Source organism: Physeter macrocephalus, chromosome 21 (assembly GCF_002837175.3).
Source record: "Physeter macrocephalus isolate SW-GA chromosome 21, ASM283717v5, whole genome shotgun sequence".
NCBI lineage: Eukaryota > Metazoa > Chordata > Mammalia > Artiodactyla > Physeteridae > Physeter > Physeter macrocephalus.
In genome coordinates, this window is record NC_041234.1 from 17,752,795 (window position 1) to 17,822,286 (window position 69,492).

The 69,492-nt window shown below is 34.7% G+C and overlaps 1 long non-coding RNA gene across 2 annotated transcripts; it reads left to right on the plus strand.

Annotated features, from left to right (window-relative positions):
- The first annotated feature begins 14,090 nt into the window (after nt 1–14,090).
- LOC114484726 (uncharacterized) lies at nt 14,091–46,364 on the plus strand. Of its 2 annotated transcripts, none has more exons than XR_003677945.1 (3): nt 14,091–14,237; nt 24,623–24,745; nt 46,174–46,364. It is a non-coding gene; the product is annotated as an uncharacterized lncRNA (long non-coding RNA). The 2 variants fall into 2 exon arrangements; XR_003677946.1 differs by lacking the exon at nt 46,174–46,364 and adding an exon at nt 34,792–34,853.
- Nucleotides 46,365–69,492: the final 23,128 nt, after the last annotated feature.

Sequence of the window (69,492 nt, forward strand, 5' to 3'; positions counted from 1 at the left end):
TCTTCTTTGGAGAAATGTCTATTTAGGTCTTCTGCCCATTTTTGGATTGGGTTGTTTGTTTTTTGTTGTTATTGAGCTTCATGAGTTGCTTCAAAATTTTGGAGATTAAACCTTTGTCAGTTGCTTCATTTGCAAATATTTTCTCCCATTCTGAGGGTTGTCTTTTGGTCTTGTTTATGGTATCCTTTGCTGTGCAAAAGCTTTTAAGTTTCATTAGGTCCCATTTGTTTATTTTTGTTTTTATTTCCATTTCTCTAGGAGGTGGGTCAAAAAGGATCTTGCTGTGATTTATGTCATAGAGTGCTCTGCCTATGTTTTCCTCTAAGAGTCTGATAGTGTCTGGCCTTACATGTAGGTCTTTAACCCATTTTGAGTTTATTTTTGTGTATGGTGTTAGGGAGTGTTCTAATTTCATACTTTTACGTGTAGCTGCAAGTACAGTTTTTAGTATTGGGCTACAAACGTTTCCCTTTTGCACCTACTGATCAGTAGGCTTTTACAGATTTTCAAACAAACTAAAAATAAAGTTTAAAAGGTTTTAACGAGAGTGGCATTTGCAACTCGTTCAGAGCTTAAATTTCCTTTTTTAACTTTTTCATTTTCAATACAAGTCATTTTGTCCTAAGGTAAATATGCAAGAAAGGAATAGAGTAATTAGGTGGAAAAATATATTTATGGGCTAAGGAATTAGACTGATGTCCATAATACTGCTAGCTATCCAAAAGAAAAAAAAAAGTGGTTGAATCAAAAGTCCAAATCTTGTACACTAAACAGGATACCATTTATAAAGCTGACCATCACCTTAAGCAGTTAAATTTTGAAATTTCCTAGGTCTGCTTATGTTCTTAAAAATAACTCAGAATTAGATAATTTATATGTAGACTCAATCTTAATAAACAAAATTCATAATGGTAAAATTTTTAAAATATGCTTAGGCAATTTAAAAACAAAAATAAGGAAAAAGGAGATTTCTATAAAAATTTAAATTTATAGTCTACATTGATTAAGGTTTCCAAAATGTTTTATCTCGGTTTAGAAACTTAACCCTCCATTTTGTGGAATGATTACCTTGGAGAAATTCATTTAAATGATGTATAATTATTAAATGAAATTCTTCATCATTAGAAAAACTTATTTCATATGGTGCAGAATCTACCTTTAATTTCCCTCTGTTTCTCTAAATTGTCGCTGTGGTAAGACTTGTCAGTTAGAGAACAGTATGTTCACTGGCAACTTATCTTCGGCTATCTTTTTAATTAGTCTCCAGAGTGAAAATTTCCAGAATGTTCATATGCCTCTTCAAACACAACAAGTTTTAAGCACAACTTTGCTCCATATACAGTTTTTTTCAGCACATTAGTCTTGTGCTATGAAATTTCCTCAAAACACTAATTAAGTTGATTTTGCAGCCCTAAGCTCTTTAAACAGGAAATACTGTTAAGTCCTCTTTATCTGCTTTCCATATTACACTAGGTAATATATATCAAATTAAAAGTTTTCAAATATCTAATTCTCCTGCCTTCTCAAGAACCACCTCCCCAAACACAAGCAGTTTTATCCTGCAGTGGTCCCTAGTAACATAAAGTATAGTAAAATGTTTATTCTCCTTAGCATGGCATGCATTGACTTCTAAGGCCTGGTCTCTCTGCCTGTCTTTCCAGATTTCCCTCTCAATACTTTTGTCTCATAATTTAAACACTAGCAAAAACAATGGTAACACCTCTCTTCTAGTTCACCGTCTCTACTCACCCTTCTTACTCTTTTCTAAGGGCCAGTGTCCTTTTATTTTCTCTGTGTTGCATTCTATGCACGCCTCTATAATTTCACTCTTCTCATTTTATTTTGATTACTTATGCCTACATATTAGTTTGCTTCAATAGGGCCTATGTTATAGATATCTCTGCATCTGAATTTCAAGCTCTGACCGTTCACTTATATGATATTTTTCTCCCAAATTCACAATAACCGGAATAATACTTTTAAGAGTTCATGTATATTTTCCACATATGCACAGCCTAATATGCTGATATCAGAGTGCTCAGAATTTACAATGAGTAAGGTCATAGTGAATATATCAAATTAAGTCAGTTTTTCTCTTTATTTCCTTTGCATAAGGCAACTTTCTCCTAATATTGAGAGAGAGAGAGAGAGGGAGGGAGAGAGAAAGAGGGAGAAAGACAGAGAGGGAGGGACTTTAACGAAAGTTTCCTTTAATGAAAAGGAAAAGAAAAATTTAGTACCTTTTCCCCCCATTAACCACCTGCTGATGGTTGGAATTGTGTGTACAATATATTTACTCCCTCTGTTTTTCTAATGCTGGGCTTTGCCTATCAGGCCTTTTTAGAATTCCTATTAAAGAGCAACTCTATTTACTTCCTGTATTAGCAACCTAATATATCTTATCTTGTCAGGTGCTGAGCATGGAATAGGTTGTATTTCTAAACACATTACTATTGAATTCTGGCTTCTTTGAAATTTTCCTCTAATGCTCTAAATCTGCTCTGTTGTATTGCTCTTGTATTTCTGCTTACACCTTTGTGTTGTAGTTGGATCCTCATTTAGCTTTCCTCCACTAGGCTATGTTTCTGTGCTAAACCTTTTCTTGATTTTGGTAACTTGGAGAAAATACTGTGAAGCTAGATTCATATTTTTCTATTTATAAAATCAAACTATCTGCATTACAACTGCTTTATTCTATTACTTTTTGACTGATGATAATAGATTAATGAGAAACACTGAATCAGATAGTTGTGCTACATGAATAACCAACTCAAAGTTAATGGCTTAAAATAATCATTTACTATTAGAATTCTCTGGGGGTCATCTGGTTTAGGTTAGACCCAGAGGGGTGGCCCTGCAATTGGATTCCTTTATGTATCTGTAGGTTGGATGGTCCATTCTGCTTTAGCTTGGGAGCCAAGAAGCTTAGTTGTGAAGGTCAGTTCCATGTGCCTTGAATCCATGAATTTTGAGCAACCCTAGCTACTTCAACCCCACCGGATCTAACTGAAGACTGTATCAGTTTGGGTCCTCTGAGAAGCAGACCATAAGATGGTATTGGACACACAAGAGATTTATTAAAAGAAATGCTTCTGAAGGATAAAGGAGAATGGGCACAGGGCCAGACTGGGAGAGACTTCAGACTGCAGTGTAGGACTGACCCCTGTGAAAGGAGAAAAAAACAGAAGGAGGATTTGGTAGAAAGAGCCTTTGGGCTGCAGTGCTAATTTGAGAGTCTTGGCCAGATGGATGGGGAGTTCAAGAACACAGATGCCCATTAGAGGAGTTCCATGTTGTGCAGGGATGTTTTGGCCCTTGTATAGTCACTGTGTTCAGCCACTGGCTGGGACTGGCCTGAGGAGAGTATAGCCTTCGCAAGAATGCAGAGGTAGATCCAAAGGGTGTATCAGTGGGAGGTTTTCAGCTAATTCCTCTTCTCATTTCAAGTTCTCTTTTGAAGGGAAATTTGAGTAGAACTCTTTCTAGAAAATCAACACTACAATCTACTTTAATCAATCAATTATAGACTAATGGATTTATTCTGTATTATCTAGAGTGTAAACTTGTACTTCTTGATTAATAAAACCATAAGAGGAAGAGAATATTATTTTTCTTGGAGAACCATTCAATGAATTTCTTTACTCTATGTGTTCTTAATTGGTAAGTTAAAAACAAGCAACCCACAATAGTCAACACAATACTGAAGAAGAACAATGTTAGAAGACTGACACTGCCCAACTTTAAGACCAACTAAACCTATAGTAATCAAGATACTATGGTATTGGTGAAGGAGCAGACAAATATATCAATGGAGCAGAATAGATATCTCCAAAATACACCCCAAAATATAGTCAACTAATCTTTGACAAAAGAGGAAGAGCAATTCTATGGAGAAAGAACAGTCTTTTCAACAAATGATACTGAAAGAACAAGACATCCTCATGCAAAAATTAAATCTATACATACACCTTACACATTTAGAAGAATTAACTCAAAGTGGATCATAGACCTCAATGTAAAATGCAAAAGTATAGAACTTTCAGAATATAGCACAGGAGAAAATCTAGGTGACCTTGGGTTTGGTGATAAATTTTTAAATACAACACTGAAAGCATGGTTCACAGAAGAGAAAAAATGGACAAGTTGGACATCATTGAAATTAAAATGTTCTGCTCTGTGAAAGACATTGTTAAGACAAGCTACTGACTTAGAGAAAGTCTTTGCAAAACATATATCTGATAAAGGATTTGTATCCAAAACATACAATGAACTCTTAAATCTCAGCTATAAGTCAACAAATAACCCAATTAAAAATGTCAAAAGATCTGAATAGACACTTCATCATGTAAGTTAAATAAAGAGTAAATATGCACATGAGAATATACTCAATGTCATATGTTATTAGGGAATTGTAAATTAAAAAATGAGATAATACTACATGCCTATTAGAATGGTTAAAATAAAAATTTTTAAAACCCCAAATCTGATAATAACAAATGCTGGTGAGGACGTAGAGCAACAGTAACTCTCATTCATTGGCTGGTAGAAATGCAAAATGGTACAGCCAGTTTGGAAGATGGTTAGGCAGTCTGGAAGATAGTTAGGCAGTTACAAAGCTAAACATAGTCTTATCAAACAATCCAATAATCACACTGCTGGGTATTTATAAAAATGAGCTCAAAACTTATGTTCACATAAAAACTTTTACATTAATGTTTATAGTAGCTTTATTCATAATTAACAATAACTGGGAACAACAAAGATGTCCCTCAATAGGTGAACAAATAAAACTGTAGTATACCCCTACAGTGGAATATTATTCAGCACTAAAAAGAAATGAGCTATCAAGCCATAAAAAGACATGCAGGAAGCTTAAAGTTATTGCTAAGTGAAAGATGTCAGTCTGAAAAGGCTACATACAGGCACACCTCAATTTATTGTGCTTATATTTACTGTGCTTTGCAATATTGCTTTTTTTAAAAATTGAAGGCCTGTAGCAACCCTCAGTCGAGCAAGTCTATTAGCATTTTTCTAACAGCATTTGTTCATGGCTCTGTGTCACATTTTGGCAGTTCTCACAATATTTCGATTTTTTTCATTATTATTTGCCATGGTGATTTGTGATCAGTGATCTTTGATGTTACTCTTGCAAAAAGATTACAATGGGGAAGGGATGAAGAGGTCAAGCACAGGGGATCTTTATAGGAATGGAACTATTCTGTGATTCAACTATTGTGTATGTAACTGTAATGGTGGTTGAATGATATTATGCATTTGTTGAAACCCATAGAATTGTACAATACAAGGAGTGAACCCTCATGTAAGCTATGTTTTTTATTTAATAATAATGTATCCATATTGGTTTATCAGTTTTAACAAATGCACCACACTAATTCAGGATGTTAATAATAATAGAAAATGGGGGGAGGATTTTTTAAAATTGTCTGTACTAACCACTCAACTTTTTTGTGAACTGCTCTAAAAAAAACTGGAATTCTATTAATCTAAACAAATAACAATCTCAGAATTCATTTATTCATATTGTAGTGATCTTTGTTTTCCCTTTGACAGATTTTAGAAAGACAAATTGCCTTCCTGATTCTGCCTCTTGCTGGTTACATGACCTTAGCTGCTTCTCTGAACCTCAGTTTTCTCATATGTGAAATAGGGTTAACAATACCAAACATGTAATACAGTGAGGATTCCTAGCTGGAGGAACATGTGCATGGGATCCTCAATACATGTCCCTTCCTCCTTGTTTTTCAAATATTCATTCTCCTGTTACTAAAGGGTGACAAACTGGCTCAAATATCCCTTGCATGCTTTCTCCTTGCACGATGTTTATTCCATCACCCACTCCCCTTTCCCCAGCATCACTCAAATTTCTCCGTTTTACTCTTCCCTCTTCTATTTCTTCAGATCCCAGAGCACAACTTAGAAAATAGCTAGAGGGTTCACAACAAGATAGGGGTGAGTTGTTCAGCATTACAATAAGAAATTATTTTTGTTGAATTGTTGAGGTCGTGACTGCACCCTAGCCTTAGCTCCATGAGAGGTCCTAAAAATAATCATGAATAAAACATGATTCCTGCCTTTAAGTAATTCACAGTGAAAGAGAGGAGATGCATGTGAAGGAACCATACTGATACAGTTATCAACACCCCAGTGTGAATTCATTTTAGATACTTTTCTCAGACTTTATTGAAGAAGGAGAGGTGGCCCCAACATCAGAATGCTGGGAATTAGATTGGGGAATTAGATTGGCATCAGAATGCTGGGAATTAAAGGGAGGTGGGGGATTGGAGAAATTGGGGTTTAGTAACACTAAATAACACTCCATTTATTCTGAATTTAGAGTACTTGAAAGCAAATACCCTCCTGCCCAAATCCTGTTTTCCGATTGCACTGCAAAAGGTAACTATCAAACACTTCTATCAGTGGAAATCAGGAAGAAGGAATTATTCATGTACAATAAGCATTGAACAGAATTTGGGTTTTTAATAATTTCATGCTGTTTATAAGAAACTAATTTTGGTCATATTGCTGTACAAAATTAACATTCCTAGAGTTTGTTTGAGCTCTATATTTCTCTTGCATGCACAATATTTTACCCCATAATGACACCATTTTATTTAATCCCTAGAAGGGTGTATGAAGTGGCAATACTGTCATCCCATTGCACAGATGAGGTAACTGAGTCACAGAGAAGCTAAGATGCAGAATCAAGTTCTGAACCTTAACTATTCTGCTTCTTGCTAAGCACCGCGGTGCAGGAACCCTGTTGGAGTGTCGGTCTGGAGGCTGTTGTCCCCACCACCAGGTGTGGAGCCTGTCGCAGAGAAGCAGGTTGAATAAACCAGAGGCCTGGGAGGCTGGGCAGGGGCAGGTCAGCAGACATGGTGCCCTGCTGCTTGGCTCTCCCACACTCTGGACCTGTAGGAGGGACCCAGATCCCAATCCATCACTGTTCCCCAGAGCAGCCCAGACCCTGCCCCCTCGGGGAAAGAGCACCAGAACAGGCCTCAGGGGGATCTGCAAGCACACATTTTGATTATGGATTCCAAAGAAAAGTTAATGATTTTGTTTTTGTCGTACTTTTCCCTAATTTAGATGTTACTTACAATCAAACTATATGACATCACAACTTGTGAGACTAAAATTTACTTTAATCTAGCTTTCCTTTTTACTAATTTTATTAATAAATGATATGTTTCCAGCATTATTTTAATTCTTTTCATCCATGAAAGCAGAGAGTCACAGGATTTTCCTTAGATTAATGGTACCTATAGAATTTGAAAGTAAAAAGATTTCCAGGGATATGGAGTTTACCTGCATTTTTGATATTCTAAGTATACTTTTCATAGTATTTATATTCATTAATTTCATAATTTAATTAATTCAATAAATAGAGTACATATTACAAGGTAATACCCACAATTCTAGGCATGGATGGTCCCAAGTTCCTGAAATCCTCTTTAGAAAAGTTATAGGTAATGTCAATTGGATATGTATGATATTAGCTCCTCATCTGGGTAATATGATATAAAGCTAGATCCATCAAATGTAATTCTAATCCTGCCCTCCATATTATCCCAGCCCCCCTTTTTAACACAGCAAACTATTTTTCATGTTGTTTTATATTGTTCCAAAGTCAAAGAGGTCAAAAAAGATCCAAAAACCCCATGAAATTAAATCTACCTTCCAGAGATGTTTACTAAACGTCAACTTGGCATTCATGACTTTAAAACTCTTGAAAGGTATCACAGAATTAAAATTGCCATGAAAATATTACCAGTGGCATACATTTTTCTAAGGCAGTACTTTTCATCACCTTTATGTCCAATGAATTTTTACTGTTTCTCACTATGTCTTAAACTTAGTGTTTTAAATAGTAATTCTGTCTTGGAATATAAAAATAACTTATTTCAGTGTAGAGACTTTTACAAAGAACAATACAGTGAATGCTATTATTAGGTATTAGACCAGAATCTGTATATTCTGACACTGAATATAGATATGCTTATAAATCTATTACTTCAGAGATTATAATTTTTACAATGACAGTGAACACTCACTAGTGGGTACAAATAGAGAGGGTATGTTATAAAGAATAAAACTCACAATTTCACAGGAGAATTTAGATTTCCTTCAATGAGTATATCAGCAATCAAATATAGAAATGACTTTACCAACAATAGTAGTACACGTTGGATGAAGAGAAAAGCAAGTGTGTTCCAAATGCCTTAGGAGAACATTAACAGCATCATTACAAATGCCAGATACTCACTGTGACGTCAATTTTTACACATATTTGAAATTCACTGACCTGTGTGACCTCAAAGTTTCCAAATATTTAAGTTGTATCTGGTAAAGTAACTATCATAATAATACTTGCCTTGGCCCTCCTAGGGATAGTCCCCGTTTCAGGATTAAAGCATAATCATTTTATTAATAATGTTAACTGACTAAAATGCAAATAGTCAATAGGAGAAGGTGATATTGGCTTAAATGATTCTGAAAATCATCAGTTGAGCTTGGCAATGTGGTATAATTTAAAAAGAAGTAATATCTGGCTCTGTCATCAGGTAAAAAAACTCCATTTCAGGATAAAGAACATTGTTGGATGACCTGACATTTAAGACCATGAATATATATAGTCCATTTAACCTCCTTTTAAAATTTTAAAAAATATTTCCTTTTGGTGAAAATACTACTTGCTACTGAGTAGAAAGCATTTAAACATGAAAGTGCCATGTTATGTAACAGTGGTGTTTTAAAAGTATTCCATCACTTTATTTTGTTTTCTCTCACTGTGTTTTCTGCTCTTCGCCTCTATTTTCTAATTATTGATCACTATTTTAAAGATTCTCTCATTCCTTCTTTCTTTGTTCTCAAGATCACCCTCCTTTATTTTCAGATATTATTTCTAGTTTGATATTGAAGTCCACTTTATTTCAGGCAACTAATTGAAGATGAAGTCAAATAAGAAAAACAAAAAAGCAAAAAACACCTCATCAAGTAACTCCTGGACTGGGCAGGCCTCACTTCAGAATGCTATTCATTCGTTCTCGGTTTAAGAGAAACTGTTCAAAGCACAGATATTAGGTCCTGCTATTTATACTTCTTATTGCATACCCCTCTCACATCCAAGGGCAGCTATACCATAAAGGTTAAGTAATGCCTGGTAAGAAGTATTTCTCTCTGTTAGCATTTTAAACTGTGCAATTTAATAGAATGTAAAGATTAAGAGGTATATGATATAGAGTAAAAGACAGGAACAACTTTGATAGGTTATGTGCTATTTGAAATAACAGGAGAGCAAAATTTAAAAGGAAGCGGAAAAGCCATTTGTTTACAAAAAAGCACAGAAAAACACTCAAAGTGAAGCAGAGATGCCAAGAAGGAGAAAGAAAGCCAACTGCTGCCATGTTTTCTGATGAAACCAACCTCGTTCTAGTTTTAGTTCATGGGCATCCCCAGAAAAATTCTTTTTGCTGAGCTAAACTAAGTGAATTCCTGTTGTTTGCATCACAGTCATCATTAATTCTTCTCCCTTTTACCCTACATCTAGTTTATATCCTTCAAAATATTTATAGAATTGGAAATGGTCTCACAGCATCCAAATGACCACCGATCAAAGAACCATCATCTCTGAATTATAACATAGCCTCCTTGTTGCCCTCTTTCTGCCGTTGCCCCATTAAAGTCTATTCTCCAACAGCAGCCAGAGAGATATTTATAAATGCATGACAGATGATGTCATTTCTCTGTTCATAGTCCAAAAGGTTTCCCATCTCACTCAGAGTAAAAGTAAAAATGCTTACAAAGTCCTCCATGACCTGCCTCACCCTGCCTCCTGCCTCCTGTGACCTTATCTTCAGCTCTCTACACCTGTCCCACTCCATTCCATTGCACTGGCCTCCTCACTCTTCCAGGAATCTCACCACATGTTTCTGCCTCAGTTATCTGCACCTGTTATCTCTGCCTAGAAATCTTCTCTCCTAGATATCTACTTGGTTCTCTCTCTCACTTCCTAGCAGTTTGAGAAGTTTCAGCTTGCTCTTCACAGCACCCCCTGTTCCCTTCATCCTGTCATTATTTTTAGAAGAATTATTACAACCCGATGTAGCACATGTTAATTTATTATGTTTGTGGTCTGTCATCTCCTACTAGAATAGAAGTTCCATGACGGACAGTGATTTTTTTTTTCCTACTGAATCCCGAGTGCCTAAAACAGTAATGGGTACTTATAAAACACTTAAAAAATATTTGTTAGATTAATTAATTAACACATAAAATTAGACATCATAATTATATGATTAGAATCATAGAATTTCACATAGAAAGAATGTATGATAATTAGAAAAACATAGGAAAAGAAAAGTGAACATTAATAAGCAGATGGAGAAGCATAATTAAAAATAAAATGTGCACTTTTATCTTCACAAGGACAACTAAATTTTACCATCAGTTTTCTAGAGATCCAAGGCAAATATCAGGAATAAGGAGCAAAATATGTGAGAATTAAAAGGAAATGACATGTAATAATGATGATTCATTTAAAATGTGATAGTATAATATTTGTTTTTATTACAATTTTTGTTATAAATCCAAGAAATAAAAATATGAAATGGAAGAAGAAATGTGGAATGTATGACTAGATAAAAATTGTATTATTAATCAAATACTATGTTTTCCTACCTAATAATTCCTAATTCATAAATAAATTTTGACTCTATTTTATGTATATTTTAAGTTGTAAGTAAGTTTGATAAAAATTATGACTAAGGAACTATATATTACACTATTAGCACACTGTTGGCAGCAAATAAATATTTGAACAAAAAGTGCATTGCTTTTCAAATAATTTCCTTAGAGGAAGTACAGTGTTACCACTGCAAATTAAAATACTGATCTAGGTGAATTGACATATTGCTTCCATGTCTGACTTCTAAGATTCTAATGCTTTTAGTACTTACATGCTTTTGTTCTAAGATATTTGATGCTCAGGAGTGTATATTAAAAACAGATTCTACCATGTAGTTTAGGATAAAGACAAGTGATCACAAGACATATTATAACACCATTACTCATATATTTTCCAGGTACTGAGAAGAATTTGTAGCCATCATTTCTTCCCTCCCTCCTTTCTCTTTCCCTTTCATTATTTTTTCAACAAGTTTTTGAGGGCTTATAATGTACCAATATACCGGGACAAAAATTCAAAATCCCTGGCCTTAAGACAAACCAGTCATCTTTTCTTCTTCCCTTTTTCATTCCCTCCTTTTCCTCCCTTCTTTCTGCCTCTCTCTTTTAATTATACAAGTAATACAGGAGTATACCATTCTTCCCCTTCTCCTTTCCTTTTCTTCCTTCCTTCCTTCCTTCCACAGGTAATATAGGAATATACACATGTAAAAGATCCAAATGATAAAGAAGTGTAAAGAGTGAAATATAAATGCCTCTCTTTGTCCTCCTTCTTGTATTCTACCACTTAGAGAATCACCTTTGTCCAGAGGTTGGTGAGCAAGTGCTCATTTAAATTTCCATCCATTTACTTACATATGAATGCACAGATACCCATATATATTTTGTTCCTTATATTTAAGGATGTATAAAATTTTTATTCTCTTAACAATATACACTTCATTCTTTTAAATAACTACAAAGTATTATACAGAGAAGGTGTAACACAGTTTATCTAACCACTGTCCTATGATGGCTATTTTGAATTTACTTATTCAATTTACTTATTTATTTATTTATTTAGGTTATATGATCAGTGCTTCAATGAACGTCTTGAACACTGATTACTCAACACTTGTGTAGGGTTTCCAGAAAATAAATTCTTAGAAGTGGAATTGGAAAAAAAAAATGTATTGGCATTCACATTTTGGTAGATACTAATAAACTGCCTTCCAAAAATGGTTAACAAACGTATTCTAATAGGAGTGTATTCATATGCCCATTTTCCTACATTCCCACTGACATCTAATATTTTTATCTTCTTTTAATATTAGGAAATAATTATACTTTGCAATGTTCTATTGCTCTGATAATTTTTAATAAACTTGTGCATATTCTCTTATGTTTATTGGCCATTTGTATTTTGTATTTTCTGACTTGCCTGTTCTGATTTTCTTTTTTTGCCAATTTTTTGTTGGGTTGTGTCATTTTCTATGGAATATGTAGAAACTTGTGTTTTCTGGATGTTAATCTTTGTTTATAAAATGACTTACAAATTTTTTCCTACATTGTACCTTTTCATTTGACATTATGATCTATATTAAAATATGTTAATATTTTCATTTATGGCTCCTTCTGTAGTATATAAGAAGGCCATTTCTACACTGAGATTTAATTTTTTTCGACTACTATTATATTTTACTCTGTAGCTCTTTAGTCCATCTAGAATTTATTTCTATGTATGATGTAAAATAGGTCTGAATTAATTGTATTTTTTTAATGGACAGCCAATTGCACTAGCAAGCACTTACTGATTTAGAGGAGAGTCTGTTCTTCACCACTGATTAGAAATCTACCACTCTATTCTAGACCACAGGCACTGCCATGATTAGAGTTTGCTACTCATTGGCCTAGGAAATTTATATTTGTAGAATTCTAAAGTATTATTTTCCTCACTATCTAAATCTTTTTTTCTCGATTTATTTCACAAAGATAATTTACCTACTTTAAGTTTAATCTGAACAATCTGGTTACTACAGACATACACATTTTTCCCTGTTAGAATATGTCTGGTTACAAAATCACAACACTATTTATTTTAGACACTATTTATTTTAGTTACATCTTCATGGCAATATGTTGGTTTGATGATTCTTTTTATAGAGTACTAAGTATTTTCAGGGTCAAAAACTCAGTTTCTGTACTTAACTCTGAAACATTACTCTGCAAATATTGGAAAGGCCTTTGCACAAAACATGTAAAATCTACCTTGAAAATTACCATTTTTCAAATTGACCCTGCTTTTGTTGTTTTAGAATTAATTAAAAATAACATTTTTTCTATATGAAAGATTAAATTTATATCTACCAAGGCAATTATGACTGAACATCTGACTGTTACCTAAAGATTTCCCTTAAAATGTAAATTGGTAGGTATTTTTAAGTGTTTTTTTTCTCAATATTGATAGATAATTTAGATAATTTTCCTACATGATTTTTAACTATTTCCAGTACTTCTACTAGTAAAATCTGAAAACACAGTGTCCCCCAAGCACATAAATATTCTTATGTTTGTGAGGAAAAGGTTATATAGTTGATAATAGTAAGAAAATTACTAAGTAGAATAAGAGCCTCTAGTTTTATTGTCACTCTATGTTTCCTTGTTATGAAACGTGAGAGATTCTCTTGGTATCTACAAAGAATTAGTAGGGATTTACTTTACAAGGAGATCACAGTGTATTACATGTTAATGACAGTATAATATACTTTTTTATACTTTATAAGACAGTACATATCTTGTAATACTTTTTAATCCTCACTCTTTAGCAACAAGAAGTTATAAGGAGTGTATTGGATTAGGTATTATAATCAAACATGTTGAATAGTCAGCCTCTTTGTTTCTAATTTGATTGTCACAAAAAGGAAATAGGGTAGCAAATATTATTCCAAATATGAGATTAAAAAATTCAATCAACTGGAAATTCAAAATAAAGTTCTTTTCCTTTTTCTGTGAGTCCTTCTTTAAAAATAATAATTCTTTTTAAAGTTGCAAATGAAATGTGTTTATTTTGATAAATTCAGATAATAGAGACATATATAAGGTATAAACTTTATACTTTTTCTATGCATGTCATACATACATACATGCATATGCATACAGTTTTACCAGGAGATTATTAAAGTTTATATTATTTATAAACTAATATAATCCATCCTTTTATCCCTGGAATTTGTGACTATGTAATCTTATATGGCGAAAGGGACTTTACACGTCATTAACATTATGGACTTTAAGGTAGGGAGACTATCTTAGATAGTTCACGTGGGCCTACTATAATCACATGAGGCCTTAAAAGCAGAGAACATCCTCTGGCTGAGGTAGAAGAGAGATGAGGATGACAGGAAAGTCAGAGAGATCCAAGCATGAGAAGGAATGGACGTGTCTTGCTGGCTTTGATGGGAACCCAATCAGCCAACACCTTGATTTTAGCCTTATGAAACCTGGAGCCAAGAAACTAGCTGAGCCAATCTAGATGTCTGACCCACAGACTTGTAAGATAATAAATTTGTGTTTTCACAATGTTATTCATATTATTTTAATACTATTATATAATTCTATTCATATATCTATATTATATTGCTAAATTATACCAAGCTCTGTATTTTTACCTTATATTTAAATAATTTTATGTAAAACATATATCTGTGGAATAAAACCAGCAGAAATACTATTAAACTTAAGCCTTTATTTCAATATGTGGATTATGAAGGACTGTTTTGGCTTAGAGGAAGAAGGACAGATTTAGCTTCAGCAATAGGATCAGTCAGAGATCAGGTGGTTTGGGAATAATTACTTCACAATTGTTCTCAAAAGAGGGAAGAATTGATCTTGTGAATGGGCAGCTGAAGGCTGGGCAATTTGTGTTTTATCAAGTATGGTGGGGAGAAATAGAGGCTACAACACATAGATTCACAGTGGAAATTTTTCAGTCCCTTGTGGTCTCTTACCTACATTCTACCTGTCAAGTACTAATGAGATGCTCTTTCTGAGTTCATTTTCTACGTATTTAAAGCTTACCCCCATGGACAGCAAACTTTTTGTACTTACTTTATTGATAAATATTTCTAATAGAAAGCTTCCTAAATGGTGACATCAGCTTCCTAAAAGGATTTTTTTCTTAAGGAAAAAAATCAAAACTATTGATTCCCATAATGCCCCACAAAAATAAAACCTTCCAGGGATATGGACTATTTATTTATAGGTTAAAATGGCAAAATAAAGAAAAAGAGAAAAGAAAGAAAGAAAGATTGATCCATGCTTCAGGAATTTCTGTGGCTGGGTTTCATTTTTTAAATTACTTTAAAAAATTTTAGAATTTAAAAAAAATATTTTAATTGAAATTTTTTTTACTTTAAAAACTTTTAAATTATTTTTGTAATTTGTATTTCTACCTGTACTATCTATCTACCGTCACCTGTTCCTTATTTTTCTATGTCCCTCTGTTTTGGTAATTATTATACACATTACGACAAGTGAATATACTAACAAACTTGGAGGGCATAAGTTATTATTGAGCAAAATCCTCTTACCTCTTCTCCGCAATCACACTTTGAAGGTAATGACTTCTAATACTTTTGCTGTGCAACCTTCCAAATATATCCAGGAATATTTAAATACATATAAATTAAAGCAAAAAAAGGCATGATATATATATATATACACACACTACATGTATCTGTGTATGTGTGCTTTAAATACAAATTAAATCTATAATTCATATAATTCTGCATTAAAAATAACATATTAAATCCTACTGGGCATTTTCCTGCATTGCTACATAGAGATTTATTCATTCTTTAGCCGTCTTACACACTCTGCATTTCCTTTACGGTAATTGGCACAATATTAAATTATCATATTTTTGCTTCTTTATTGTCACTAAATATTTATTAGTCAAAATGCTTGTCTCTCCTCTTCTTTGCTCTGTTTCCCAGTACCTGTATTTAGATAACTAACTGCCCCACAATAGATATTCAGTACATATCAACTGAATGACTGAATGAATGAATGGATGGATGGATGGATGGATGGATGGATGAGTCTCTATTGTATAATCTTTACTCACAGACTTTCCCTCCTTATTTATCTGTTCTCTCACATTGAAGAAAGTGGAGAATGTCAGGTTAGTGAACTCTAAGAAAATGACCAACAATGAATACAAACTAGAGGACCTGGACTCCTAGGAGTAATTTCATAAAAGATAAACTAAGAATGAGCCGAAGCTTGCAAAAAATTAAGAATAACATACAGGGTTTCAGAATCATTTTCAGAGCAGACTCACAACAATAAAAATCACAGTTTAATTTATTGGGAGTTCATAGTTTAGTTTATTGGGCAATGTTATGAGGTGACAGAAAAAAGTGAAAAGTCTCAGCTTCTATTTTGTTTCAATATTTTTTCTGTCAGAGTGAAAGAGCATTAGACTGGAGGGGAAAAAACAAATATTGTCATGAAAAAAATTGAACCTTGAAAAAAAGAGGAAAGAGGAAGAGAATACTTTACCCAGAATGAGTTGTGTTACAAGACTGAAGATAGGGTCTTGGCAAAGGGATCCCCCAAAATTTAACTTTGACACTAGGACATGGGTGCAGGTAATTGATTTGGAAGATCATCAAAGGAAGCACAAGTAAGAAAGGGTAGGTGGGGAAGGGAAAAAGGCAATCAAGGGCCTATTAATGAGGGGTTTATACCATACTTATACTCATACCTAATCTACCAGGCTATCTGGGGTTGGGATCAAAGCATCAGCCATTTTTAAAGTTTCCCAGGTGATTCCAGTATGCAGCCAAGTTTGAAAGCCAGTGTTCTGATCCTTACTATTTGAAATGTGTTCCTTCAAGCAATAGCAGCAACAGCAGCAGATGGAAAAATACTGAAAATGCAGAATTTGGAGTTTAGCCTCACAGCTGCAGAATCAGAATCTTAACCTTAACAGGATTCCCCCAGTCATATGAATTTGCAGGTCTGAGAAACATTCAGTACTGCACAAAGGAATCACTTGTAGAGCTTGAAAAGTACTAATACCCCCAAAACAAAAAGAATTGATACCAACTCGAGAAATACTGATTCTTTTGGTCTGGGGTGCAGTCTGGGCTTCAGGCTTTTTACAGCCTCCCTCTGCTGATTGAATTATACAACAAGGTTTGATAATCAGTGTTGTAGATCGTTTCTTTTGGAGTTGTGTTTTAAAAGATATTTATAGATTTCCCCTATAGCATCTCAATGCCAGGCTCCTATGAAAATTATTATGCTAACGTCACACATTAAACTTTTTCTTTTATTCTTTACTTTCTCAGTCATCTCTGAATACTGTTCCTTTCTCTTTTATATATTCTCCTGTACTTTTTCATCTCTTTTTCACTCAGTTGCTGCAAACTTGTTTGATGTCTCTACCAGAGACTATATATACAACTAATTCAGTTTTCCACCTTAGCTACTGTTTAGAATCATGTGGGAAGCTTTAAAAAAAGAAAATGAGGTCCAGGTGGTACCCCAGAGCCTTGTAGTACATTTAGTCCTGTCCAAAAGATCCATAATATATTTGGTCCATGCCAAAAGTTCATTGACATTTCGTCATATTTGGCCCTGTCCAAAACATCCATGGAGACATTTGGTCCATGCCAAAAGGTTCTTGATATTTGATCCCGTTCAAAACTATCTGGCATGGACCAAACATGCTCATGGACATTTTGTAAAGGACCAAATATCAAGGACCTTTTGGCATAGACCAAATGTCTTATGGATGTTTTGGATAGGATCAAATGTCTGCAAACTCCACAGAAAGTCTGATTTAATGATCTATGATAGGTTCAGCAATGTTTTTTTGTTTGAAAGCTCTGCTGAAGATTTCAATGCATACCTAGGCTTGAAACTCTCTGAGCTTATTTATCTTGTTTAGAACTTTGAAAGAGAGGCAGAAAAGAGTAAGTAAGTGATCGTGGAACACCTGTTAAATGCCTTCCTGTATGAGCCCTTTAATAGTTTTGTCTGTGTATTGTCATTTTATTGCTTAGCACGATAACCTTACATTGTTATAGTGTTTAATATATAATTAGTGAAAAACTGTGGGTGAAAAAGTCCTCAAAAAGCCTATTAACTTAATTCTCGGAACACCCCTGAGTTACATATATTTCCATGTTGCAGATGAGGTTATGTGGCTGAATAAGGATCATCAGGAATTTATGGAGGTTAAAATAAGATGGATCAAGTTGTTACTAGTAATGTTTTTCTGGGTTAAGAAACTGAGTGGGTAACACTTGCCCCACAGTGCTCCCAGGGCACCTTTCATGTGTGTCCCACTAAAACATATACAATCCAAATGTATCAAAAGCTAGAGCAGTTCCAAATTTGAGTGCTATTAAAATTCCTGGATTTTCATGAAGGTGCTTCCCATCTAGGGACAGAATGTAGATTCCCTTCCTTGCTGTGAAAAGGTCCACTAAAGTTTTTTTTTTCAATTTTCCAAATAGTTATTTTTTCAATTTTCCAAATAAAAAGTAATAAATTTCCATCTTCTAGTATTCAAAGAAGTTTCACCATCATCTATTAAACAGGCATAATGCCTACTTTATTGATTATGATGAGATGAATTTATAGACCACAGTTACTTGACCTATAGGAGATGGTCAGTATGATAATCCTTATTATCAGTACCAATTATCTTATAAATAGCATCTAATAAAGGGCAGTACTATGTGTACTACTGATATTAATGAACATGGTATTCATATATGCTTCTAGACATTCTAAATTTATTCATGTGATAAAATGAGCCTAGAAGTTCCAAAAGTGAAAACTGGGAAAACCTGGTCCCACAGAATATTAGCTAGCTTTGGTCTCAAATAGGTTCTGTGATGAAATGTGTCTGGGAAACACTAGGTTGAACAACTTTTAATAAACTTCTCTATGAAGGACTATTCAGAGGCTTTATTGTGTTCTTACTGAATAGGAATGTCCCAGAAGGTTATAATATAGGACACAGCATTTCACAACTTATCTGAGCATTTTGAACACCTTTTTAAGTTATGAAGTGTGTATTTCCTGCGGCACATTTTGGACATGCCCAGTTAAACCATTAATTTTGCACCACATCGTTAGTCTCTTGAACAACTGACTTTTCTGAAATGTGCTTTAATGTTGCATGTTCAGATTCTCTCATAGGTAATGATAAGAAAGATTCCTATGGTATATACTTCTCACCTTTGCTGTTAAATATTATTGTAGTCAATGTACACTTTATCATAGACTGCTTTGTAGATGAATGTCTGTTGAGAAGTTTTAGGACTTTAGTTCCAGGAATATTTTTAATTCCCTTGAATAAGTGGTATGTTTTCCCATTCTGATTATGAGAGCTATGGCACTATGTCATGTTTGGCTTTCCTTGCCCAAAATCAAAAGTCAAATTTTATGCACATTCATAGCATATCAAAAAAGCGATCATATCTTGGATATTTTTATTATTCCTTTCCTTAGACCAAATATTCAGAGTCTATTCTCTTGTCTTATACGGATTTTGCTTGAAGCCCCCTCAAACCATTTAAGAGAGATGTGGCATATAAATAAACTTTATAAATGGAATTCACTGTCTCATCCATTTTTCATGCTTTTTCTAGGCTATCTGTAATTACACCCAGGCTTAAGTCACTCTGTGGTTTTCATTCTGAGTCTCAGCAGGGGCCATTTTTTTTCTCCTCAGGAAACCTTGCCATTTGAGTAGGAAAATGCCTCCTTTCCAGCCATAACTAACAGGAAAAAAAATCCCTTTCTTTCTCTCTCATCCATCTTTGCATGAAAGAAATTTCCAGGGGCAGAAAGTCCTCTATATCAATACCATGAGAAATCAAATTATGATTACAACCTTATGCCTTTAATACTTTACTGTACATCTATAGTGGTTATATGACCTTTTCTCAGGTTAACTGTAGTTTCCATCTATGATCTCCTGAGATTTCCTATCGATTGTCTGCCCCTGCCATGTTTTTAAGGATTGAATCAGTCATCTCTTTGCTCTCATATCCATGCCTGTCCGTCCTCTGATCTGTCCTGCATTACCAGGTATTGACCATTGAAAACTACATTTCCCTTGCCAAAATGATTCCTGTTAGATTTGACCAATAAGAGGTACCTACAAAAGATTGGAAGAAGGGAGGGACAAAGAAGTCAGAGTATTTACACCTCCTCTCTCTGTTTAAGCAGTGTCTCCATGAAGTTGTTGCTTCTGCAACATGTTTCCTCCGTGATTCCAAATTTCAGAGAAAGGCTTTTCATTCATGGTCTTAGCTCATACCTGTCAGCCCAGCTGTGTTACTTTAACAGCACTTCTTAACCTTACCCCCTTTATTTAAAAAAAATTCTGGCTTTATTGAGATATAATTTACATGTAACATTGTGTAAATTTAAGGTGTACAATGTGATGATTTGATATACAAATATGTTGCAAAATGATTATCACAATATAATCATTATTTAAGTGATTACATATGTAATATGGTATATATCCATCACCTCATATTGTTATCATTTGTGTGTGTGTGGGGGGGGTCTTTTAAGACCTATTATCTTAAGAACTTTCAAGTACACAATACAGTATTGTTAACTATAATCACCATGTATACATTAGATCCCCAGAACTTATTCATCTTATAACTGAAATTTTGACAACCTTCACCCATTTCCTCTACCCCCGGCAACCACCAATCTACTCTCTGTTTCCATGAGTTGTTTTTTTGGTTTTTTTTAGATTCCACATATGAAATAATACAGTGTGTCTTTATCTGCCTGACTTATTTTACTCAGCATAATGCCCTCAAGTTTCATCCAGGTTGTCACAAATGGCAGGATTTCCTTCATTTTTATAGCAAAATAATATTCATATGTATATTCATATATACTAATAAAATATATGAAAATATGAATAAAACAAAAATAAAATACTATTCATATATATACATATATATATCACATTTTCTTTATCCATTCATCTGTTGATGGATACTTAGATCATTTTCATGTCTTGGCTATTGTAAATAATGCTGCAGTGAATGTGGAGAGAGGGTGCAAATATCTCTTCCAGATAGTGATTTCATTTTCTTAAGATATATACCCAGAAGTGGAATTGCTGGATCATATGGTAGTTCTATTTTTAATTTTTTGAGGAACCTCCATACTGCTTTCTACAGTGCCTGAAACAATTTACATTCCCATCAAAAATGCACAAGGGTTCCCTTTTCTCCACATCCTTGCCAGAACTTGTTACCTCTTGCCTTCTGGATAAGAGCTGTTCTAACAGGTGTAAGGGGGTATCTCACTGTGGTTTGTTTTGTTTTGTTTTTTCCTTTGTATTAGCACTTTTACTACTGTTTTTTTTTTAACATCTTTATTGGAGTATAATTGATTTACAATGGTGTGTTAGTTTCTGCTTTACAACAAAGTGAATCAGTTATACATATACATATGTTCCCATTTGACTTGCATTTCCTTGATGATTAGTAGTGATGTTGAACACTTTTCAGGTACCTCTTGGCTGTTTATATATCTTCTTTGAAAAAAAAGTCTATTCAGGTACTTGGCCCATTTTAAAATTGGATGATGATGATGATGATTTTGCTATTCAGTTGTATGAATTCCTTATATTTTTTGGATATTCACCCCTTATCAGACAGGCAGTTTGCAAATATTTTCTCTCATTCTGTAGTCTGCCTTTTCATTTTGTTGATTGTTTCTTTTGCTGTGCAGAAGCTATTTAATTTGATGTAGTTCCACTTGTTGACTTTTGCTTAGGTTGCTTGTGCTTTTGGAGCCATATTCAAAATATCATTTCCAAGACCAATGTCAAGGAGCTTTACCCATATGTTTTTTTTAGGAGTGTTATGGTTTCAGGTCTTACATTTAAGTTTTAAATTCATTTTGAGTTAATTTTTGTGAGTGCTTATCCCCTTTATCCCTCCATCCCTAGGAGGGCTAAGAGCTTCCTGATATTGAAAATCCTGGGTTACTTAAAGATTTTGTTTGTATTTTCATCTCTTGCAAAATATTTAAATATTTGCTATTGAACTACCTGGTGAGGGCTTTCTTTTCCTTCCTGGAATCTGACTGATATAAGGATTTAAATATGATTTTGATTCTTCCTAGTTTTATTCCATCTTTGAGAAACTTAATATATTCCGATTTTTGGATAAAAAAAAATTAAAACTATATAGTTTTTAAATGTTCCCTCAAAGTAGTAACATGTCTATATTCATTTATCTAGCTTTCTACTTATCTACCCATCTATAACATTAACACATCTGTAGCTTTATAGTTTGTTTGCTCTAGTATTTTCACACACAAGATATACATTTACTGACAAATCATGACCACTTTCTTTGCACATCTTTAAGTTTTGGTATGATTTCACATTCAAATTAAATGTATGGAAGGAACGTATTTTCAACACAAATCCCATATCAAGATGTAAGATGTGTCTCTTGCATTGTACTGGCTTCCAGAATTAATAGTAGAAGAAAAATGCAAACACTGCATGCAGTAATAGCTAAGCATGGCTGGTAACAGTTTGGCATTATGGTTAAGAATCATTGATGAAATATGCAATTTATAATGTCTGCTACTAATGCATAAGTAATTTTGTTCCATTGCTGCTGGGAATTAGTTTTATTTCCCATGCTACATGCATATTTTCCATTTCATTTGGATAAACACTTAAGTATGTGATGGTCTCACCAGTTATAACTTTCATTTATCTTATGCAAGAATGAGCATCACTGCATGGTTCTGATAGCTGGTTTGTCTTGCAAGGTTTCACTTCTTTTTCCTTCTGAACTAACATGTTCATGATAGAACAGGGCAGATCAGGGAGAGTATAGGTTTAAAATTTAGTTTCACTGAAGAAATGAAAATGACCACTCTGAGTAGTTACAAAGTATCATTGATTTTTCTCAGCATGATGATTGGTACAGAATCTATTCTGGAGTCTCTTTTTCATCAAAAAGGACTTAAGGTAGACTTAGATAAAATTATAGTATTAAGAGCAACTTCCATAGAGAGGGAAGCACTAGAACATAGGTTTTCACAATATTATTAAATGTACTTAGGCCATATAAGTACTGGGACCCATATTAGCAAGAGGATTTTTTAAAATTTCTTTTTAATTATGAGTTCCAATCAATGGCTTTAGGTTTATTTCTTTTTCAAAATATTAGTTAGAGTTAGGGAAGGAGGTTATAAGTAACAACTCTAATACTTGAAAAAGTAGGAACAAGAGTGAGAAGTGAGGACTTTACTCAAGGCAAATTGATTAGGTTTTCTTCACTCAACTTATTTAAGAGTAAGGAAATGAGTCACCCTCTCCCACTTGTCCCTATGACTTTACAGTCTACTTTGGGAAAGAAATTCTCAAAATACTTTTTAGAGTGTAAATAAACAAAACATAGTGCAATATTGACATGACATATTTCTACTTTTGTAAAATTTTACTTCAGGAAAATAAATTTATTTTTAATCAATTAGAGTGAAGTCTGACTCGGTTTCTGTGCATAAAATCATTGAGGGATGTAGATGGTTTCAAGCACCCTAAAATACTGAAACCTATTCAACTAGAATACATCTAGCAGTTCTTAACTTGCATATTCACAACTTCTGACTAAAATACTTACAAGAATATAGAAAAAAAAAAAGAAAGAAAAAGAAAGGAATTAGGTGGTTAATCACAAGAATCCAGAAGAAATATTCACTAACATCAAGGACTGTGAAGTAAATAGACTGGTGTTAAAAGAAGGTACTAGGGAGCTACATTGGCCTCTCTCTCCTCGCTATTTTCTTTGGCTTCAATAAAAATCAGAACACTAGGAAATTATTTATCTAACAAAGGCTAATCTTTGAGGAATTATGGGCTGGCTCACTCTGCTCTCCCTGTATTCATCACATACATAGTAGTTCAGGAAGCCACATTATGGACATAAACTGGTGATGATGAACGACATTCTGGCAAGTATAGCTTTTCAAACATGAAGCCCTAATGCAGGGGGATAATTTGGAAGAGTTCAGATAGCAGAAGTGTTCTCCATGAGTTGGGAGTGTCAGGAAGTGTAAAGAATGGAACTTCAAATTTTTATTCTCCATTCTCAGTGAGTGGCTGCTGGGTATTTTTAATCAAAATATTAATTTGATTTAAATTTATGTGTGAACTAGAGATACTTCAATCTCCTGAATTGACAATAAGAGGTGGAAAAAAATGAAACAGGAATCATATGGGAAAGAAAACTTTTCTGAAGCCTTAGAGAAAGACTATATCTCTGTTTTTTTTTTGTTTTGTTTTGTTTTTCCCTGCATCGGCAGGCGGACGCGCAACCACTGCGCCACCAGGGAAGCCCCGTGTTATTTTTATTATTTGTTTTAAAGACAAGGGCAAAGATTTGAAGAGACCTGCCAGGTGTTCTTAAAAAATTGCAAGGGTCCCTGGCGTCTAAAAAACCAGAACAAAAAAATCATTGAGTGATAACAGAATGAGGTGAAGACAAATGAACCATATATAAGAAAAAAAGTCGCATCACAGTATACCTAGGTTTCATTCTCTTTCTTAAAGTTTCTCTACCTTGCAGAACACTTTGTAAGTTTTTCCTTCTCATAATAATTTGATTTTTTGCCATTTCAGTTATATTCAATATCACCTCAATGTATCCATTTTGAAATTTAATGATAAAGAAAAAGTGTCTTGTAATAACTAAGAATAAGTTCTCATTTTTCCCTCTATAATAACCTGATTTCATATTTCTTAATCTCAATCTCTAAAGAAATGAAAACAATAAATCCACTGTATTCTCTGGTAAAAAGTTGTAGTTAGTACTTATATACCTAATTAAATCATTCTTCAAATTGACAGGGCCATAAAAATGCATTCTGAAATGGGTGGTAACACCAAATATCACACTCTGGAACTTTTCCTCCATATGCAAATCTAAGATTCGCACCAACGGGTCAAAAATGAAACATCAAAAATTATATGGTGAGTATTGATAGCAGTTTTGGATATAGATACACAGAATAAATATGGTTAGAAAACTGACAAAAAAATCTTAAATGGAAAAATTATACAATTATAAAAGTACATAATAGTGTATTGGTTAAAGTTCTAAGTTAAATTATCAAAGAATGGGCTTTGGTCAGGAGGTGGCAGGGAAACAGAGGTGTGTTAAATTTTCCATCATGTGTTAGGGGGAGACAGATTTTCAAATAACTTGTGAATATATCTGGCCATTTAAGGTGGTCAATATATATATATTGGATTAAATAAATGTATAAACAAAAGGAGAAAGAAAATTGCAAGGAACAAATGAACCAAAGAGGATAAATAATTATCGAAATGAGGCTAGTAAATTAAATTCAGGAATAAAAATATGAGAGATTGAGCTCTCCTCTGCAAATAAAAGAAAGGTACTATGATTTATTTGAAGGACAAAAATCACAATATACTGGAAAAATAAAACACACACACACATACATATGCAGAGTTATTTCAAAACAGAAGGACAGATGAAGTTATGCACTTGGAAACAAATGCAGTCATTTGTAGCACTATCAATATCAAAAAGTAAACCTTGATAAACATTAAATAAGAAAACAGTGATCCTTTCCTATTTTTTATGAGCCTGATCCAGAATGATGGTATTACATTAACAAGTCTTTAAGCACAGATTAATGTAAAATAATAAAAGCAGAAACAAAAAAACCTTAGGAGTCATTAGCAGATACATGTTTTTCGGGGATTTGTAACATATCTTTCGACATTTACATATCAAGAAAATAAAAAAGGACATCAAGATTTGTTAAGATTATGATAGGTCTATTTAAAAAATTGAAACTGAAGAAAATGAAGCATTTTAAGCTTTCTTCAAACATTTACAAACACTTATAATTAGTGTTTGTAAACTACAAACTGCACCAGCTGTAATGCCTAACCACAATTCTTCAAAATTTAAAACTAATCATAGCTTAAGACATCAATCAATAATAAAAAATTGGAAATTGGAAAGCAAAGCATTTTTCTGCATTTAGTAAAACAAGTAATAAGAATACAGATTCTAGAAAATAATGAAATTTTTTTCATTTCTAAACTTTTTATAGTAATAATAGTAATAAACAACTAAATGAAAATAACAAAATAATATCGAAATTAAACAAATAAATAAATCTAAGCAATTTCAAAGAAAGAAAAGCAAAGATTCAAGAACTAATTGCTGTTGTTTCTCCTTATTGTAGAAATTAATAATCTATAAAATATGAGATTATAACTACTGAATTAAAAATCTCAAATATGGTTAATTTAAAAAAATTAAAAAATCAAATAAAATAGAATAACTTATAAATGTAAATCAAGAATAAAATAAAGCAATCGTAAATACAATTAGAAATGAGAAAGGCAATACAAACATGTTTAGATGCATACTGTGATAACAGATTTTTAACATTCATAAAAATGGATCATTTTCCACAAATCATGAAATTAGCTAAAAGAAGAGGTAGAAAACTTGAAGAGGATAAAAATGAAAGAAATGGACAAATAAGTATCAAATAATCATCTCTAAAACTAACTCCTGAATGGATTTTTTGGCAAATAAACAGTTCAGAAACAGAGGAAAAGGAGAAAGATACCTAATTTTGTGTTTTATAAAACTGATAAAGCTGATAATCATAAAACAAATTAAGAAAACTACTGGGCAAACATATTTACAAACATAGATTTTTAAAAGGCTTAGTAAATTATTACAAGTGTAAAAAATAAAATTTTATGTCTAATATAATAAAGAAGATAGTATTATAGGTATAAAAATATTTTTAATATATTTTAAAATTGTAATGTGATAATAGTAGATTTCCCAGAAAGAGAAATACTCCCAATAGATATCAAAAATTGCATTTGGGGAAATTCATCACCTACTTTTTTAAGCTCGCAAAAGTATTTTTTTTTTTAGGTATTTCTGAGAAAAGGGTTCCATGTTCAAACAAGTATGAGAATACATAGTGGCATGTATGCATGGCACATCCTGATCCCTCAGTTTTATTTGAAGCCAGCCTCTTTTGCTTCCCCAGCCAACCATGTAACACTTGCTGGATTAATCATAGTACTGCTGGCATCAGTGATCATTTCAATGGCAAGCACAAGACCTAAGTGGGTCCAGTTAAAGCACTTCTCTGCATGCACATACAGATTTGCCAAACAGAGATAATGGAAATCTACAGATGTCAGCAGTTCTTTTTAGACTGCATAGAGATTCCCTCTGTAAACTGAAGCCAACATACAGAAATAAACAGAAACACAAGACAATGATAGCCCTTGATGAGGCAAATTCTGCTCTCGGATCCAGACATCCTGCAGACAATTTCTCCTATGGTCTAATTGATAAAATTCCTTCTTTAGAAAATTTGAATGGGCTTTGTATTATTTAAAAATTTTTAAAAGCTCTGGGTATTAATTAGAACATACTTCTCTGTCACATAACATTACAGAAACTTTTTAAGGTTAATTTGCATCATGAATCTCTAAGAAGACTGGCCAAATTTATTTAATCATGGAACTTATTTTTCTTTTTCTGAGGAGAACACACACTAGACACTATCTCATATCCTAAAACAGGCAAGCTTGCTCTCTAGGCTTGTTTCTCTTTACACATGCTTTTCTACTCCTTTACTCAGAATAAGCCAGTCTCATTTATAATCTATGAATATCTATATTATTACATTCTGAAACTACGTCTTTCTTGAAGATAGGGTAGAGAAGAAGAAACTGAGCCTAAATGTCAATTTTGTAAGCACTTATCTTAGTGACTGTCTTGCCTTACTGGTTTTTATTTAGCATAGTGTAGGGTTTCAGTTGCCCAGCCATGAGGTACTATAATCTACCACTTCGTACCCAAAGAAAAATACTTCTAAATATAATTGTGAGTATCCATGTTAAAGCATTAGTTGACATTATATTGAAAACCAGAAAAGATAGCAAAGATGAATGCCATTACTAATTTTGGAAAATGTTAGTGAGAATACTTGGTCCAAAGCAAATAAATAGTCACAAAAAACATGAATAATGTATTAAAAACAATAAAATTTTCATTTTTGGTGCATGATATGCCTTGAAATTCTAAAATAATCCTTGGAATTAATTGATAACTAATGAGAGTGTCATAAATTGAATAGGTATAAGGTAAATAGATGATGTAAGAACTGGTGTATGTTTGCAATTACAAAATTATTTCTTAAATGTCTTCAGTTACAATAGCAACAAAACCAGAACTACACATGAATAAATTAATATGTGAAATATGTTTAAAAACAAAAATGCTTAAAGATCTTTATTTGGAACGAAATACCTACCATATTACTGAATATGATTATAGATACATATATACATATATATTCTTATAAATTATGTGTATAATCTCATAATTAATTGCAATTGCAAAATAAACTTAAATGGACTATTATTAATTTGAAGCTTGGCTACATGATTCTGAAGCTCACCTTCATGGGAATAAATGGGTGAAAAGAGAAAACATTTTTAAAAAGAAGAATGATGTTTTCCTTTTTGGTTTTAAACTATATAATAAACTATAATTTTTAAGCATGTGATTATGACATGAGAATCAACAGACTGACTGGGAAAGAGAAGAGCTAGCGCAAATGCAGTTGTTTGTTCTTCTATAAAGATTAAGGTATGATAAAAATAGCATAAAGGAGTAATGAAGGAGAAATGGGCTAGACAACAACTGTCGCAGTTTGGTTTCTCCTGAAAATGATGCTGGAACAGTGTTTGGAATGAAACGTGTTGATTACACATCAATATCTGTGAAGGGAAGAGGGAGGAAACAGGACAGGACATAGGGAGAAGCCAAACTGCGATGGCCTGACCATCCTCAGCCATCTCAGCAAGAAGCTCTGGAGCAAAGACTGCCCACAGTTTCCTGAGTTGGGCAGAAATTGCCAGGCCTTTATACGAGATGCGTGTTGCTCAGGGAAGAGTGGGGCATTGTTTAAGGCAGCTCTCAGCAACGAATGCAGACCATGAAGCACCTGACAGTGGGGGGCTGTCTGCTGACTACACTCCAAGCAGCTGGGTAACAAATGCTTCCTTTAAGGGGGGTGAGGGCTGGGTGGTACCTCTCCATATGTAAACTAAATGACTGAAAAGCTTGATTAAAAAAACAATAAATAACATCATATTCTCACATCTTTCTCCAAAATAAATACTAAATTTAAAATGTTTAATAGAAAATGAAATTCTTAGTTAGAGAAGAATGTTGTTGACTCCACTCCTTTGATCTACAACTGAAACATTTCACCCTGATTTTAGTAAGGGATGTCTAGCAATATCTATAACAATGGAAGAAGTCACAAGGAACAGGATGAATAGATAAATGTAAGTCTGGGGGTACCTTCTAATTCCATTTTCAGCAATATGTAAATCTCCTCTATCACACATCTAGAAATTCTGCATTTTGGAAGTAAATGAAAAATAGTGAGAGCTCGTCAACATATATGCACCCAATATAGGAACACCCAAACACATAAAACAAATACTAACAGACATAAAGGGAGAAATTGATGGGAATACAATAATAGTAGGAGACTTTAATACCCCACTAACATCAATGGACAGATCTTCAAGACAAAAAATTAATAAGGCAACAGAGATACTAAATGATACAATAGAACAGTTAGACTTAATATTTTCAGGACATTACATCCAAAAAAAGCAGAATACATATTCTTTTCAAGCACACATGGAACATTCTCTGGGATTAACCACATACTAAGGCACACAACAAGCCTCAACAAATTTAAGAGTATAGAAATTATTTCAAGCATCTTTTCTGACCACAACAGCATGAAACTACAAATCAACCACAGAAAAAGAAACAAGAAAAAAAATTACATGGAGATTAAACCACATGCTACTAAAATAACCAATGGGTCAACAATGAACTCAAAGAAGAAATTAAAAAATACTTTGAGGCAAATGACAATGAAAACACCACAATACCAAGTCTATGGGATACAGCAAAAGCATTTCTTAGCAGGAAATTCATAGTGATTCAGAAATAAGAAAAATCTCAAATAATGTAATCCACCACTTAAAAGCCTTATAAAAAGAAGAACAAACAAAACCTAAAATCAGCTGAAGGAAGGAGACAATAAAGATTAGAGAGGAAATAAATAAAATAGAGATTTTTTTAAAAAAAAAACAGAAAAAATCAATAAAACCAGGAGCTGGTTCTTTGAAAGGGTAAACAAAATTGACAAACCTTCTGGCCAGGCTCACCAAGAAGAAAAGAGAGAAAACCCAAACAAACAAAATAAGAAATGAAAGAGCAGAAATCACAACTGACACCACAGAAATACAAAAAAACCATAAGAGAATACTATGAATAATTATATGACAACATATTCAACAACCTAGAAGAAATGGACAACTTTTTAGAAACATACAGCCTGCCAAAACTGAAACAAGAAGAAATAGATAACTTGAACAGACTGAAAACTGGGAGTGAAATAGAATCTGCAATAAAAAATTTCTCTACAAATGAAAGTCCAGGATCAGATGCTTCACGCGCAAATTCTACCAAACATATAAAGAACTTATACTGATCCTTCTCAAATTCTTCCTAAAGACTGAAGAGGAGAGAACACTCCCAAAGACATTCTATGGAGCCACCATCACCCTGATGCTAAAACCAGACAAAGGCACTACCAAAAAAGAAAATTACAGGCCAATATACTTGATGAATATAGATGCAAAAATTCTCAACAAAATATTAGCAAACTGAATCAACAACACATAAAAAAGATCATACACCACGACCAAGTTGGATTCATCCCAGGGTCACAAGTATGATTCAACATATGCAAATCTATCAGTGTGATACACCACATCAACAAAAAACACATGACCATCTTAATAGATGCTTAAAAAGCATTTGATAAAATTCAATATCCATTCATGATAAAAATCCTTATGAAAGTGGGTACAGACGGAACATATCTCACCATAATAAAAGCTATTTATGACAAAAAAACAGCCAAGATAATACTCAATGGTGAAAAACTAAAAGTCTTCCTGTTAAAGTCTGGAACAAAACAAGGATGCCCACTCTCAACAATTCTCCTCAACAGGGTATTGGAAGTCTTAGTCACAGCAATCAGACAAGAAAAAGAAAGAAATGGTATTCAAATTGGTAAGGAAGAGGTAAAACTGTCATTATATGCAGATGACATGATACTACATATATAAAACCCTAAAGTCTCCACAAAAAAACTACTAGAACTGATAAACGAATACAGTAAGGTAGCAGGATACAACATTAACTTACAGAAATTGGTTGCATTTCATTACACTAACAATAAAGTATCAGAAACGAAATGTAAACAAACAATCCCTTTTAAAATCACATAAAAAAATACTTAGGAAAAAGCCTGACCAAGGAGGTGACTTATATGCTGAGAACTACAAAACATTAATAAAGGAAATTGAAGATGATGCAAAGAAATGGAGAGATATCCCATGTTCTTGGATTGGAAAAAATAATATTATCAAAATGGCTATACTATTCAAAGCAGTCTACAGATTTAATGCTATCAAAATACCCATGACATTTTTCACAGAACTAGAACCAATAATCCTAAGATTTATATGGAACCATGAAAGACTCAGAATTGCCAAAGCAATCCTGAGGAAAAAGAGCAAAGCAGGAGGCATAACCTTCCCAGACTTCAGACAATACTACAAAGTTACAGTAATCAAAACAGCATGGTATTGGCACAAAAACAGACATATAGATCATGGAACAAAATAGAGAGCCCAGAAGTAAACCCACATACCTATGGATGATTAATCTTTTGACAAAGGATGCAAGAATATACAATAGGGAAAAGACAGCCTCTTCAGCAAGTGGAGTTGGTAAAGTTGGACATCCTCACGTAAATCAATGAAACTAGAACAGACCCTCACATGATATGCAAAAATAAACTCAAGATGGCTTAAGACTTAAATATAAGACAAGACATCATAAAACTTCTAGAAGAGAACATAGGCAAAACATTCTCTGACATAAATCATACCAATATTTCCTGAGGTCAGTCTCCCAAGGCAGTAGAAATAAAAGCAAAAATAAACAAATAGGACCTAAAAACTTACAAGCTTTTGCATAGCAAAAAAACCCCCCAAAAAAACAAAACAAAAAAACCCTATAAACAAAACAAAAAGACAACCTACAGACTGGAAGGAAATATTTCCAAATGATGTGACAAAAAGGACTTAATTTCCAAAATATACAAACAGCTCATTAACTCAAGAACAAAAGATCAAACAACCCAATCAAAAAGTGGGCAGAGGGCTTCCCTGGTGGTGCAGTGGTTGAGAGTCTGCCTGCCGATGCAGGGGACACAGGTTCATGCCCCGGTCCAGGAAGATCCCACATGCTGCGGAGCGGCTGGGCCCATGAGCCAGGGCCTCTGAGCCTGCACGTCCAGAGCCTGTGCTCCACAACAGGAGAGGCCACAACAGTGAGAGGTCTGCGTACCACAAAAAAAAAAAAAAAAAAAAAAAAAAAAAGTGGGCAGAAGACCTAAATAGACACTTTTCCAAAGAAAACATACAGGTGGCCAATAGGCACATGAAAAGATGCTCATCATTGCTAATTATTAGAGAAATGCAAATCAAAACAAAAATGAGGTACCAGCTCACACCTGTCAGAATGGCCATCATCAAAAATCTACAAACAAGAAATGCTGGAGAGGGTGTGGAGAAAAGGGAACCCTCCTACACTGTTGGTGGGAGTGTAACATGGTGCAGCCACTGTGGAGAACACTATGGAGATTTCCTCTAAAAACTAAAAATAGAGTTGCCGTATGATCCAGCAATCCCACTACTGGGCATATTCCCCGACAAAACTATAATTTGAAAAGATACATGCACCTCTATGTTCACAGCAGCACTATTTACAATATCCAAGACATGGAAACAACTCAAATGTCCATCAACAGATGAATGGATAAAGAAGATGTGGTACATATATACAATGGAATATTACTCAGCCATTAAAAAGAATGAAATAATGCCATTTGCAGCAACATGGATGGACCTAGAGATTATCATACTAAGCATAGTAAGTCAGAAAGAGAAAGACAAATACCATATGATATCACTTATATATGGAATCTAAGATACAACACAAATGAACATACCTATGAAACAAAAATAGACTCACAAATATAGAAAACAGACTTGTGGTTGCCAAGCGAGAGGGAGGATGGGGGAGAGAAGGATTGTTTGGGATTAGCAGATGCAAACTAGTATATATAGAATGGATAAACAATAAGGTCCTACTGCATAGCACAGGGAACTATATGCAATGTCCTGTGATAAACCACAATGAAAATGAATATGAAAAACTATATATATATACAGTTATATATGTATAACTGAGTCATTACTGTACAGTATAATTTAAAGACAAGATTGTAAATCAACTATCCTCAACAAAATTAAAAAAAAAAAACTAGTGAGAGGATTAAGAGTCCAATGGCTTCACTGGGTGGTTTTTCAGACTTTTTTAATCCCAAAGGAAAGACCATCATCACACAGTCCATAGGAATGGCAAAGGGAAGCAGTAAATGAAGCCAACATTTTCAAAGGCTACTCACTTTATAAAATGTAGGTCAAAAAATTCTTCCCACTGTTACAGGGGCATGGCAAAGAAGCTTGTCTGCTTGGCTTAGGTTTAGAGTGCAGGTAGGTAAGAGGCTAGACATTTTCCCATTGAAATTAAAATCACAATCCTGCCCACTGAAGACTTTGGAGTTCAGTTTTTCCACTATTTAAATGATTCAAGAACTCTCAATTCGAGAGAGAGAGTGTGCGAGAGCGAGAGAGAGAGAGAGCAAAAGAAATAAATGATTCTAGGTTGGTGATATTGCTGAGGCACCAGCAGGAAACACAAACACAAACCTTTTCAGAGCAATCTGCTCTCAGCCCAAGTATTTAAAATTAACAAGTAAATATTAAAATTTTTACCATGGATAAAACTCAAGAACACAATATTGCACAAAAAACAGAAGTTGTAGAAAATTCTGGAAATAAATAATTTACATACAGATTGAAAAACAGCAAATCGATTGCTTGGGGACAACTATCTACTTAATCATAGCATAAATCATGCCTCTGAATTTGTACCACTAATTCTGGATGGTGGTTTACTCTGAGAAAGGACAGATGATGGAGAGCAATGAGTTCGGAGATGGATAATCAGGAATTTCAAGTCATGCTCTATTTCTTTAAAAAAATCTGGAGCAAGTACAGTAAAATATGGGTGTGCTTTAAATTGGATCTTATTCCTTTCATTGTTTTAAGTACTTGATGGAAAATATATTTTGCAGTGATAGAAAACTTCTTGTTATTTCCTTCAAAATTGTCTCTGCTTCCCTTTTCTGGAGCTTCAATTAGATGGATAAAGAGAATTGATAGGTTAATAATGAAAAGTACTTAGAATGGTGCCTGCACATATGAAGTGCTATATTTGTGTTAGCTATTATTATCCTTACTACTTCTTTTATTATTTAATTTCATTAACTATTTATTCTGTCCTTTCAGCAGGTTTCTTCAATTTTATCTTCCAACACTTACACTGAACACATTGCTCCAAATAAATCCTAGTTCTACATATGGATTTATTATTTTATAACACAGAAGCTTACACTGTTACTGCTGTTATTCAAATATATCAGTCTTTTTCTTTGTGGCTTTTTGTATTGTTATTATGCTGACACAAGCCTTCTCCACCAAAAATGTAATAAATACCTTATTTTGTTAGTGGTTCAAAGTATACCAGGGCCATTATTCCTTTAATGCCACATCTTTCCTTCTCATTCTTGAATTCTTCATGTGAATCCTATTTTGGCTAGTTGGAATATAACTTTGAGTAACGATGACAAAAAAGAAATAAAGTGATAATTTTTTTTCCCTGAACCACCACATGTCTGAAAATTTGTCTTTCTTGTTCACAGGACAACCTAATAACTTAGAAATTTTGGATCACAATATTTGTCCTCAAGTCTGTGTATGTCTCCATTACCATCATGTATGTATCTTTTAGTGCATATATGTTGAATATAAACATAGAGAAATGTCCCTGAATGGAAGAAAAATTAACCTTTTCAATTGAAAGTACTCCACAAGTTCTAAGTTGAGAGAAAATCTTATAAAGTTTCAGATAGTAGTTTACTTACAAAGATGTATCAGGAACATACATATAACAATTCAATATCAGGTAGAGTGAAATTAAAAGCCAAATGCATTAAATATGACAAAAAGATATTTTGATATCATAAAAAAGACGATGTGTAAATTACATATAGCAGTAATAGAGTTTTATGTGACAAAGGACATAACTGTGAAATGCATAAGAAAAAATTATCCTAGAAATAAAAAGAAAATTTGACGAACCTCCATATGGCTGTGGCCTTTATTATAGTCCTTGTAAAATTTGATCTATCAAGTATAGAAAATGTAAGCAAAGACATTAAAAGATATGAAGGCAATAAGCAAAGTCAACTGAAGATTTATTCATCCAATAAAAATATATAGAGTGCCTACTCTGAGGAATGGGGAAAAAATTCAGTGACAAAACTGGCAAGGTCAGTGCCCTCAGGAAGCTTACATTCAAACTGGGAAGACAAAAAATAAAGAAGAAGAAAAAAGATACTTAAAGTTTGCTGTAACATCTATGATAAAACTATTAAGGGTGATACAATAAAGCATAACTGGACCCTTAGGCAGAAATTGGACGGAAAGCCAGTGTGTGAGGAAAGCAAGGAGTCAGGGAAGGATAGCCTTTAGTTCTCAACACTTTGAGGGATCACTTCAGCTGCAGAGAGCTTCCCCAATCAATGCACCCCCTTCCCCACCTCTTAAGACAGATCAAGACAGGGGTATAAAGGCCAAGCCATTTCGCTCAATGAAAGACAACCATGAAGGGTGGATATATTATCTGGAGGACCCCATGGGATTGGCTGAGCTGTCAGGCTTGTATCAGAGCTCCGTTTCTCCCTCCATTTAATCCTGCTTTTTTTCTGTTCCTTTCTACAGGTTATAATCTCAAGTGTGTTCCTTAATAAACATATTGCACACTAAACTTTGTCTCAGAGTCTATATTCAAGAGAATACAACCTGTAAATATTAAGTCACTATGTTGTGCACCTGGAACTAACATTGTGTTGTAGGTCAGTTACACTTCAATTAAAAAAAAATTACTTAAAGAGAGAGAGAAGACACAACCTGTGAGGCAGGCAGGAGATAGCACATATAGCTCTTACTCAGCCACTGTACCAAGTTTGATTTTATTCAAACTTCAGTGGAATTCAAAGGAGGCTGTTAAGGACACTTTCACATGTTCATGAAATACTTACCAATATTGATCATATATGTGTATATATGTGGCCATAAAGAATACCTTAATAACTTCCAAAAATTATATTTAATACATACCATATTCGCTTACTTAAATGAAATACTCTGTGGATTCCTGGGTGGATGGTGAACTGTCAGTAGGATACAACTGAGGACCCCATGGTGTCCAATGATCTCCGCTGCCTCCACAATATTTTTAAATATCTTAAACTTTTTACATTCATGCAATCATTCTTGATCAACAAGTGTTCTTTTCTTTGGATTAGTGAGTGCTAGTTTCATGAAATTTCTTGATTCTTATTTAGGCATTTATTCAAGAAGAACTTGTTTAGTACTTTTTTACGTTTCAGACAATAGGCTAGAGCCTGGGGATCAAGTGATGAAAATGACTACCTTGACCTGACTGCCTAGGAAAGTGAATGAAAAATAAAATTATCTAAAATTCTCTCTGTCCCTGCCTCCCTCCCTATCCCTTCCTTCTTTCCTCTCTCTTTTCCTCTCTTGCTGCAAATCTATATCAGAAATCCCATTCAACAAATATTTGTTGACTGTATCTTAAGTACTAGGAGGCAATGACCTATATGCTGAGAATCTAACACTGGTCTTCTGCGTTTAGAAAGAGGTATTTACTCTGAAAATTCCATGAGGTTTCTTACATCTGACCTGTAGAATCTTTCCATAGGTCCAGTGGGTTTTCTGTTTGCTGTTTCTAGAGGAAGCTGTGCTATGTTGATTTTGCTTTTGTTATGACTGCTTCTCTTGAAGGAAATAGTTCTGCCACTGATTTGTCATGGCCACTTGCTCCCAAGAGGAACACCTAAAACAGACACTCCTTTATGCTGACTTGCTGAGACATGTGAGTGTACCCATCAGCCTTAAAGTGAGCCCTTACCACTCTGAAAAATGGGATATTAATAAGGTTTTGTTAGGGTTTCTTTCACTAATTCTCAGCCTTTGAAATCTGAAATAAAATGTTAAAATAAATATTAGGCTATAAATCAAAAGTAAACAATACCCAATAAACTGCACTAGGGTGATTCAAGATGGAAATCCTGGCCATGTTCAAATATCTATTCAATTCTTTCCTGTGTAGGAAGTCTTTGATAATTCCATAAATAGGGTGAAATCTTGGAATCCTTATAGTTCTTCATGAATTAAACAGGGTATTTTCACAAACCCTGAAGTTTTGATGCTGTTGACAGTCAAAATTAAATGCCATCCTACACGTGACATAGATGATAGATACATACATACATGCATATGAATTTTAGTCTTATTGGCATAAGTAAATATGGTCATTATTTGCACCTACAAATTTACACAGGCATAGACTAGTCTTCCTGTGGAAAAATGGTTAAGTACCGTGGTTTTCAAACTTTTCTACGCAGTGGTATCCCTTGGTTATCTTTAAAAATACTGATGCTTGGCATGAAAAGATGCTCAACAACACTAATTATTAGAGAAATGCAAATGAAAAATACAGTGAGGTATCAGCTCACACTGTTCATAACCAGCATCATAAAAAGTCCACAAATAATAAATGCTTGAGAGAGTGTGGAGAAAAGGGAACCCTCCTACAGTGTTGGTGGGAATATAAATTGGTGCAGTCACTATGGAGAACACAATGGAGGTTCCTCAAAAACTAAAAATAGAATTACCATATGATCCTGCAATCCCACTCCTGGGCATATATCCAGAGAAAACTCTAATTCAGAGAGACACATGCACCCCAATGTTCATTGCAGCATTATTTACAGTAGCCAAGACATGGAAGCAACTTAAGCATCCATCAACAGATGAATGGATAAAGAAGATGTGGTATATATACACAATGGAATATTACTCAGCCATAAAACAGAAGGAAATAATGCCATTTGCAGCAACATGGATGAACCTAGAGATTACCATACTAAGGGAAGCAAGCCAGACAGAGAAAGACAAATATCATATGATATTGCTTATATGTGGAATCTAAAAAAGAAAAAGATACAAATGAACTTATTTACAAAACAGAAAGAGACTCACAGACATAGAAAACAAACTTAGGGTTACCAAAGGGGAAAGGGGGCGAGGGAGGGATAAATTAGGTGTTTGAGATTAGCAGATACAGACTACTATATATAAAATAAACAACAAGGTCCTAGTGTATAGCACAGGAACTATATTCAATATCCTGTAATAAACCATAATGGAAAAAATATGAAAAAGAATATATATGTCTATCTATCTATCTATCTACCTATCTATCTATCTATCTATCTAACTATCTATATCTGAATCACTTTGCTGTATACCAGAAACTAATACAACATTGAAAATAAACTATACTTCAATAAAAAAAGTACTGATGCCTGGCTCCAACCCTCAAACATTCTGATTTAACTTATCTGGAGTGTGATCTGGGCACGTCCCACTAAAACCACTGAATTAGGGTATAACCCTCCTTCCACATATCATAAGTAAAGATATTTAAATATGTCTGAGAAGTCAAGGTGATACCCTTCAATACCCAATTGGGAAACGAGGCAGTGGTCACTCTTAAGAAGAGATTTACTCTGAGATAGGGTGATGGGTATGTGAGCTACCTTTGGTGTGGAGCCCAACTGGGGAAATCTTGCTAGATCATTTTCCTGCCTAGATACCCCCGTGCCTCATGAATTACACACACACACACACACACACACACACAAAACCTGCCTGAATGCCTTTTGAAGATTCAAAATGATATTAAAACTAAAGGACTACATCAACTGGGGCCCTGCCAGTTTTGCTGTGGGGTCCTGCTGATTAGGCATAAATAAGTATGATCTATTGTAACTTATCAAATCACTTCCATTTTGAAAAATCAGCAGAGATATGCCCTAGTGACAGATGGTGGACATGAATGGGATAAGGGGATGTGTGGAGTGAGCAGATTGTTCAGAACCTCATCTTGGTGTTGTGGCCAGAACTTCTACACTGTGATCAAAAACTGTAACTGTCCAAGACTGGCATTCATGCCGGAGCACAGATGACTGGAACATACAGGGGGTACGTTTAGTAGGTGCAGAATTCAGCCTTAACCACTGGCACACTTCTGGCAGGTAGAGGCAGGTACCTGAAAGAGGGTGGGCAACTTTAAGCAAACCTGGGGATTCGCTGAAATATTTGAAAATGGAAACCCTTTTTAAAAAGCTGAATTTCCTGCTAAATTGGCACATCAGCACTTGGACAATTTATTATATTTTGGCTATTTCATACTGATGTGACCTTATTCAGGAGTCTGATTTGTTGAGTAATAGACCTCTATTTGGTACCTGTCATCCTGTGCTATGAGTCTTTGTCTTATTCACCCACCATCCTAACTAGTTGTAAACCAAAACTTAAAATCATTTAAGAGTGCTGACTCTGGACTTTGATGGCTTAGATTCTAATCTTTGCTCAGTCTCTTAAAAAAGGTGTGACTTTCAGTTTCTTAATCTGACTATAAAGTAAGAAGCATAATAGTACCTGACAAATAGGGATGCTGTTAGATTTAATTGAAATATTACAGACAATGCATTTTGTATTTATCCTGATACATAGCAAATTAACAGCTAATAGGTATCATTCATTTTTTACATTCCCTGCAATAAACAGTACAATGTTTTGTATATGCTAGGTATTTAATATGTATTCCTCTGAGAAGAACTGAATTCTAATGTCATCAATCTGAGAAATACTAATGTATGACTTACTAGGTCTAGGAAAGGGGTGTATTCTGAAAGGAGAATCTTTTTAAATGCAGACTTTTTTATTCTAAGAAACAGAATTTTTCTAGAAATATTTGAAACAGCATGATATAAGAGTAAATATTAGAAGGGAAATGCTGAGATTTGTAGCCGAAAAGCATACAGCAGCTTCAAAATGTTCTGAAAACTTACTGCCCCATACACTTGGAACTAAGCTGACTAGCAGTCTGAGACAATATATTTATATGTACTTCCAATACAGTCATACTGGTATCCCTTGAACCTTGAGTAGATTTTCTTTCCTCTAAGTCTTTGATAGTTTGGAGGGAAAAGAAAATAATTTCACAGTGCCATTATATAGCTTTATTGCTTAGGTATTTCATTCGACTGCTTCAGGCTCAGCTTCCAAAGATTCATTCATCTAAATCAGCCTTAGGCTTCACTTATCTCCAATCCCCCCAAATCATGTTCAAACCAATGGCATAAAGCAGTGATCTCACTTTAAATTTACTTAACCTTCCATTTCAGAAGTTACAATGTGATTTTGTTTTTTTATTCTGCTCAAGCAATCACAGATTTTAAGTTTTTTTGAGTTTGTTCTTCAGTGGAAGCCTTCAGGATGCACTTAGAAAAATCCATTACGAGTAAGAGTGGCAAGCAAACGGGACACATTTCCTCAGTGTTCAGGTGTTGATATCCTGGGGCTTACTCACCTTGCTCAACCATTCATGACATTCAAATTTGTAAAATTACCCATCACCTGTATGTGGCTTCCATTAACTTTTAGCTTATATTTTCTCTTTTAAATGTGCCTATACGTAACTCTCATGAATTTTTATCAACTCACGCATCAGTTCTAATTCCTCTATTTCTTAGAAATGTCTCAGTCAGAATTCAGCTGATTAATAAGTGAGTTGAAGAAATTACTTTAAATAATTTTATTCTTGAATGAATAATTTTATGAAAATACCAGCAGCACATGAAGCATATATGAAGGACATATGCAGTAAAAAATATTTCTGTACAGTGAAATATGAACTTCTATTTTTCTTTGTGCTTAATAGAAAAAGATACTAGTTATTCAAGTAGCAAAAAGGTCAAGTAATGTGACTCAAAAGAGTTTCCTAAACTAACTATAAATTCTGTAAGACAAGGAAACAGTAAAAATGTGTCCTCCCAAACACTATGAACAAGCTAAAATACTACTTTGTGAAATAAATTATTTTAGTAGATATGGGGTATTGGTTTGGCCTATAAAAAGATACTTTTTATCTGTTTCTTGTCATCTCTCCTATTTAAAAAATTTTGAGAGGAAGCATCTGAAATGTAGTGCTTTGTCTTTGCCAACATTATACAACAATATTCTCCCGTCCTATATTTATTCAGATTAGGCAGTCAGAAATTTGTATGTGTCCACCTATGCATTCTAGCTATTAACAAGTAGAAGAATACATTTTAATATCTATTGGAAGACTTCCAGTGGAAAAAACTTAATTGATATGTAGCCAAAATGGAATGGTAGTTAACTACATAAATTGGTAGCCAGAAATCAAGATATGATGATAACCTTAAGAGAGAGAATGGAAACTCCAGGACTGTACCTACTGCCATGGAATAAAACTAGCAGAAGAAAGCTGTTGGAAATTCAAGCAGCCCTGGTGATACAAACTAAAGAAGGAAGGAACAAGCTTTTCCGTGGCAACTTTCCCATTCTTTACCATTATTGTTGTTCCCTTAGGAGATTGCTTTTCTGGAAATTGCTACTGAAAAAGCAGTGTGCTGTAGAAGGCAAGCAGTGGCTAAGAAGAGTTGAGTCCTAACTGCCACATTCTGGTCATTTTTGCCTAAGTTACTCATTTGTAAAATTATATATAATTGCACCAGTCCAATCTACCTTAGCAAATTGTCATAAGGATCAACTGACATGAAGCATATGCAGATTCCTTACAAATTATAAATTGCTATCAGGAATTTACTCTATGAGGAATTCTTACTCTGCATGGAGCTTTTTCCAATACTGAATCTTAGTAATTTTCAACTGTTTGTTCAGGGAAATAATTAAGCATCAATCAAGTACACTAGGGCATTGTGACTTTTTTGTAAATGCTTCCTTCATGATTCCCAACTTTAGTTAACTTCCCTCAAACTCCTTGTGGACTTGGCTATATCACTTGCTTTGGCAAATGTGATGTGAGTGGACATGACAAAAGTAGAAACTTGAAATGTTCTTTTACATTTGGTCTTGCCCTCTTGATCTTCTGCCATCACCATGAAAAGAGCCTGCCCAGATAGCCTGCTGGTCTCTGAAGGATTAAGGGTATGTGCAGCAGACCTCACCCCAATCTGAGTCCTGGAGCCAAGGTCAGATGACACCAGCCTAAACCACCCAAATGTCAAACAAGTCACAGTTGTGTAAGTGAGAAATGATGTTCGTTGTTGGAAGCCACAGAATGGGAAGGCTTGTTAATCAAAATTATTTTAAGTACAGGTTGTTCATGAGGTTGCCATGTTAAAAAGTCAATATATAGAAAAATTCAAATGAGGTACACTCTTAGAGATTTTAAAAGATTGCTGAATATCTAAATTTCTACTGCTGAATATCTAAAATCTACAAATTTTAAAAACTTATTTATGCCAAGAAGGGCATATTTTTCAATGGCCTCTTCAGTGCAGACCAGGAAAGATGATGGTAGAGGAGGAATCTTGGAGCTAAGACCTATGGAGAACAATGGACCAAGGAGCCACCCCCAGGGAATATAACGAGGGCCTAATTAAGAGCATTTGCGATCTCCAGGTAGAATAATTTAGCAACATTTGCTCAGCAGGATTTCAGAATTCTTAGACCAGCTAATGTTATGTGTCTCCCACTGTCCCCCTTTTGAATGTGAGCACATCCTTGTTTCCCCATTGTATACTATGAATGTTGTCTTTTAGTTCATGTGTCTCTGGATCAAGAGGAGATCTGTGGTAGGCCTTAACCTTACCTGGATTGGAGTCAAGCTCAATGAAGACCAGTCTAGATCAGATGACCCCCTCAGTTGCATGAAAGAGATATAAATGCTTACTGCTATAATCCACTGAGTTTTGGGTTAGTTTGTTTTACAGTATTAAGAGAACAGCTAAATGATAGATGTGTCACTGCTAGACTAAAATTTTATGAATCTGAAAGAATCTGATGCATTTCAAAATGCTAGACAATAAACTAGATTGAAAATTTATCCACAGAATAAATTTAAAAGTTGTCCATGGTGGCAACATACCATGTGCTGGTGTGAAGCTTGTACCTACATTTTGAATCAAAAGAGTAGGGTATGTTTCAGAAAGAGAGTACCTTTTTTTATTGGACTTCTTTAGTTCTGCCAACTTACTTGCCATTGTGACTTCTTAGTCTTTCTAATGTAATAAGATTTGCCTTTCAGTGACAAAAATACTTTTCTTGATAAGATGAAGGACAATATTATGAACTGAATGAAGAAACAGGCATCATAGAGCCATGATCGCTGTGTTGAAGGTTTTCTTAGAACAATCCAAAAAAATATTAATTGAAGCTCCTACGTAATGTGTAACATCAATTTCATCAAGTTAATGGGCTGAAGAAAAATAGACATTATATTTATTGAACTAGATAACTCAAATGAACTTCAGCACTCTGAACACAAACATGATTTTAGGAATGGAGAGGTGTTTCAAAGGGCCTAAAAATAAATTTAAGCAAAAGAACAATGTTTTTCTGTAGAATATGTAATCAATATAAAAAGATTTAAAAAAAAACGTGTTGACTTTCCTAAACTCTAGCTAATCTTTGTAATTTATCTTGACATTAACACTATAACTTTGAAGCAAAATAATATTAGTGGCAGCTGATGTTTTATTTAAATTACACAAATAATTAAGTTTACTAGAATTTTTAAAATTTTAATTAACAGCAAAGTTAGGAAATCTAAGTCAGATAATAAATAGAAGCTAGTATGTTTTCCTGTGAAAACTATAATGGTATAGACGTTTCATACTTATTTATCTTTTAAATGTTAGCATAAAATAAAAACAATGTACTAAACATGTTCTCTAAACTTTCATGAACAAATGTCCCTTCGCTAATACGGGAGAAAAAAATGTAACTTCTGACTTAACTAATTTTAGAATCTTAAGTTGAAAAGTCTGTATTGAACTCCAGATCAAAACAAAAAAAAGACCCCCAAACCACCAAATGTGATAGTTTTGCATTCAGGAACACCTGTTGAACATTGGCAATTAAGTGTAAAATTAGTTGAACCAAAAAGAATAAAAGAGCTAGAAATAAACCTACCTAAAGAGGCAAAAGACCTGTACACAGAAAACTATAAACACTTATGAAAGAAATCAAAGATGACACAAACAGATGGACAGATATACTATGTTCTTGGATTGGAAGAATCAATATTGTGAAAATGATTATCCTACCCAAAGCAATCTACAGATTCAATGCAATCCCTATCAAATTACCAATGGCATTTTTCACAGAATTAGAAAAAAAAATTTTACAATTTGTATGGAAACACCAAAGACCCTGAATAGCCAAAGCAATACTGCAGCAAGATCTTTTTTGACCCATCTCCTAAAGTAATGAAAATAAAAACAAACAAAAAAAAACAAATGGGACCTAATTAAACTTAAAAGCTTTTGCACAGCAAAGGAAACCATAAAGAAGACGAAAAGATAACTCTCAGAATGGGAGAAAATATTTGCAAATGAAACAACTGACAAAGGATTAATCCCCAAAATATGCAAACAACTCATGCAGCTCAATATCAAAGAAACAAACAATCCAATCAAAAAATGGGCAGAAGATCTAAATAGACATTTCTCCAAAGAAGACATACAGATGGCCAAGAGGCACATGAAAATATGTTCAACATTGCTAATTATTAGAGAAATGCAAATCAAAACTACAAGGAGATATCACCTCACACCAGTCAGAATGGCCATCATCAAAAAATCTACATACAATAAATGCTGGAGAGGGTGTGAAGAAAAGGTAAACCTCTAGCACTGTTGGTGGGAATGTAAATTGATACAGCCATTATGGAGAACAATAGGGAGGTTCCTTAAAAAACTAAAATTAGAACTGCCATATGACCCAGCAATCCCACTACTGGGCATATACCCTGAGAAAACCATAATTAAAAAAGACACATGTACCCCAATGTTCATAGCAGCACAATTTATGATAGCCAGGACATGGAAGCAACCTAAATGTCCACTGACAGATAAAGAAGATGTGGTACATATATACAATGCAATATTACTCAGCCATGAAAAGGAATGAAACTGGGTCATTTGTAGAGATGTAGATGGACCTAGAGTCTGTCATACAGAGTGAAGTAAGTCAGAAAGAGAAGAACAAATATCGTATATTAACTCATGTATATGGAATCTAGAAAAATGGTACAGATTAACATATTTGCAGGGCAGGAATAGAGATGCAGACATAGAGAATGGACGTGTGGACATGGGGGGAAGGGGAGGGTGGGATGAATTGGGAGATTAGGATTGACATATATACACTACCATGTGTAAAATATATAGATAGTTAGTGGGAACCTGCTGTATAGCACAGGGAGCTCAGCTCCGTGCCCTGTGATGACCTAGGTGGGTGGAATGGGGGCAGGTGGGAGGGAGATCCAAGAGGGAGGGGATATATGTATACATATAGCTGATTCACTTCATTGTGCAGCTGAAACTAACACAACATTGTAAAGCAATTATACTCCAATAAAAAAATTAGCTGAACCATACAGATTTATTACTTTGATAGCTTCATCAAGCATTTTCTGAAATTTGGTAGCAGTTTATCAAAAACACACATCTGGCTATGATATAATTATAAATAAAAGTTAATATTAATAAATAATAAAGATATATGTTATAATTATGCATTTACAGCCAATTTGGGATAATACTGGAGTATAAAACCTGGCACAAATTGGCTAACTTTGAAAAGTATCCAAAAGTTTTAAGAATCAGTAAAGAAGATATTCAAAAGAATTTAGTTTTTTTGTTTAAATCATTAGTTTGAAAAAGATCAATTTTTAATAGAAATAAGTTTACAACAATACTAAAGAGTTTAAGATGTGGAATTGTATTGTCTAATTATTGTTTAATTATTTGGATTCGAGCATAAATATGACCAAACTTTTTTCCATCATTTAATTCCTCAAAGGCCCATCAAAAATAAAGTATGTTGGACTTAGTAAACTTTCACTGATAATAACTGTTTGTCTTAAACCCTAGAGCTGAACCCTAACCCAAATGGAGAAACGTAAATGGATCCTATCTACATGTAAGACCTATCCAGACATGAAAAGCAGGAGGCGGTTTAAAGACACCTCAAGTGAGAGTTAAAAATAACTGTCTTCGATCAATGCACTGTGTCATTGAAAAGAAGTTTAACTAAATCACTAGTTATGGAAAAACTGAACGAAACCGGGTATTTTCATTTTTCAGTGATAAATACAATATATTTTTATTATATCTTCCAATAAAAATTGTTGTATTGTTTTTATAAAGAGAAAACCAATATTTGGTTGGTTGCTTCCTAATATACCTAACCAAACAACCAAACTACCAAGAAAACTTGAAATATTAATGTTCATGCCATTTTTTCCAGCTCTTCCAGATATGTGAACTTCCCTCCTACTTAATCAGAAAGAAATCATATTGTCATAAGAAAAATTAAGATTGCCATAAACACTTTCATTTTTTATCCTCTAAAACAAACCTAGATCACAGACAATAATTTTGGAAGCCAAAATTTTCATTTTTAAGACAGGGACTTGCTTAGATAAAAGGCACTTGACAATCAAAAGCCTGGTATTTGAAAAAACTCGAGTTTATGTCATTTCAAAAGATTGGAGAGAGAATCAACAAAAGCTTAGTAATCTTTAGGAAGGGACTGGAGGAGGGTCCCTGAGCTGGGGAGGAGGGGAATAGTTGACACAGCAGGACTGAGTAGAACTGCAGGAGCTGGCAAGGATGGCATCAGATCTGGTGGAGGAGGAGTGGGATAGGAGATTAGGTACAGAAAGACTATTGAAATGTATTATTTATAGCATCAGAAAGCTGCACAAATGTTAAACTGATCCTTGTAGACTATACACTATCATGGGCCTTTGAGTGAGGTGTGCCTATGTAAGTAGCCGCACTCACTGTTTTTATCACTGAGAGCCATCCATGCTAGCTCTCTGCACCATTTAAAGATTTGCCAGCTGAAATCAGAACTACTCATGATTGACTTGATCAGCCCTCCTTCATCTGCCTATGTAGACAAATCTCTTTCAGTAATATGTCATAGTTGTGAAGTTCCCACAGAGGGTGGGATCCTGGGTATCCAAACGAAGTGTGGAATTAATAGTTATGACTGTTTAGAAGGGAAACCATTTCTAAACTTTGCAGCCCTCGAATGTGTATAAGTCCAAAGCAGCAGTTACAATTTATTACCACTCCAATTGCAGTTATTTATTTTACATGTTACCATACAAGTGAATGAATCATGTAGTAACTGGGCAGTACAAAGAAGAGAGTGGACACTCATCTGAGATAGATTTTTTTTAAGATTGAGTCAGAATTCTTGAAAGACAAGTAAGAATTTTTGTGTCTTGAGCCAGAATACTGGCTTGGGCAGGTACACCTAACATTAAAAAATTGATATTAAAAGCATCAACATACTGAAAAACATACTGTCATTAAGGATGAATTGAAGGATTAATGATGAGGGAGTATAGAAAAGATACCCATACTTGAGAAATGGGGAATTTCTATATCATCAAGGAGCTTGTGTCATCCTAAGTCTATCAGATTTTATTCTATAGGTCAAGGGATGTCACTGAGGAATTTTAAAGAGGTGAGTGAAATGATAAGTTTTGCATTTTAGAAAGATCACTCTGTGGCAAGATGAAGGATGTTTAGACAGAAGGAAGACCTTTGACATTTTATAGCCCTTGAGTCTTGCTTGAATTGTAAGTAGAACAAAGATACATGATCTTTTGGATAAACTTGTAAGTAATTATTGAGAAAATTCTTCAATCAATATTTTTAATATTTTGCAATAATTTATGTTCTATATTTTGTTTTTTATTTACATCATTTTTTCCTTATGGATTTTTTCGTGTCCTTTTGTCAATCTTTAATTCTTGTGAAACATAAAACCTTAAGTTTTACACCTAGTATATACCCAGGCACATGCTGACAGGCAAGAAGAGAGAAACATAATGTTAATTGACCGTTTATTATTTAATAAGTACTGTGATAGGTACTTTTCATTTACAACTGCCTAAGCGATAGTAGGTGAGAAATAGTTAAATAGGAACAAAAGCTCAGCTGCTCTAGCCAGGGATAAAGTTACTGGTTTTGTAGAAAATATATGGTGGTGTTTCCTTTTCAGCCTGAAGGGATTATATATTTCATTTTGGACCACAATCAGAAAATAAACTTTTCCTATCAAAGGATTTTAAAAATTCCTTCAGATGGCACAGCACGTAAAAAATGCTTTTTGTTCTGGTGAACTAGTGAATATAGTACGTGTACATACGACAGCAAGTTCTTAAAACAGAAAAGAAAACACACCTATGGACCATATAGAGAGAAACATATCAGTAACAATCATTTGCTTGCAGAGGGCAGGATAACAGAATTAGAATATCCTAGAAGTGTCATCAACACAGCATTGTTGAAAAAGACAAGAAACAAGTAATCAAGAGTGTACAGTAAAAGAGTCTCAACTTTTAGTCAAGGACCTTCAGCTGCTCCTTCATGACGGGTAATGGTAAAGGTCAATGAACCCTTGGAGGGAAGGTATTCACTCTTGGTGTTTCTAAATAAGGCCAGATTAAGCTATTTCTCTTTAAAAGAGGTTTTGTTAGTCCAAAAAAATCCTTTGTTGTCTATAAATCTCTTAGTCAAACATGCCATTCAAATATCATCCTATATAGATAAGTGGACTGGATGATCCTTTTCTGACTTTTAATCAAGATTTTTATTCCTGGATAGAAGCATGGTAAATCATATCCCTCCCACATTTTTTTACTCAATAAAGCAGATTATTTCATATTCCATTAATTTACATGAGCATTCTACAAGACGAATTTTTTTACCCACAATTTACAGAAAAAAATGAATTTTGGAAAGTACTATGTATCTTAATCAAGACCATATATCCCATAAGTAGTAGAGATAGGAAGTAAATATAAAACTGGGTAATTTTAAATCACATAGGCCTTTTTCTATAGTAATTTTTATCTAGATATGCATCATATCTGTGAATGTTTTTTTTAACATCTTTATTGGAGTATAATTGCTGTACAATGGTGTGTTAGTTTCTGCTTTATAACAAAGTGAATCAGTTATACATAGACATATGTTCCCATATCTCTTCCCTCTTGCGTCTCCCTCCCTCCCACCCTCCCTATCCCACCCCTCTAGGTGGTCACAAAGCACCGAGCTGATCTCCCTGTGCTATGCGGCTACTTCCCACTAGCTATCCATTTTACATTTGGTGGTGTATATATGTCCGTGCCACTCTCTCACTTCGTCCCAGCTTACCCTTCCCCCTCCCCACGTCCGCAAGTCCATTCTCTAGTAGGTCTGCGTCTTTATTCCCGTCCTGCCCCTAAGTTCTTCATAACCATTTTTTATAACCTTTTTTTTTTTTAGATTCCATATATATGTGTTAGCATACGGTATTTGTTTTTCTCTTTCTGACTTTACTTCACTCTCTATGACAGATTCTAGGTCCATCCACCTCACTACAAATAACTCAATTTCGTTTCCTCTAATGGCTGAGTAATATTCCATTGTATATATATGTCACATCTTCTTTATCCATTCATCTGTGGATGGACACTTAGTTTGCTTCCATGTCCTGGCTATTGTAAAGAGAGCTGCAATTAATGTGAATGTTCTCTTAAAACTCCTCACTGAACTGTAAGTGGTATTGGTGTGTGAAAGGGATACATAAGGATAAAAGTGAGAGAAAATTATTTCAGTTCTGCATTCAAGAAATATATATTTAGTGCCCATTATATACCAGGTTCAGTCTAAAAGACTGTCCTGGAGATCATGACGAAATGAAGGCTGGATCCTGTGCATGAGAGTTGGTGTTTGCTAGGAAGAATGGGTAGGAACATTTAGCATATGAGAATGTAGTCTTTCACATGAGAATGATATGTCGTTCTTAAGGGGATATGCCAAAGTACACCGGTTTCCTAGAAACTAGAGTTGACAGATCTTGGTGGCATAACAAGACATTTCCTTTAATGACTATGTTCTTACAGAGAGAGGATGGATATAGAGGTGGGTGAAGTCTAAGGTTTTGAAATGTCAATGTTTTCCAGTTCTCTGTTAGTATACTGTGATGTATTCTTAGAGTAGTTTTCTGGAATACTTCTTTGGATCAAATTAATTACCAAATCAATCAAGAAACAATGTTTCAATGCCTACCTAAGATGGTATCATGAAAGAAACCCAATTTTCTAAGCTAATGAAATAGCACACCTAGGGGCTGCCAAAATTTTACCATTTCTTTCAACATTTTTTTTATAACGAGCCATTCTGTTTTTTTGAAGTTTTAAAATGAAAGTTTTCAATCACATCAAAAAAACTGAAATAGTCTTACAATGAACACCACATACCCTCCACCTACATCCTATAATTACGATTTTTCTCTGCACACTTTACCACATATCTATCCATCCCCCATCAACCTGTCAATTCATCTTATTTTAATGATGCAATTCCGAGGATACTGCGTACATTCATACACATCACTGCTAAACTCTTCAGCATGCATATTATTAACTTGAGATTAATATTTATGTCTTTTTCTTACTTTATTCCGATGTAATTTATGTACAATAATCTGTACATATTTAAAGCGCATTGGATGAGATTTGATACATACATATATGCATATATCATAACCCATCACTGCAATCAAGATAGTGAAAATTCTCTTCATATACAAAGATTTCCTAATACTACTTTGAAATCCATTCCTCTCTGTACTCCCTAGACAAACACTGACCTGTTTTTGTCACTATAGATTATTTTCATTTTCTAGATGTTTATACAAATGGAATCATACAGTATGTACCATTTTGTCTATCTACCTTCATTTGCCACAATGTTTTTGAGATTCATCCATGTTATTTTATCAATGGTTTGTTTCTTTTTAATGCAGAGTATTATTTCATTGTACAAATATACTATAATTGGTTTATCCACGTTCCTGTTGATGGGCAACTTGACTGTTTCCAGTTTTGAGGCTAATATGAATAAAGCTGCTATGACTATTCTAGTACTAGACCTTTATAATCGTACGTTTTGATTTTCTTGGGTGAATACATAGAAGTGTGCTGTTGGGTCATATGTAGGTGTCTATTGTTTTATTTAAAAAAACTGCCAGAACTTTGCCCAAACTGGTTGTACCATTTTATACTCCCAATATTAGTGTAAGAAAGTTCTGGTTGCTCCACATTCTCATCATCATTTGGTGACGTCCAGTCTTTTTAATTTTAGCCACTTTGGTAGGTATGTGGTGGTATCTCCTTTAGTTTTAATTTGTATTTCCCTAATAATAATTTCTAAAATAATCTATAGTGACTAGTGATGCTGAGCACCTTTTCAAGGGAATTTATATACCTTGTCAGTATCAGTGTCCAATCTTTTATGTTATAATTAAATTGTACCTTTATTACTGACTTATAGATATTCTTCATATATTCTGGCTACCAGTGATTTAACAGATATCTGCTTCTTGACTATCTTCACCCAGTCTGTGAATTGTGTATTCATTTCATTAACAGACTCTTTTGATGAGCAGAAATTTTTAATTTTCTAATTAAAAAAATCAAAGTTTCTAATTTTTTTTAAATTTTATGTTTATCCCTGTGTTCTAAGAAACCATTGTCAATACACAAGTCATGAAAATATTTTCCTATGTTTTCTCATAAAAAATTTATAATTTCAACATTTACATTTAGGTCTGTGAGCCACCTGAAATTAATTTTGGGGTATGATGTGAAGGAGGGGCCAAGGTGGAATTTTTTAACATATTGATGTCTGGCTGTTCCAGGAAGATTTGTTTCACTATTTACTTCACTATTGGATTGCTTCAGTGTTTTTGTCAAAAAAATCAAGTAACCATACGCATGTGGGTCTTTTTCTGGGCTCTCTATTCTGCTGCATTAATATAGTTCTAACCTTATATCAGTACTACACTTTGATTACTGCAGTGTATAATATGTTTTGAAATCAAGTAGTATAAATTCTGCAAATAGTTTTTACAATTACTTTGTATACTATTGTAAGTTTTCAAATTTTAAACTCCATTATTCAAAACTATTTATTAAAAGTATTTAAGATAGTAATTAACATTTTTGTGTGTGTGTGTGGTATGCGGGCCTCCCTCTGCTGCGGCCTCTCCCGTTGCAGAGCACAGGCTCCGGAGGCGCAGGCCCAGCGGCCATGGCCCACGGGCCCAGCCGCTCCGCGGCACGTGGGATCCTCCCAGACCGGGGCGCGAACCCGGTTCCCCCGCATCGGCAGGCGGTCGCGCAACCACTGCGCCACCAGGGAAGCACAGTAATTAACATTTTAAAGATATTTTTTTAAAAATTAACTCTTTATAAACCATATTTAAATCATGAAAACTAAAGACCTGAAAAAGGCATCCACTGATGTGTCCAGGAGGTTTGCTATTTTTTTTTAAATTATTTCTCTTTAATTTAAAAATTTTTTTTCTCTTGGATGTGTTCGGTCTTCTGTTGCTGCGCGGGGGCTTTTCTCTAGGCCGCTCTTCGTTGCAGTGCACGGGCCCCTCATTGGGTGGCTTCTCTTGTTGCAGAGCACGGGCTCTAGGCGTGTGGGCCTCAGCAGCCGTGGCACGCAGGCTCAGTAGTTGTGGCTCGCAGGCTCTAGAGCGCAAGTTCAGTAGTTGTGGCGCACAAGCTTAGCTGCTCCGCGGCATGTGGGATCCTCCCGGATCTGGGCTCGAACCCGTGTTCCCTGCATTGGCAGGCGGATTCTCAACCACTGCACCACCAGCGAAGACCCCAGGAGGTTTGTTCTTGTTGTTGTCTTTTAATTTTTATTTATTTGTTTTATAGTTGGGAAAGGAAATAAAGAGTTTGGGATTGGAACAGTAGCCCAGATGACAAATGAGAAGACAAAAAGGAAGGGATGAGTTTGTCTCACACTGAGACCCAAGGGATATGATTTTTGCCCCTTTGGGGAAAAGGATTACAGGAAGAAATTAACAGAATTTATTTTGAAAGATTTAGGACACAATCAAAGCTACTTCAGGGCCAAAAAAGGAAAATATTCTACCTGCCTGTTTATTAAGATAATGTTTTGCCCTATGCAAGAACACATTTTTAAAATGTTAATAGTAAGTGTTCATAGGGGTGTAGGGAAACAGGCTCTCTGATGCACTATTGAGGGATAGAAAATGAATTAATCCTTTTGGGAAGACAATTTAACAGCATGTTATTAAAATGTTAAGGTACATATCATTTGACCCAACAGTCCCTCTTTTGAAACCTTATTTAAAGAATTACCCATATATGTACACAAATATGTACACACAAGCCCTTTCATCATTTTAATGCCTGTAATAGCAAAAAAGAGAAAGCCATTGTTATGAGTTGAATTGCGTCCTCCCCAGAAGATATGTTGGAGCTCTAACCTCCAGTACCTCAGACTGTGACCTTATACGGAAATAGGGTCCTTATAGTTAAGATAAGGTCATACTCTAGTATGATGGGCCCCTAATCCAATATGACCAGGGTCCTTATAAGAGAGGAGAACACCTTGTGAACACAGGCATACACAGGGAGAAGATGATGTGGAGACAAAGAGGGAGAAGAAGCCCACATGCCTGGAATCATGCATCTACAAGCCTAAAAACACCAAGGATTGCCAGTAAAAACCAGAAACTTGAAGAGGCAAGAAAGGATTTTCCATTAGAGCTTTCAGAGAGAGCGTGGCCCTGCTGACACCATGATTTCACACTTAGAGCCTCCAGACTGTGAGGCAATACATTTCTCTTGTTCAAAAAAAAGAAAATGACCTAAGAGGAAAAATTGGTGCTTTTATTTATTATAATTAAAGCCAAATTTCACAGGTGTCACTTCTGACATTATTGAGAATGGCTATCTCACTGTTAATTTCATTTCTGTTTTATTCTCTGCCTTTTTCTTCTAATTCTATTGTAAAGTCTATCCTTACTTTTAAAAATTAATCATCCAGCAAAACCACTGTTCTAAATGGGACATCTTTCTTCTTAATAGGAAGTCTATTCATTTATTTTTTTCTGTTGACATTTTCTCTTTCACATCTTAATTCTCTGTTTAATCACTATTTAGTTATATGTTGTTTTTATGTCAGTTCAGCCTGGTTCTTTTGTGCTTTACAGTATCAGTTAATTTATTTTGGTTTCCAATCTACTGTGTTCTAAGGAGAGTAAAGTTAAAAACAATATTGTAGAATATTTGGGAAATAGTGCATGAAACTGTAGTAGTTAAATGATAACACTGATTTTTATGGAAACACAATGAAAAAAGGAATGAACATTCATGTTATCTATGACATGTTAATAGCAGGATTTCACAGGAACTTAAGTTCCACCCATGTCTTAGGAACTGTTAAAACATCAAGCAAGTATATCATAAACAATGAGCTTTAAATTTTTCAGCAATTTAAGTGGAGTTAAAGGTGAACTCATTTTTTTTGGTCATGAATTTCACTCAGTGTATCCAGTTGCCAACATAGTTAACTCACTTATTTTCTAGTAATCTGGATATCACTGACTTTTAAACACTTGGATCTAGATGAGATTGTCATAACTCTGTATTTTTTCTTTACAGTTGGAAAGGCTGATTGTTTATTTTTTAGCAGTGAGAACTGAGAAGCAATGAAAAAGTTTAAGGGTCTATTTCTTTTTTTCCTTCCCCAACATCACCATTTATGAGATGATTTTCAATTAGATTTTATTAAGAGATGTGTTAAAACAATTTCAGTGTTTCTAGTAAGCTATGCATTAATTGCAAAGACTACTATAAACACACACACATATACACAGGAACATGTGCATGCACGCACACACACGTATACAGACAGATAGCAATATAGTTAGGTAAGGACACCACCTTTTCTAGAACTGAGAAAGAGACACAGAGCAGGAGTAAAACAGTACCTCACTGCAGCTTCCCCTGGCTCTCAGAATCCCTAAAAAGGCATTTGATTGTGTGCGATAATGTCCACTGAGGGTTATGCCCTACACAGGGTAGCTATTTCTTGCTGTCTCATTCAGAAATAAATGAAGAAAATACCCATGATACGAAATATTAACAGACTTTAGGGACTTGGGGCCTTTTCCTGTTCTCCAGACGAACTTAGCATCAGTAAGACTACATTCCCTAGGAAGCAGGAAGACAGCAAAATGTCCAGATAGGCAGTCATAGTGTCCAGTGAAATCTCAGGAGATGTTGTCCAGGAGTCCCCAAACAATACATCTTCAGGATCCCGATATTCCTAAGATGCGGTTCTACCCTCAAATATTTAATGATACAACAATTTAATAGCATATTTCATCCTTGAATTTTAGGGTGACATCAAAACATGAATAATCTGGGAAAATATCATATTATTTTATGGGAGCAGGAAAATCTTTACTGAGATCTCAGAACTAATATTTGTACCATGCACTATGCTCAGTGAAAGAAAGCATTCAAATAACAGAAAACAGAGAATATTTTCATTTAGAAAAGCTTCATTTGTTGTTCCCTCTTTGAATAATTTTCTAAGTGGAAGTAGTAAAAGTTAAATAATCTCTCTTTAAATTATATATTGTGGTGGTTTAAAAAATATATTCACAATTTTTGATACTTCTCTGTTGAAAAGGTGGAGCATATAATTCCCCTTTTCTTGAATGTGGGTCATTTAGAAACTCTGTCCTAATGACAAGAAAACCTTACAAGCGATTGTTGATGACTTCCAAGTTTAGGTTATTAAAAGAAAATAGATTCCATTTTAAGTTCTCTCTCTCTCTCTCTCTCTCTCTCTCTCTCTCTCTCTCTCTCTCTCTCACAGACACACACACATTCACTCACTCTCACTCACTCTATTTCTCATCGTTTGCCCCACAGAAAGCAAACTTCTATTTATGAGCAGTCCTATGGAAAGGCCACGTGACAAGGAACTGAGGCCTCAGGCCAACTGCCAGTGAGGAAGTCAGACCTGCCAGCAACCACATAAGTGAGCTTGAAAGTGGATTCCCCAGCTTTCATCAAACCTTGAGATAGCTATAGCCTGGCCAACAACTTGACTACAACCTTGTAAGAGACCAAGAGCCAGAAATACCTAGCTAAACCAATCCCTCAGAAAGTGTGTGAGATAATCAATATTGGTTGTTTTAGGTGCTAAATTTTGGGATACGTTGTTACACAACAGTAACTAATGTGTGTGTGTGTTTGCATATACAGTCATACCTCATTTTATTGCACTTTGCTTTATTGCACTTTGCAGATACTGTGTTTTTTTTTACAAATTGAAGGCTTGTGGCAACCCTGAGTTGTCAGATGATGGTTAGCATCTTTTTGCAATCAAGTACTTTTCAATTAAGGTATGTACACTGTTTTTTTAAAAAAACATACTGCTATTGCCCACTTAATAGACTACAGTTGAGTGCATATGAAAGCAAGTCACTTTATTGCAGTATTTGCCTTATTGCTGTGGTCTGGAACTGAACCTGCAATATCTCTGAGGCATGCCTGTATATATAGAAAGGGATGGGGAAGGAGAAGGAGAGAGAGACAGACAGAGGCAGAAACAGAGGCAGAGAGACAGAGAGGAATATTTTTCGCAAATAAAATGAGATTTTGGACAAGGAGAATTCTAAAAATACAGTATGTAATAATACCTATGTCTGTTTTAATCCAGTAGATAGAGATGATCATGGAAACAAATAGTGTGCCTACTACCTAAATATCCCTAATGACAAATGAACAATTCGATAATAAAATGATTCCATGTGGTTAGCAATGAAAGATGTTTCATACCTGAAATATCCAAATGGAAATGGTCAAATTAACATAATTATAATACTTTCAGCCTTAGAAACCACATAGTTCCATCTACTTTCTTTTTTTTAATTAGGTGAAGATATTAAAAAGCATTGATGGTTTCCACTCTAAGAAATTCACTGTTTGCCTAAATTTGAACTAGGTAACACCTATCTTAAGTTTGCTCAAAACACACTTTTACACTATTTTTATATTAATCTGTGAACAGAAATCAAGAATATTTCCATATTAAACAAATACTTACAAATATCTTCAATATAAGATTCACCAAAAATACTTTCCAGTTAGTATCTTATATTTTTAACAAAGCTAGATTTATTTTGTAATATAAATACCAGTATTTTGTCTAGATAGAATAAGAATCACCTGAAACACATTTACTATAATTTCATCAGAATAAGCCTGATTATGTGTGTAAATTTCAGTAAAATTATAATTGAAAAACAAACATAAAAAAGGCCAAACTGTTACTATTTCCTTACTCTTCAATGTTTATACAGTTTCATGTGTTGTTTCTCTGCTTTTGGAGCTCTACCTTATGCAGACGTCTCAAGGGTTCCTATTGATGAACAGAAAGACAAAAACCCAGGGATACAATTATATCTAAATTTATGTTTTGAGTCTGAATTACTGTGGATTTCAACTCCCTTGTAAAAAAAATAATAATCTTGGAAACTTTTGTGGCCTGCTAATTTTTAAATTATTGCCATATTCATTATACATAGCAGATGTAAAAGCTCCTAGTATAGATATATATTTGGAGATATATATCTCCAAACACTCTTGTTTGTACCAAAGGATTCCAAAACTGCTATTGCAGATAAGTAAGAGTAATATAATTTGCAGATACAAGGTTTAATACTGTCACAGTAATGCATTACAAAATAGAAGTCCTCTGGTTCATTAACAGGATTTTGGGCTCCTTTTAGCACCTTGACATTGTGTAAAGGCTTTTCTCTTCATTAAAGTCTATGGTGATGAGTAAAATATAAGGTTTTCAAGGATTAAATATACACTAATATATCCTATCACTTCCTAAGTTATTTCAAATTTTTACTAAAAATACAATTAAGGAGATAATAAACAGGTAATCTTTATTTGAAATTCCACAAAGAGAAACTCAATTGTTATCATTATGGCTCATTGTTTCAATTGGTTAATACTCTTTATTTGGCAAACCATAAATTTGATGGACACTAATCGTTCCAAAATAGACTTTATGGTCTGTCATGTCATTAAGAGTTCAGCACATTTCTATTAATCAGCTAGAATCCCTACTAAAAAGCACATTAATTACATGTGCTAATGATAATGAATTGAAGCATGGAACCAGTACTAGTGACTATAGAGAATTACAACAAAGACTTAGCAAATTTAGAAGAAGGAGAATTTTAGCAGTATATGTACCTATATATTATGTTTTTCCTCTTTGATATATTGTAATTTTATTTGACTGCAAGACACAATAATTAACTTAAGTGTGTGGAAGTTCACGAGCATGAGAAACTCTCTCTTTAGAGTACTTTTTTCACTTTCTAGTCATTCTTTAATGGTTAATTACCTTGAATGTTCTTTCTTTCCTATACGTGGCTTTCAGTTACTTACCCTCTTACCATTAGGGCTGCAGGTATCTTATAAAAGGTATTTGTGGCTCTCTTTTAGGGGATGAGGAAATATTTCCAAACTCAGACTTACATATTCTAACATCATTCCCATTTCCAATTTATTGTTTAGTCTGTTTTCTATATATTGGGTTTGATTCTTCATGGTGATGTCTCAAGTGGACTTTCTGCCTGAATTTCCATTATAGTTTTGTCCTGATATTGTTTTTGCATTCATTCATACATTCATTCAGGATCCACTATTCTTTTCATTCAATTGACATATATTTATTGATTTCTATGATGTATCACAAATCAAGAAGACACTAACATCAATGAACAGGGCAGAAATAATCATTAGTTTTATGATACTTCAGCAAAAAAAAATCATTTCACAAAAATAATTAATTAATTTAAGTGTTAATGTGTGCTATGAAGGAAAACAGCAGAGAAAACTGAGATTATAATGTTGGGGTAATAATCAAAATATACAAGGGAAGAAAAATCTTTACTATAAAAATGATAGTTAGGCAAATACAATTATAAGTAGTAGGAATTAACCACAGGTAGGAAATAAGGAAAGGGGAAAAATCCAGGCAAAGGAAGTAACATATTAGAAAGCCCTGGTAGGCACAAACCTGTTGGAGAAACTAAAAATTGGTAATATGTATGAAGCATAGGGAGGGAGGGAGACAACAGCAAAAGATGAGGCTGAAGAATTACAAAGTAGTCAGATCATGTAGTGATTTGTAGGTCATGTTATGGATTTTGGATTTTATTCTAAGTGCATTTAGCCGATGGGAGGCTAGCATAGGACAAAATAATGTAGTTAGTAATGTTTTTTAGATTTCTTTCATAATTTACTTTAAAACTGTGATCTCAGAAAATTGCATTTCTAATGAGGATATTAAATATAAAAATAGCTAAATAGCTCTAAGGATCCAACCCTGAGTCAGTTGCTTTGGTACTCATCTGTTACAGAATAAACGTCAGATATTTATTAAATAAACTTCAAGCATCATTGCTTATAGCAAGGTTAATATAAATAGTTTAGTGATTTTATTGGCAGTTACCATTTACAATGGCATATGTAAATTCCATAACTGTGAATAAAGATTTTTTAAAGTGTTCAAGATTTGTAAAGTATTAAGCATTTAAAAAATAAAAAAAAATGGATAACATCATAGTTAATGGTGAAAAACTCAAAGTTTTCCCATTAAGATTAGGTACAAGGCAAGAGTGGGATGTTCCTGCTTACCATTCCTTTTCAACATCATACTGGAAATTCTAGCTAAAGCAGTAAGAAAAGAAAATAAAAGGTATACAGATTGGGAAGGAAGAAATAAAAGTGTCTTTGTTCAAATGCAATATCATCTGTGTCAAAAATCTGAAATAGTCAACCCAAAACTCCTGGAACTAATACGTGATTATAGCACGGTTGTAGGATACAAAGTTAATACACAAATTCAATTCATTTCCTTTATACCAGAAATGGCCCAGTAGAATTTGAAATTTAAAACACAATGCCATTCTAGCCCTTCCTGCAAAAAAAGAGAAATACTTAGGTTTAAAGGTAACAAAATATGTATAGGATCTGTATGAGGAAAACCACAAAACTCTAATGAATTAAATCAAAGAAGAATTAAATAAATGGAGAGATGTTCCATGTTCATGGATAGAAAGACTCAATGTTGTCAAGTATCTGTTGTTTTGAGCTTAATCTATAAATTAAATGCAATTCCAATAAAAATCCCAGCCAGTTGTGTTGTAGATATCTACAGATTCTAAATTTCATATGGAGAGTCAAAAGACCCAGATTAGCCAACACAATATTGAAAAGTTGGAGGACTGACACTAATTGACTTCAAGACTTACTATATAGCTATAGTAATCAAAATACTGTGTTCTCAGCAAAGAATAGACATATAGATGAATGGAATAGAAGACAGAGCTCAGAAATAGACCAACATATATATAGTCAACCTATCTTTGACAAAGAGGTCAGGCAATACAATATAGACTCTTTTCAACAAACGGTGCTGGAAAAACTGGACATATATTAAAAAAAAGTGCCTAGACACAGATTTTACACCTTTCACAAAAATTAACTCAAAGTGGTTCATAGACCTAAATGTAAAATGCAAAATTATAAGAGTCCTAGAAAATAACACAGGAAAAAATCCAGATGACTTTGAGTCTGATGATGTTTTTAGAAATGACACCTAAGACTCAATTCATTAAAAAAAATAAACAAAAAAACCACCAGAAACAAAATAAAAATAGATAAGCTGGACTTCATTAAAATTAAAAACTTCTGTTCTGATTAAGATATTATCAAAAGAAGTAGAAGACGAGGCATAGAATGGGAGAAAACATTTTCAAAAGACACATCTGACAAAGGATGCTATCCAAAATATACACAGAACTCTTCAAACTTAACAGTAAGAAAAGAAACAATTCAGTCAAAAAATGGTACAAAGACCTTAACAGGCACCTCCTCAAAGAAGATATAGAGAGAGCAAATAAGCATATGAAAAGATTTTCCATATCATATGTTATCAGGGAAATGCAAATTTAAACAACAATGAATTATCATTATATACCTTAAGAGAATGGCCAAAATCCAGAACACTGAAAAAAAAAATGCTGTCCAGGATGTGAGCAAGAGGAACTCTTATTCACTGCTGTTGGGAATGCAAAATGGTACAGCTACTTTGGGAGACAGTTCAGTGGATTTTCACAAAGCTAAACATATTTTTACCATACCATCCAGCAATCACACTCCTTGGTACCCCAAAATTTGAAGATATACAACTACACAAAAACCTTCACATGAATGCTTACTGGAGCTTGATTCATAAATGCCAAAACTTGGAAGCAACCAAGATGTGCTTCAATAGGTCAATGGATAAGTAATTGATACATCCAGACAATAGAATAGTATTCAGGGATAAAAGGAAATATGCTACAATACTCTTCCAAAAAACTGTTAGAACTAATAAACAAATTTAGTAAAGTTTCAGGATATAAATTGAACATACAGAAGTCAGTTGTATTTCTATACACTAAGAACAAAATATCTGAAAAATAAATAAAACAATTCCATTCACAATAGCATCAAAAACAATAAGATACTTAGGAATAAATTTAACCAAAAAGGTGAAAAAGATCTGTACACTGAAAACTACAAGACTTTGATGAAAGAAATTAAAGAAGACACAAACAAATGGAAAGATACCTAGTGTTCAGGGATCAGAAGAATGAATATTGTTAAAATGTCCATACTCCCCAAAGCCATCTATAGATTGAATGTGATCACTATCAAAATTTCAATGGCATTTCTTCACAGAAATTAAAAAAAAAATCCTAAAATTTATGTGGAGCCACAAATGGCCTTAATTGTCAAACCAATTCTGAGAAAGAACAAAGTCAGAGGCAGAATGCTTCCTGATTTAAAACTATAATAGAAAGCTATAGTAATCGAAACTATGGTACTGGCATAAAATATAAACACATATATCTCAAGGTAATAAAAGCTATTTATGACAAACGCACAGCCAACATAATACTCAATGGTGAAAAGCTAAAAGCCTTCCTGCTAAAATCTGGAATAAGACAAGGATGCCCACTCTCACCACTTCTACTCAACATAGCATTGGAACTCCTAGCCACAGCAATCAGATAAGAAAATGAAATAATAAGTATACAATTGGAAGGGAAGAGATAAAATTGTCATTACATGAGGATGACATTATACTATATAAAGAAAACCCTAAGGACTCCACACAAAAACTACTAGAACTGATAACTGAATTCAGCAAGGTAGCAGGATACAAGATTAATATACAGAAGTTGGTTGCATTTCTTTACACTAATAATGAAATATCAGAAAAGTAAAACAGAAACCAAAACAATCCATTTTAAAATCTCATCCAAAAAAAAAACAATACTTAGGAATAAACCTGACCAAGGAAGTGAAACATTTATACACTGAGAACTATAAAACACTAATAAAGGAAATTGAAGATGGTTCAAAGAAATGGAAAAATATCCCATGCTCTTGGACTGGAAGAATTAATATTGTTAAAATGGTCATACTACCCAATCTACAGATTTAATGTGATCCCTATCAAATTATCCATGACATTTTTCACAGAACTAGAACAAATAATCCTAAAATTTATAAGGAACCACAAAAGACGCAGAATTGCCAAAGCAATCCTGAGGAATAAGAACAAAGCTGGAGGCATAAACCACCCAGACTTCAAACAATACTACAAAGCTACAGTAATCAAAACAGCATGATATTGACACAGAAACAGACACATGGATCAATGGAACAGAACAGAGAGCCCAGAAATAAACCCACACCCCTATGATAAATTAATCTTTGACAAAGGAGGCAAGAATATACAATGGAGAAATGGCAGTCTCTTTAGCACGAGTTGCTGGGAAAGTTGGAGGGCCGCATGTAACTCAATGGAGTTAGAACACTCCCTAACACCATACACAAAAATAAACTCAAAATGGCTTAAAGACCTCAATATAATATGACACCATAAAACTCCTAGAGGGAAGGAGTTAAGATGGCAGAATAGGAGGATGTGGAATTTGTAGCTCCTCGCAAGTACATCAAGAATACATCTACAAATGGAACAATTCTCATAGAGCACCTGCTGAACATTAGTGGAAGACTTCCGACACCTAAAAGAATGCAAGAAAGAAGAAAAAGAGAAAAGAGGAATCAAAAAAGGGACTAGCAACCCTGGCGGGAAGCTGAAGGTACGAGGAGGTCCCCACACTCAGAAAAACTCCCTCACGGTGGGGAAGTCAGCTGGGACAGAAAAGGACCTTTGGGGGATCAAAGGAGAACACAGCAGATGATCTGTGGAAGGAAGCACAAAGTAAGAACTGCATGCATCGTCTACACCGCAGCTCTGCGCACTCCAGATTTAGTCATGAGTAACCTGTTGTGGAGGGGGGAACTGGATGCTGGAAAGTGGGGTTTGGAGCACGGACCCAGGGAGGGGACAGCTGTTGGCTGTGAAAGGACAGCCTGAAGGGACAGGAGTAAAGAGCTCCATAACTGGGAAATTTTGCAGAAAAAGCCCAGGACACCATAGAAGCAAGGCGTCATTGTTGAGAGGTGCACAAGGGGCAGAGACACCATTACAACGCCTTTCCCCACCTGCCGGCCTCTTCAGCCTCCACAGGCACTGGGAGGGGCTCCCATCTGAGCAGGCCTGGCTGCCCCTCGGGGCAGGGTCTCCTCCACCTGCATGGGTTCTGGAGGCCTGAGTGCCACCAATCACAAAGCCTCCGAGAGGATCAGCCCTGGGTGCCCCTGCCGGGGACAGGGGTCCTCTGATGCTGGCAGGGGCTGAGTGCTAAAATGTGGGGTTGAGAGAATGGATCCAGGGATAGGAGAGCTGTTGGCTACATGGATACAGCAGAGGGAACAGGAGTGAGGGGTTGCGTGGTCGGGAATGCGCCAAGAGGAGCGTGGTCTGCCTGGAAAGGGAGGCACCACTGTTGAGAGGGGCGTGGGGATGGGGCCGCCATTGCCCCCACATGCAAGCTCCTGCCTCCGTGGACACTGGGAGGGACTCCCATCAGAGCAAGCCTGCCACAGTCTGTTGCAACTGCCTGCTAGTCCCTGCCACTGCAGGCAACTCACACACACACCCCAGTTGTGGCTGCCATACTAGTCCCCAGTCTGAGTAAGTGTGCCCCAATCTGCTGCTGCTTTCACTCCCTCTTGCCTGGGTAAGGAACAGACACCGGAGTGTGGCTCATAGGCAGAGGTGGGGTTAAAACCAAAGCTGAGCCCCAGGGACGGTGTGACTAAGGAAGAGGAATGAAAATCTATCCATGCAGCTGCACAAGCTGTGGATTAAATCCCCACAGCTTGGTAAATTCTGTATCTGTGGAATACCTGAATAGACAACGAGTGTTCCCGCAATGGAGACCAGTCTAGCTTTCACAGCAGTGGACGTTGGGGGCAAGTACATGCAGGAGTCGGGACAGGTCAGAGTCTGAGCTGGACCCACAGTGCTCACAGCAGGTCCAGAGAACTACCCAGAGGTACTGGAAGGCCTCCTGGGGAGAGGGGATTGGCTCTGGCTCACTGTGGGAGCAAGGACACTGGCACAGGAGGCCTCTGGAAAACATTCTTCTTCTTATTATTCTTTTTTTGTTTTGTTCAGTTGTTGGTATTTTTGCTTTTATTATTTTTTATCTTTTATTTTTATTTAAAAAACTAATATATATATTTTTATTTTTCTATTTTTACGTTGCTTTGTTGTTGTGTTTTTTTCTTGTTTTTGTTCTTTGTTTTTTATTTTATTTCATTTTTTTGATTGTTTTTATGTGCATATTTTATCTTCTCTTTTTCTTGTTGTTTGCACTGCTTTTGTTTTATTTTTGAGTTTTTATTTTTGTTACTTTAGTCCTTATTGACTGTTCTCATTTTTGAATTCTTGTTTGTTTGTTCTCTTGTGTTTTTTTTCCCCTGTGTGTGTTGTTGTTGCTGTTGTTTGCTATTGTTTTTGCTATTTGTCTTGGGTTTTGTTTGTCCTTTTCTTTTCTTTCTTTTTTCTTTGGCCACACTGTGTGGCTTGCAGGCTCTTGGTTCCCTGGCCAGGGGTTGGGCCTAGGCTTCTGGGGTGGGAGCGCAGAACCCAGGACACTGGACCTACAGAGAATTCCCAGGCCCAGGGAACATTAATTGGTGACTGTGCTCCTGGAGGTATCCGTATCAACATAAAGACCCGGCTCCACCTAACTGCCTGCAGGCTCCAGTGCTGGATACCCCATGCCAAACAACCAGCAAGACAGGAACACAGCCCCACCCATCAACACACAGCCTACCTAAAATTGTATTATGCACACAGACACCCCAAAACACACCATCTGACATGGCTCTGCCTTTCAGAGGGAAAATTCAGCTCCACCCACCAGAGTGCAAGCACCAGTCCCTCCCAGCAGGAAGCCTAAACAAAGCCCCTGGACCAACCTCGCTCACCAGTGGACAGAAAACAGAAGCAAGAGAAATTACAACCCTGCAGCCTGAGGAAAGGAGACCATAACCACAGTAGGTTACACAAAATGAGAAGACAGAGAAATATGTTGCAGATGAAGGACCAAGGTAAAATCCCACAGGAGCAAATGAATGAAGAGGAAATAGGCAGTCTACCTGAAAAAGAATTCAGAGTAATGAGAGTAAAGATGATCCAAGATCTCAGAAATAGAATGGAGGGACGGATCAAGAAGGTACAAGAAATGATTAACAAGGACATAGAAGAACTAAAGAACAAACAATCAGTGATGAACAACACAATAACTGAAATGAAAAATACACTATAAGGAATCAATAGCAGAACAACTGAGGCAGAAGAACGGATAAGTGACCTGGAAGATAAAATACTGGAAATAACTACTGCAGAGCAGAATAAAGAAAAAAGAATGAAAAGAATTGAGGACAGTCTCAGAGACCTCTGGGACAACATTAAACACACCAACATTAGAATTATAGGGGTTCTAGAAGAAGAAGAGAAAGGGAAAGGGTCTGAGAAAATATTTAAAGATATTACAGTCAAAAACTTCCCTAACATGGGAAAAGAAATAGTAAATCGAGTCCAGGAAGTGCAGAGAGTCCCATACAGGATAAATCCAAGGAGAAACATGCTGAGACACATGTTAATCAAACTAACAAAAAATAATACAAAGAAAAAATATTAAAGGCAGCAAGGGAAAACAACAAATAACCTACATGGGAATCCCCATAAAGTTATTAGCTGATTTTTCATCAAAAACGCTGCAGGCCAGCATTTCTGGCCAGAAGGGAATGGCAGGACATATTTAAAGTGATGAAAGGGAAAAACCTACAAGCAAGATTACTCTACCCAGCAAGGATCTCATTCAGATTTGACAGAGAAATCAAAAGCTTTACAGACAAGCAAAAGCTAAGAGAATTCAGTGCCACCAAACCAGCTTTACAACAAATGCTAAGACCTGTACATATGCTGTCTACAAGAGATGCACTTCAGACCTAGGGACACATACAGACTGAAAGTGAGAGAATGGAAAAAGATATTCCATGCAAATGGAAGTAAAAAGAAAGCTGGAGTAGCAATATTCATATCAGATATGATAGACTATAAAATGAAGACTATTACAAACGACAAAGAAGGACACTTATAATGATCAAGGGATAAATCCAAGAAGAAGATATAACAATTGTAAATATTGATGCACCCAACATAGGAGCACCTCAATACATGAGGCAAATGCTAACAGCCATAAAAGCGGAAATTGACAATAACACAATAATAGCGGTGGACTTTAACACCCCGCTTACACCAATGGACAGATGATCCAAACAGAAAATTAGTAAGAAAACACAAGTCTAATGACAGATTAGACCAGATAGACTTAATTGATATTTATAGAACATTCCATCCGAAAGCAACAGAATACACTTTCTTCTCAAGTGCACATGGAACATTCTCCAGGATAGATCACATCCTGGGTCACAAATCAAGCCTTGGTAAATTAAAGAAAACTGAAATTGTATCAAGCGTCTTTTCTGACCACAGTGCTATGAGATAAGAAATCAATTACAGGAAAAAAAAAAACCAGTAAAAAACACAAACGCATGGTGGCTAAACAATATGCTGGAAATAACCAAGCCATCACTGAAGAAATCAAAGAGGAAATCAAAAAATACCTAGAAACAAATGACAATGAAAACATGATGACCCAAAACCTACGGTATGCAGCAAAAGCAGTTCTAAGAGGGAAGGTTATAGCAAAACAATCCTACCTCAAGAAACAAGAAAAATCTCAAACAACCTAACATTACACCTAAAGCAACTAGAGAAAGAAGAACAAAGAAAACCCAAAGTTAGTAGAAAGAAAGAAGTCATAAAGATCAGAGCAGAAATAAATGAAACAGAAACAAAGAAAACAATAGCAAAGATCAATAAAACTAAAAGCTGGTTCCTTGAGAAGATAAACAAAATTGATAAACCTTTAGCCAGACTCATCAAGAAAAACAGGGAGAGGATTCAAAGCAACAAAAAAAGAAATGAAAAAGGAGAAGTTACAACTGATACCACAGAAATACAAAGGATCATAAGAGAGTACTACAAGCAACCGTATGTCAATAAAATGGAAAACCGGGAAGAAATGGACAAATTCTTAGAAAAGTACAACCTTCCAAGACTGAACCAGGAAGAACTAGACTATATGAACAGACCAATCACAAGCAATTAAATTGAAATGGTGATTAAAAATCTTCCAACAAACAAAAGTCCAGGACAAATGGCTTCACTGGCAAATTCTACCAAACATTTAGAGAAGAGCTAACACCCATCCCCTTCAAACTCTTCCAAAATTTCCAGAGGGTGGAATACTCCCAAACTCATTCTACAGGGCTACCATCACCCTGATACCAAAACCAAAAAAGATATCACAAAGAAAGCAAATTACAGGTAAATATCACTGGTGTACACAGACCCAAAAATCCTCAACAAAATACTAGCAAACCAAATCCAAGAACACATTAAAAGGATCATACAACATGATCAAGTGGGATTTATCCCAGTGATACAAGGATTCTTCAATATATGCAAATCAATCAATGTGATACACCATACTGACAAACTGAAGAATAAAAATCCTATGATCATCTCAATAGATGCAGAAAAAGCTTTCAACAAATTTCAACACCCGTTTATGATAAAAATGCTCCAGAGCATGGGCATACAGTTAACCTACCTGAACATAATAAAGGCCATGTATGACAAACACACAGCAAACGATATTCTCAATGGTGAAATACTGAAAGCATTTCCTCTAAGATCAGGAACAAGACAAGGGTGTCCACTCCACCACTTTTATTCAACATAGTTTTGGAAGTCCTAGCCATGGCAATCAGAGAAGAAAAACAAATAAAAGGAATCCAAATCAGAAAAATAGAAGTAAAACTGTCACTGATTGCAGATGGCATGGTACTATACGTAGAAAATCCTAAAGTTGCCACCAGAAAATACCTAGAGCTAATGAATGAATTTTGTAAAGTTGCAGGGTACAAATTAATACACAGAAGTCTCTAGCATTCCTATACACTAACAACAAAATAATAGAAAGAGAAATTAAGGAAACAATACTGTTTACCACTGCAACAGAGAAGAATAAAATACCTAGGAATAAACCTCCATAAGGAGGCAACAGACCTATATGCAGAGAACTATAAGGTATTGATGAAAGAAATCAAAAATGACACAAACAGATGGAGAGATACACCATGTTCTTGGATTGGAAGAATCAATATTGTCAAAAATACTATACCCAAAGCAATCTACAGATTCAATACAATCCCTATCAAATTACCACTGACACTTTTCACAGAGCTACAACAAAAAGTTTTACAATTTTTATGCAAACACAAAAGACCACAAAGAGCCAAAGCAATCATGAGAAGGAAAAACGGAGCTGGAGAAATCAGGCTCCCTGTCTACAGACTATACTACAAAGCTAAAGTAATCAAGACAGCATGGTACTGGCACAAAAACAGAAATATAGATCAATGGAACAGGATAGAAAGCCCAGAGATAAACCCATGCACTTATGGTCACCTAATCTATGACAAAGGAGGCAAGAATACACAATGGAGAAAAGACAATCTCTTCAATAAGAGGTATGGGAAAACGGGACAGCTGCATGTAAAAGAATGAAATTAGAACACTCCTAAACACCATACACAAAAATAAACTCCAAATGAATTAAAGACCTAAATATAAGACCAGACACTATAAAACTCTTAGAGGAAAACAGAGGAAGAACACTCTTTGACATAAATTGCAGCAAGA